The 72089-nt window shown below is 39.8% G+C and overlaps 1 protein-coding gene and 1 non-coding gene across 2 annotated transcripts; both read left to right on the forward strand.

The window, feature by feature from the left end:
- Positions 1 to 3419: 3419 nt before the first annotated feature.
- Positions 3420 to 50777, forward strand: LOC131229191 (14-3-3-like protein GF14 iota). Its single transcript, XM_058225080.1, has 7 exons — positions 3420 to 3579; positions 16420 to 16726; positions 47288 to 47375; positions 47469 to 47578; positions 47655 to 47803; positions 50247 to 50293; positions 50419 to 50777. Exons 1-7 carry the CDS (start codon positions 3507 to 3509, stop codon positions 50422 to 50424), a joined length of 780 nt encoding a protein of 259 aa, XP_058081063.1. The 5' UTR covers positions 3420 to 3506; the 3' UTR covers positions 50425 to 50777.
- On the forward strand, positions 33355 to 33461 carry LOC131229932 (small nucleolar RNA R71). Its single transcript, XR_009163668.1, has one exon. It is a non-coding gene; the product is annotated as a small nucleolar RNA R71 (small nucleolar RNA).
- Positions 50778 to 72089: the final 21312 nt, after the last annotated feature.

Genomic DNA, 72089 nt, shown 5'->3' on the forward strand with positions numbered 1-72089 from the left:
GTTTGGCCCGCTCAATTTTCAATTTGTCTTGCTCAATTTTCAGTTTGTCCCGCTCAATTTTCAATTTGTCCCGCTCATTTTCATGTTTGCCCGCTCGATTTCCAATTTGGCCCGCTGAAATTCTAGTTTGTCCGGCTCATTTCCATGTTTGCCAGCTCAATTTCCAGTTTGTCCCGCTCAATTTTCAGTTTATCCCACTCAATTTCCAGTTTGGCCTGCTCATTTTCCAATTTGGCCCGCTCATTTTTCAGTTTGTCCCGCTCAATTTTCAGTTTGGCCCGCTCAATTTCTAGTTTGTCCCGCTCAATTTCCAGTTTGTCCCCCTCAAATTTCAGTTTGTCCCGCTCAATTTCCAGTTTGTGCTGCTCAATTTCCAGTTTGTCCCGCTCATTTCCATGTTTGCCCGCTCAATTTTCAGTTTGGCCTGCTGAAATTCTAGTTTGTCCCGCTCATTTCCATGTTTGCTCGCTCAATTTTCAGTTTGGTCAACTGAAATTCTAGTTTGTCCCGCTCAGTTCCATGTTTGCCCGCTCAATTTCCAGTTTGGCCCACTCAAATTCCAGTTTAGCCAGCTCAATTTTCAGTTTGGCTCACTCAATTTCTAGTTTGCCCCGCTCAATTTCCAGTTGTCCTGCTCAATTTCTAGTTTGTCACTTCATGGTCATTTTCATGCATTTCACGGGCAATCCCAGCGATTCCGTTTCATTTCATGGTCAATCCCGGCGATTCCGTTTCATTTCACGGTCATTTCCATGCATTTCATGGTCAATCCCGGCGATTCCGTTTCATTTCATGGTCATTTCCATGCATTTCATGGTCAATCCCGGCGATTCTGTTTCATTTCACAGTCATTTTCCTTCACTTCATGGTCATTTCCCTTCACTTCACTATCATTTCCATGCATTTCACGATCAATCCCGACGATTCCATTTCATTTCACGGTCATTTCCAAGAATTTCACGGTCATTTCCCTTCATTTCACAGTCATTTCCATGCATTTCATGGTCATTTTCATGCATTTTACGGTCATTTCCTATCATTTCACAGTCATTTCCCTTCATTTCATGGTCATTTCCATACATTTCCTGGCAATTCCCGAGACCTCAACCCAAGCCCAAGTTTTATCGAGTTGTTGTTTGTATGGTCCAACCCCAAGACCAAACCCGATACATCCTGACCAAGCCCAACCCAATGTCGGGTTGGTCACAGGTTGGTCGGGTTGAGCCCGCCCAACTTTCAGCCCTAAAATTATATATGGTACGTCAAGTAACTAATTTTGGTTTAGAAAATATTCTTGTTATATGAATAAAGAAAGAAATGAAAAAAAGAGAAATTTTTTTTTTATATGCTTATATTTACATATTTATATAAATATGTGTTAGAAAAAAATGTAGGTAGAATAAAATTCTCCATGTAAAAAATAAAATAAAAATAAAATAAAATAAAAAAATAAAAAAGAAAAAAGAAAGTGCATAGGGATACGGTTATAGCTACGGTTATAATCCGTAGCCATAGATCGGGGGGTGGAATCGCAATATCCACGATTAATCGCCAATAGGGACAGCGACTTGCGGTGGAATCGCGGGATTTACGATTGATCGCCGAGCTACTTTTATGGCTACGGATTATAACCGTAGCTATATCCGTATCCCCCTGCATGCGCCATTACCATTATGCTTGAACGTCTACCGTTGAAACCCTTTTAGGGGCCACACAAGTTTTGGATCATTATGAAATTTGTTTTTCCTTTTCATCCAGGTCTTTGTGACCTTATGAATAGATTGGATGGAAAATAAATGTTATGGTGGGCCCTACAAAAGTTTCAACGATGAAAATCAATTTTCCGCTGCTCTGTGGTGTGGCCCAGTTGATCTTTGGATATGATTTTTTTTTTTTTTTGATAATGCTCCGAAATGATCTCGAAATATGGATGAACGTTGTGGATATAATAAATACATAGCTGTGGGGCCATGTAACTTTGATCTCTTTTAAGCCGTTCGTACAACTCTCAGTTGGAGGAGCGTCAGCGCTCGTCTTCGCAGTGAAAAGGAGGGGTAGTTTCGTCCTCAAAGTCGCTGTCCGCACGTGCTAGTCTAAGTTGGTAACTTAAGTTTGTATTCCTTCATAAAAACCGTTGGGTAAAAGGTTTTGTCTACAGTGGTCATTTTCTCTAAAGAAAATCTCGTCCTTGAGATTTGATAATGTGCATCCCAATTATTACTATTGTGAGTGGGAAAATCGTCCTGCAGTGTACCTTATCTCGAATCTATTCAGATGCGTACTGTTGACCCAGATTTCTAAGAAGTTGTACACAAAATTTATTTATTATTATTTTTATTTTTAAAGGCTGTACATTTATATAAATATACATGACTAACTATCGAAATTGGGGTTGTTACAGGTAGAGTGGGTGCTTAACACATTCCCTCTATGTAACTGCGGTCCCTTACTTAGAATATCTAGAATGCAAACTCACGAGTCATCTTAGATTTAAGGATTTTCGAGTTCTCAATTCTAAGCATTTCTACATGGTCTAACCGACTATAGGATTATAATAATTGGTTATTGGTGACTTTGGTAAAATATAACATCCTTTTACCCCCAAACGAAAGCCCTTGAGTGAGACAACCAGTGGAAAAGAGAGTCGATCTCTCGTTCTCCAAGAAATCTTCCATCTGGCGTCCACATTTGTTTGGAATTGAGAAGACCCCAATGTTCAATTTTTATTTATTTATTTTTATTTTTATTTCATGGAAAGTAATGTTGGATAATGAAATATAAGTGAATGGATCGCTGGAGATTTCAATGGAACGTCGAAGAATAGAACATCTGATAATGTAGGTTGGAGAGGAAACCGCGAATGAACAAGGTTTCAGTTAATTTCCCTCTAAAAAAAAAATTAAATTGAAAATAGGGTCTTCTCTTGTGACTTGGCCTCACAAAAGGGTATTTGGATAGCTATTATGGGGGCCATGGCGAGTCACATGTGAAATTCATGCCATCTATTCGATAGAATTTTCATGGATGGGCCCAATAGCAAGAAGAACCACATCAAAGGCGGACTACACTAGATGAAATATATGAGAAAGAATACCCATCATTATCAACATTTGTGGGCCATAGAAGGCTTGGATTAGACTGAAATCAATACTTTATGTGGGTGCAAGATTGACTGAATAAAATTAGCAGATTGGATCTCTGTTGGAGTGGGCCTCATTTCATAGGACAACTCCACACATTTGTAAGGGTTGGTTTGCAGCGGACGCATTTTGGTCTTTTGCAAAATTTCAAAAGTTGTCAGAGGGGTGATGCCGGCAAACCTTGAGGCGTTTTGGTAAAAATTGCATGATAAATTGCTTACCATTTATCTCTCCATATTATCGCGAGATTAAAAGGTCTCGGCGATATTTTGTTCTAAAGGGGCCTGGGCGCAACGTGCTCCTCAGTCTCCTTTTTTACGCTCTCCAGCATCTCTCGTCGTCATTTCTTCGAATTTCCCCCTTTCCATGTCGACGGAGAAGGAAAGAGAGAGTCATGTCTACATGGCAAAGCTCGCCGAGCAAGCCGAGCGATACGATGGTCAGTTTCCGATCCCTTTCTACATTCATTTCCGTTTTTCTGCATTTTCTTCCTAATTTTCCCTACATCCGTTCTCTCTTTTCCTTTTTTCTTTCGGTAGTTCTGTTGTCCACAGACCTAGTTTGGCCCTAGACTGGGTTTTTTAAATGCTTTTTTTTTTTAATAAAAAAAATAGCATTTCTTAGGGTTTCTATGCATCTGTTCTTAGTTTGATTTTTTCTTACAGGAAAATTCCCTAGATTGGGCTTTTGATGCTTGATGCTTTATTCTTTTTGGATCTGTCAAAATATCGCTAGAATGTGCTTGAATCGCTTTAATGTTGTTATCCTACCTCAGTACGAAACTGCTTCTGATTATTTTGACCTAGATTTCTTCATATATATATATATATATATTCTGGTTCTGCGCTCCATCCCAATTAGTTGGGATAAGGCTTAGATGATGATGTTCTGTGCTCGATCTGTAAGAAAACGATTTCATAGCTGGAACCTCATTTTTTAAATGGTTGTCCCTGGGAAATTTATGGGTCGGTTTGGAAGATCACTTGGATGCTTATAAGAAAATCAATGAATCCAAGGTGACTGATCCAGCCAGTCTATAGCCTTAGTTACGTGATCGCCATCATTTGAAGGGCAAATGGACACAGTATTATTCTTATGATCCCCTCATGGGTGCGGGAAACATGCTCGAAATTCATTGCAATGTAGCTGACTACATGTAGCGACCTAACTTGGTGATTAGTGATCACCAAGATGAGATTCTCGTGGCAAAGCTAACGAAAGAAATTAATGAAAACGTGAACCTGTCTAGATAAACACCCTTGATTGAGTGGAATGGCGGAGCATGATTCATGTAGCCAACCCTAATTAATTTGGATAAAGCTTAGATGATGATGATGAACCTGTCCGGATAAACGGAAGGCAGAGGGCATTAACAGTTTCTTCTATCAGGTAATTAGGTAGAAGACAGTACAGTGCTAGTGTCTTCTTCTTGATTTTTTGAAAATGATGCAGAAGGCTGCGCTTTTCATAAGTTTGGATGCACTCATACTGGTGTTTGTACTTGGTGCCCTCTCTTTTGGGATCCCTTGCTAGAGATTGGAGAATTTCTCTCTCTCTCTCTCTCTCTCTCTCTCTCTCTCTCTCTATGCTTATGGGCTCCCTGACGTTGTGAGGTGTTTTGAAATGGAGAAGAGGGCCCCCCCTTTCCAATGGTTTTTGGGGGAGATTTTCCTCTATAGAGTTGATGTGGGATTAAGCGAAACCTAAAGAAATAGCATGCAAACACGTTTCTCCACTCGCGACTCACTTAAATGACACTTGTGTAAAGATGCAAGAAAGAAGGCACTGTGTGACATTAACTGTGGCTTGCATTGGGTACACTGGCTTGTGTCTTGGATATGATGGGATGTATTTGTGTTGTAATGCACAGTCGTTTGGGAACTGCCCATGGTGCACATTAACTTTAGGCAAACTGTCTAGATCGTGGGACCTGTTAATGGTAAGTCAGCTTGATAGAACAATCCTGGTCGCTGATTTGTGGACCTTTGTTTGCTAAAAAAATATCATCGGATATTTTCATTTTCATTCGTTCAATAAATGTTGAACAATCTGAGATTAGATAACGAAGATTAGTGTCAGTTTTGGATCATGATAATTCTACAGGGGCCCACAATCTGAAAGGTTTGATTTGAATCACTTGCATGCTGCGCATTCAACTTATAAGCTCATGTGTATCATCTTACTCGGCAGTTGTGGAAATAGAGGGAAAAGGATTGTGGACGGTAGTAGCACTGTTAGGTGCAGACCTGCTTATGCAAAATGACAATGGGCGGCACTAGTACTGTTCTGTGCACCTATAAATGACAAAAACAACATGAGCACTGTAGTGTGCACCTATGTGAACCCAAATTACAGTTAATGACAGTACCACTATCCCGTGCAATATAAATGCATGGATGAACACATGGCAGTGAATGACAATAACACTGTTGTGCGGACATAAAAATGACACGACAGTGCATGACGCTAACACTGTTGTGTGCAGATATAAATGACACAAATGAAATGAATGACATTAGCACTGTTCTGTGCACACAGAAAAGGGTGGTGCATGCGTCAGAATATATACTGCATCTGTTCTGATGCACAGTCATTGTGATTTGTACATGTGGTGTCATCACCTCAAAATGATCCACCCAAATGTTGGGCCACCTTTGGATGGATAATTGCCCAAAAATTAACTCCAAAAAAGATCCCGACCAATTGATTTTTTCTATTGAGATATGGGCCATTTTGCTAGTTCTTCTTCTAACTGTCCAATTTGAAAAGGCCATCAATCGGATGGTTAGGGTTGGTTGATCAGTGTAATTTTAGGAGTATGCCTCATACATGACGTGACTCACAATGTGCATGGCTTGGATAGCCACACATGAGTCTCAAATTAGAGATAAATCCCAAACGTTATTAAAACTCTCCATGATTCAACACCCTTGAAATTTGACTTAATTTCAATAAAATTTAAACTAGGAGTTCATGTAGTCCTACTTTAGGAAATCATTGGTTGGTTTTGACATGCAAGCTTTTATTTTGGAAAAATGATCAAATTATCCCTGATTGCTAAAGAGTTACATTGGGATGTAGAAATCGTAGTTGAAAGCTTCTCTCGAAATAAAGGCGCTTATGAAGCTCAAACATGCATTTTTCTCTAGCACAACCGGTTGATGGGAAGAATCTGCTTAAACATAGACACCTTCAAACAAACATAAGAGAACAATTTTAGAAATTTGATTCAATTTAAAGGTGCTTTCATACTATTGCTAGGCCCTTATATAAACTTTGAAACATACATATAAGGTAGACTCACAATGTCATTAACAACCAATAACTTATTATAAACATGGAAAAGAAATTAAAAAAATGATAAGAATGCATTTAAGAATATTTGACTAATGGATTATTGCATAGCTAGTTGATGGATTTCGCTAGCTAGCTACCTAAATGGGCTAGCTACTTAAATAGGAGGCTTGAGCCTTCTTATTTATGGGCCATCTGTTGGGCTTGGGCTTAATGGGCCTGGGCCTGACCCATGGATTGTAGCGTAGCTCAGCTTACATCAATCCTCTCTGGCTTGGAAGAACTCGACTGTCGCGAGTTAATGGCCTAATATTGCTCATAAATGTCAGGATTCAGGTGCTGGAAATTTGTAGCTGTGATCTATGTAGCATTGGAGAGAGGTTGTCCTTGCCAATGGACGAAAAACTTTTGATAACCGCCTTGGTGTGTGGAGATGATCTAGTTATTGAGAACATTAACGATCATGTTTGTAGGTGGCAATATGGTCGGAAGTGTGATGGCTTGTTCTTCAATACCATCGTCAGTATGGTGCCCACGATAGATGGAAAGATCTTCCATATTGAAAGTAGGACTGATAGGTAAATGTGGTTGGAGATCTAAAGCATTAGCATTCGTGCTAATGTTCTTTATGATTTTGAACGGTCCTGCATTGCAAGGATGGTGCTTCTTCGAGGAACCGGAAGACGACCGTTCATGATGAATGCAGATCATAACCGTGTCACCTTCGCAAATTCAATGAAGTGACATCTTGTATTTGCATGTTGCTTATAACTTTTATTAATTGCGGTGATATTGCGTCGAACTTTGTCATGCATTTTACTGCATATGGCGGATGAAGTCATTGGCTACTGCACTTGGTCTCGACTTTACGAGTAAAGGAACCAAATCAACTGGAAGATGCGATTGTATACCATCAAAAGGTGACATCCCTATGGACTTGTTAACTGAGTTATTATAAGCAAACTCAACAATAAGCATTACTAGGTTCACAACTATATGATCGTGGACAAGACACCGTAATAACTTGCCCAAGCTATGGTTGACCACTTTCGTTTGACCATCGGTCTGAGGGTGGTGGGCATTAGAGAACTGAAGTTTAATTTTTGTCGCTGCCTAAAGAGTTTCAGAAATAACTCATGAATTTGGTATCACGATCTGACATAATTGACTTCGGAAGTTCATGAAGACGAACAACCTCTTGAAAAAATAATTGAGCAATCTTGAGAGCATATGCTATATTTGAACATGGTATGAAATTAGCCATCTTTGAAAATTAGTCAACCACCATAAATATTAAATCAACTTTTCAAGTAGTTTTTTGGCAAACCTAGGACGAAATCCATGCTGAGATCTTCCCACGGAGCACTTGGGATCTGCAGTGGTTGATACAATCCACTGTTTTTCTTTTGACCTTTAGCATAATTGGCAGATTTTTGCAGCATCTGATTTTATACGAGGCCAAAAGTATCTATTCCAATGAGAGCTAGGGTCTTATCACAATCCAAGTGACCGCTACACTTATTGGCATGTAACTCCCTTACAACATACTTGTGGATGGATGTATTGGGTAGGCAAAATTCTGTTTTCTGAAACAAATAGCCATCATTAATGTGAAAATGTTGGTGTCTCGTATGCTCTTCGCCAAGAACGTTTGTATAAATACGTTCGAAATCCTTGTTGTTAGTATATCCATGCCATATCTCTTTGAATCTCAAAACAAGGACTGACATCGATGACAACAAATGCGCATGACAGCTCAATGCATTAGCAACTTGATTGTCCTTGTTAGCCTTGTGATGGATGACAAAAGAGAACTCCTGAAGGTAAGCGCTCTGCTTAACACGACAAACACATCTTCTGTTGAGAGTTTAGGTACTTGAGTGCTTCATAATCAGAATATATGACAAACTCCTTGCCCACCAAATATTGATGCAAATGTTGTAGAGTCTGAACAACAACATAAAACTCCAAGTCATAAGTGGAGCATCGCTGCTTCACATCGGAGAGCTTTTCGTTGAAGAAGGTTATTGGATAGCTCTCCTGACTAAGAACTCTACCAATGCCGATGTTGAAAGTATCTCATCTCAAATACCTTCTCAAAGTCTGGAAGGTGCAAAACTAGAGTTCGATCATCTTATGTTTAATACTATTAAACGTTCTTGTTGTTGCACTTGTCCATCGAAACTCTTTTCGTTTCATGGAATCGGTAATTGGATCCATGATGTTGTTGAGGTTCCGCATAAAACTTTTGTAAAATGTAGCGATGCGATGGAAACTATGAACTTCAGAGATGGTGGTAGGTGTTGGCCAATCAGTAATGGCTTTCACCTTGGCGGGGTCCACCTCTACACTTTGCGACGAGACAACGTACTCTGAAAACACCATGGGTGTACGCATGAAAGTACACTTTTTAAGGTTGATGTAAAAGTGCTCATGACGAAGGACTCTAAAGATTAGACCCCGGTCATTAATGTCCTCCTTCCTCGACTTACTATGTATAATTATGTTGTCAAAATAGACAATGACAAACTTAGCAATAAAGGAGTGTAACAACTTGGTCATAACATGCATGAAAGTGCTAGGCACATTTCCGAGAAGGATCCGTCCAAATTGGGCTAGCTATAGAGCTTGGGCTTGGGCTTAATGGGCTTGTCCTTGGCCCATGGATCGTGGGCCCCATGTTCAGCCTACATCATCCTCTTTCCCTCTCCCTGCAACTTCTCTCTCTGCTTTTGTCTTTTCAAAATGAAAAGGCTCTTTTGTTTCTTCATACCAGCCACATTTTAAAGGGGAATTATACAATACTGGAGTGGCATCTAACGCTTAATACACTTATACCTAGAAATTGTACACATGTCATATGTTAACTCAAAATAAATGGATTAAATTGTGGGACTTATTCTTGCTATCCCAAAATCAGTTTTTTGAACAATGCTAACCATTGATTTGTGGAAACTTCTTTGTTGAAATAGGACCATTGGATTTTTTAATTCTTCATTGTCCATTAAATGTCCAACAATTTGATATTCTGATGATGAAATAAGTATATTTTTTGGGGAAATGCTCTAGTCCTCATGGAGCACTATTAAGTTATGGTGCTCCTAGTTGCATTGGGATGCTTACATCATCCAATCCATTGATATGACTGTTCATTAGGTCCAATGCACATCACATGGGCTAGCATGCAAATATCATGCCAATCAGACAAATGTTAACCATTTGATTAGTGGTCTTTAATATGGACGATCGATACCACTTACACAAAAATAGGTCCAATCAACAAATTAGTCCATTTGTTTGTTCGGGCCCATCATGAATTGCATATGATTCTAAAGAGTCACTTTTGGTAGCCAATTGTAACCATCCTATCCATGGATTAGAAAATGTATGGCTATAGAAAAAAATGCCATCGTAAAAAAGCAAGAAAAGAATACAACCCAAACTCTACATCTCAAACAGAGAGCAATGATCAACGAAATCAACTGCCTTTACATAAGGAGTAGGCCTTAAGATGCTATACTTGACCTTACAAATAACATCCTGCACCGAGGCTTCCCTATTTCGAAAACAACGGCTGTTTTGCTTGCCCCAAGTAACCCATAAGATAGCCAGGATGATCAATCTCTACAAAACTCTCCTCGCTTTTCCAACCCTACCTCCATGTCAGGCCCAAGGAAGATTGACAACAGTTCTAGGCATCGCCCATGCTTTATGAAACATGGTGAAGAAATGCTCCCACACTTGTCACACAAATGGACAATGGATGAACATACGCTCTATTGACTCTGCATCTCCTATACACATTAGGCAAATGTTTGGAAGAACAAGGGATCTTCTTTGAAGATTATTGATGGTAAGCACTCTCTTTTGCCTACCAACCAAATGAAAGTTGCAACTCTAGGGGGAGCTCCGTATGACCAAAGATGGAATGGAAACTGGTAAGCTGCACAGCGAGCCGGATCACAAATCATGTTGAAGAAGGATCGAACTGAAAAAAAAACAACCCAACTTGTGAATGTGTCACATCCAGGGTGTCCCGCATCTGTTACGATACGGCCGTATTGGCCGATACGTAACAGTAACGGCCGACACCGTTACGCGATATGGGGTTGAAACGGGCACCCCCCTAATTCTGTGACCGTAATGGCCGTTACGGGGCCGTAACAACTGTTACGGGCCATAACGGCCGTGACGGAACCGTGACGGCTGTTATGGGCCTAAAGAAAATAGGAAAAAAAGAAAAAAAATATAGGAAAAAAAATACTTTTTCTTTCTTTCTTTCTTTTCTTCTTCTTCTTCTCCTTCCTCTTCTTCTTATTCTTAGACTACTGCGGCTGCGGCTGCGGCCCTTCTTCTTCCCCCTCCCCCTCTCTCTCTCACTTTTCTTTTTCATTTGGTATCGGAAAAAGAAATTGGACCGCGTACGAGTTACGTAGCACGCTTTTATCGCACGAGTTAATAAAAGGTCCATGTGCCGCGTGGGCCCCACCATGATGTATGTATTTTATCCATGCCGTCCATCCATTTTGCCACATCATTGTAGGTCATGATTCAAAAAATTAGTAAGATCCAAATCTCAGGTGGACCACACCATAGGAAATAGTGGTTATAGAGTGCTCACCATTAAAAATTTCTTAGGGTCCACTGTAATGTTTATTTTCCATCTAACCTGTTAATTGGGTCACATTGACGTGGATGAAGGGAAAATACACATGTTAGCTTGATCTAAAACTTTTGTAGCCCCCAATAAATTTTAATGGTGGACGTTTAATTATTGTTGTTTCTTATGGTGTGGTCCACCTGAGCTTTGGAAGCTTTGGATCTGCCTCATTTTTGGGCTCATGCCCTAAAATTATTTGGCAAAATGGATGGATGGTGTGGATATAACACATTCATCACGGGTGGGGCCCAAAAAACTTTGACACTTGTGTGCTACAATTCACAATCCGAGTCCCACCTAATTCGGGCCCTTAAAAAATTGTACACAAGACATGTATTAACTTAAAATTTACTAATTAAATTATGGACTGTAGCAACTAGTTGCTAACTCACAATGCCAAAATCAAATTGTTTGAATAGTTTTAATTGTTAATTTGTGAACGCTTATTTTTTAAAATAGGGCCTTTTGATTTTTTTCATGATTCACTATCCAATAAATGTCCACCAATTCATAAGTGGGGTAATGCCAATAAATTGCATGAATTTGAGGCTGATTTGGGGCATGGATTGGTCCTCCAAGTTAGTCCCAAATTGGCAACGCCATCTACCTAAATTTAATTTCATTTTTTTAAAGAACCATTGGGAGAAATGATATCAAATTGTTAAGTATATAAATTAGATATTTAGAAAATTAAATATATGAATTTTGTAGTCAAATTAAGGTTATCTGGTTCATAAATTCATCAGACAGTCCGATACAACTTCTCACCAAAGTGTGGACTGTTACACCACCATAAACATATTCCAATTTATAAATGAATGCATATTTGGAATGCTTAGAATATTCCAGATTTAATCCATATTTTTTCATATTTTTTTTGGCAAAAAATAAAAATAAATTGCACCGTTACGCCCCCGTATCGCCGTTACACCCCCGTATCCGTATCGGTATTGGAGGGCACCGTTACGCCAACCGATACCGATACGGGATACCTTGGTCACATCATTAAGTCCTTTACTTGGGATAAGGGCACACCATTCTTCATTCGATCTAGCAGCTTTGCCAACTCCTCTATTTCTTCATGCAACAAATTCCTACGGCATGGGGGAGACCACACGACGAAATCATTACACGCAGAATAACATTGATCCACAAAAATGTTCCTATCTAGAGCAAGAGCCACCACCCTAGGGAAATCCTCCCGAAGCGGCCCATCACCACACCAAATAGCTGACCAAAACTAGATGTGGTTTCCTACTCTAAGCGAGAAAGATAGCCCTCTTTAGAATAGATTATCTGTCGATGCTATCGCTTTCCAAATGTTGGAGGCTTTGTAAAGGGAAGAACTCTTCACTCCCCATTCTCTCAGTTGAATTGTATTTCCTGTCAATCACCTGCCTCCATAATTTCCCTCTTCTCACCTGTACCTTCACAATTGGCCTGCAATCCTCCTCCCATCTGAGAAGGTGGAGCTTTCTCCCATCCTCAGAACTTTTCCATAAAAAAGTCTCTTCTTAATTTTTTTCATTCTGTCCAAAATTGATTTAGGACATTTGAAAAGGGACATGAAATACACTAGCAACACTTCCAACTAGACAACTTCCTTTCGATTCTTTAAATAACTTTATCCCACCGATGTTTAGAGGCTTCCCAATACATAAAGACGACTCAAGGTAAGATGCAGGGAAAGTCCTCACTTTGCATCCGAATATAGAAGCCAGACACATTAGCTCTTCATTATCCAATTTAATTCTGAACATTTTGGTTTTACAAGATTATTACTCATACTTGAAGCCGCTTCAAAGTAGACCACTACTTTTCTTAAGTTATCTACTGAGGTTGTGTTAGCATCACAAAATAAAAGAGTATTATTGGCGTATTAAAGGTGATTGATTTGCATTCCTGCATCTAACACTCTGAAATTGTTGATTAAACCAGACTCCTGGCCCCTTTGCATAATTTTACTTAAAGCCTTTCCGACCACGACAAAAAGATAAGGAGATAAAAGGGTCACTTTGCTTAATACCCCTGGATTCCTTAAAAAAATCTTTAGGCGAACCGTTAACTAAAATGGAGTAAGCCTTAGATTGCATACCATCCAACCTCTATTTTTTACCATAACCCAATCTCCCAAGCATGTAATAAAAAAAACTCCCAGTCTATGTGATCATAAGCCTTTTCGATGTCAAGCTCGCAGACTAACCCTTTCTTTCCTTCTCAATGCTTGGAGACAATGCATTTATACGCAATAAGAACGCTATCCAGAATCCGCCTTTCGTCCATAAAAGCTCCTTGGTTCTCGGATATGACCTTAGCAACCATACTTCGAAACCTTAAAGCCAACACCTTAGCTAGAATTTTATACCGACCTCCATTGAGACTTATGGGCTTGAAATCTTTCAACATTTCCATGCCTTCGATTTTGGGGATGAGAGCTATGGAGGCTTCGATATCATTAGACAAGGGACTTTCTTTCAAAGAATTTAGAACTAAACACCATCACATCCCCTTTAAGCACCTTCCAATATTCTTGAAAAAACAACATATGGAAACCGTCGGGACTTGGGGCCTCATCCCTGCACATGAGTTAAGACTTAAGAGCCACCATAACTTCTATTTTGTTCTTGTTTTTTATTTTATTTTATTTTATTTGATGGCATTTGGGGTTTGCTTATAAGGTGGCTTTAATCTTTCTTGGGAGGTGGGTGGGAGTGACGAGAGGGTCACTTGTTTTGTTCATCTTCCTAAAACTTGCTGACTCGACTTGAACTAGGCCAAGCCAACTTGACAAGATTTTGAACCCAGTCTTTGAGAAACTTAGTTGCAAGCTTGTCTTGGTTTGAACTCAACAAGACTCATCGACTCGGCTCGATAACTCGGCCGACTCGATATGACTCGAATCGAGTAAGCCACCTAGTCAAGGGCCCTTTAGTAAAAGGTAAAATATTGCACTTGTCGAGAATCGATCTTGCACCAGTCCTTTGAAAGCACGACCTCCCTACCAACTTTCCGCAAGCAAATGATATGCTTTTTGTGTATAAAATTTATATATGTATGTTACATATTGACTCACTGTTAGTGCATTGATTTGTGTACCTTGTTTGTCAATGTCCATGTGCCATGTAGTTGGTTGAGCCCTTGGAAGCTGAAGACCAAAGACACAAGAGGACATGAAGCATTAAGGGGCAAAGAACAAGTATATGAGGTGCCTTGGTGACCCTAACCCTTGACCCAAAACAATTTATACCTCTAGATGATCTTAACCTTTATAGGAAAACTTTGTTTGATCATCCTTATCCTTGGGAGTACCATTGGTACATGTTTAGTAAGGCTAGAAGAGGTGCAGATTGCTATAAAACAAACTGCCCAAACAGTAGCCATCGAGCAGTCATCGATCGATCGTTCGATCGACCAAGTGACCCTCAATGGATCTCGATCAATTGGGGTCAAGCGATTGAACAAGGCCAAAATCGTCCAACGACATATCTGGCCAAAATTCAAAACCATTGAGAGATCTTTGATCGATCAATCTGACTCGAGTGATCGAACAGGGCCAAAAATGTCCAACGGCATATTTGGCCAAATTCGAATTAAGCTCGATCGATCGATCGACAAAAGTCGAATCGGCCATTTTTTTCTTACCATTGGAACTTGGTTCCTATATATAGGGCATTCGGTATTTGAGCATTTTGATGGGTTTCTAGTGTAATAGAAGCTTAAGAGATTCTCCACTCATATCCCACATTCCTAGCTTCTAAATCCATGAGATCCAAGTCATCTTCCTTGTGATTCATCACTTGAAAGAGGATTCCAAACTCAATGAAGAAGATGAACTTGATCTCCACCTTGTTATGCATATAGTAAAATCCTTGTCTAAATCCTTTAAAACACACATCTAGGTGAATCCCCTAGGAATTATATCCTTCCCGTGTGTTTTAGGAGATTCACCCAACCTTCAATCACATTGATCACCTCAATGGAGCATCACATGCAATGTGTTTGATCTTGGAGCTGAAGCATTGGTAAAGCATTAGCATCAATGATCGAAGGAGCAAAATGGGAGCTGATTGAAGCACGTGAGAGCATCGATTAAGCAACCCTAGACGGCGCGTCAAAGGGGCTCGATTCGACAAGTGTCATGGATGAATACTCTCTTTCCTTGTATAGGATTGAGGGTAAGAGTTTGTGACCCAAACTCGATAGGTTCTTGTGTAGGACTTAGGCTCTTGTGTAGAGTCAGATTCACTAGGCATATGTGTGTACGTGTTAGTCTATATGGAAGCCTTCGGTGGGAGCAAAAATAGGTCTTTGGACTAGGACCACCAAGGTTGTTGGTTAGCTGATAGAAAACCAATTAAAGTCTCTTGCAGGAGCCTCTGGCGAGAGTGTACGCTAGGTTATTGTGTATAGAGCTATAAAGGTTTGAGGTTAAACTGATTTAAAACCTTCGATAGTGAAATCCAATACACTCAGGGAGAGTATGTCCGCTATGAGTGGAGTAGGGAAACCGAACCATTATATATGCTTGTGTTTGGGATTGTCATTTGTGCACTTTTCTGATCATGCTTAAATGATTGATTAATGAATTATATGTATGCATGATTAGATGAATGATAGGAGTTGACAGTTAGCACATCCCACACACACATGTACACTATCATTTATAGACTAGTTGCTTGATTGGAACATCTACTGTAGTCTATGTAATTGGACCCACAATTGGCTTGGCCTTAAAGTTACATTGCCTTAGTTTAATTGGCATATTAGTTGAAGTAGGCAATTAGGCTTAATTGGCAAATTTTTTATTGGTCCTATTCATCCCCCCTCTAGGACATAGCCATTCATTCATTAGCTCCGCTAGGCTTTGTGGTATCCCATTCCACACAATTTCACTCACATCTTTTACAGTCTTTAATTATATATTACAATAATATTGAGTTGAGTCAATTTAAGACTTGTTCGAGTCTTCGAGTTGACGGAACCCGACTGGACATTGAGTTGAGTTTTCAGGTTTTTGAACTATGGTTTTGTTGGGTCCTCGTTGGGCCCCACTTGCTGTCCTGTTGTGTTTTTCTTTGGCTTTAATAAATTTGTGGCTATCTTTAAGAACAAGAAAACTTTCAAGGCTAAAGGTTGTTATCTTGGAGCATTCTTATACTTTATTTTATCTCTATTTTCTATTGAGATTAAAAAACCTCAAACAGAAAAAGGAAAAACCTCATTTCTTTTATAAGTATTCAAAAGCGTTTTTGCATCTTTTTGAGTTTATTTTATGATATTCCAGCAGACATATAAACAGATCTGTTTGTGACTGTGTTGGTTCAGAAATGGTGGAAAGCATGAAGAAAGTTGCAAAACTTGATTTAGAGCTGACTGTGGAGGAGAGGAATCTCCTCTCAGTGGGTTATAAAAATGTTATAGGTTCTCGTCGAGCATCTTGGCGTATCATGTCCTCTATTGAGCAGAAAGAAGAGTCTAAGGGGAATGAGCAAAATGTTAAATTAATCAAGGGTTACCGCCATAAGGTAGAAGAAGAGGTTTCTAAGATCTGCCATGATATCTTGACTATCATAGACGAGCATCTGATCCCTTCTTCCAGCTCAGGAGAATCGACTGTTTTCTACCACAAGATGTAAGTTGCCTTGTTACAAAATTTTCTTGACATTGTTTGTGTTTGTTTCTCTATTTGAAGCAACTTTTGGTGGTCTGGTCTGAATGGAGGGGACAATTTGAAATGCAGTCCATGATTCACTTTTTCAATTGGCTAATACCCTTTATAGGTTAACCAATGTTACCTTGACAAGAGTTTTCCTTGCTGTAGTGATGGTTGTCATGTTTTGATGATGCTTGAAATAATATCAAACTAATATACACAATACAACATGTTATAACTTACATTAAAAAAAAACGTGGTTTGTTTTGAAGCCTTAAATAAGTATGGGAGACTGTTTACGGGTGTGTGTATGTTTCATCATCTCATCATCATCATCATCATGGACTTGCCCCAGCTAGTTGAGGCTGTCTTTACGAATCTTGTTTTGCCAATCATTCCTATCTAAGGCTCTATCCTAGGTAAAAAGGCCTCTATAGCCTTTATTGCGACCATGATTCAAATCCATCTAGGTTTTCCTATTATCCTCTTTTCAGCCCTTCCAATTAGGTTTCCCTCCTTTATGGAGCCTTATCTGTTTCCGTTGCAATGACCAAACCATCTCTAAATGCTCTCCATAACTTTTCCTCTTATTGGGATCTAGATGATGATGGGATAGTGCTTAGATGATGATGATGATGATGATGATTGAGACTGCTCCTCATTAATGATGCACATGAATGGATTGACGAATGAATGTGAGCCATTGCCATGCCCGTTCCAAGTGCCCGAGTAAAGAGGAAGACTGATATTTGGTGGGCAGCTGATCGTAAAACTTTTGCCAATCTACCACCTAAAAGTCAACCCGAAGTGTTGGGAGAATGGTGAAGCTGAAGAAGATGATGGTGATTATGATCATTGGTACTATTCTTAGGTTGCTCTCATGACCTCATTCTTAATTCTATTCTACCCATTTTTCCAACACATCCATCTTAAGGTTCATCTTTTCTCTTAAGTAATTGCCTTAACACTTTTCCCCATGAAGTATAGGAACAATACTTCAGAGGCACATCTCCATTCTCCACGTCAGCCACTCAACTCTAATTATATTGGAAACATCCTCATTGATCTCTCCATCATAAGCCTAGTTAAAGAAAGAATGTCTTTGTGGAATCTCTTGGCTAAATTTGTGCCTCTATAATGATTCATGCTAGAGTTGTGTTCCAAATATTCTATCTTGGTTCTCTTGATTTTTAAACCTCTCGACCTTAGACCTTCTTCCAAACCTGTAGTTTAGTCTCTTCAACCAACACCATGTGATGCAGGACAATTAACCACTTGCTCTAAAAGCTCGAACTGTTAGAGCATGACGAATTAATCTCTTTATCTCATAGCCCAAGCCCCACATCTCATGGGTTAAGACCTCGGCCGAACCCCCCTCGTGGGCCCCAAATCACATGGGTACCGCCTCACACGGGTCGCCCACCCCGAGTGTGTCCCCATATCCCACAGGCTACCCCACTCGAGCTCGATGTGAAATGCGCATTAATCACCCCTGGTGAGGAGTCTCAAACACGAGACCTCCCCTGTGGGCCTCGCCCACCCCGAGTGTGTCCTTGTATCCCGCGGGCGACCCCACTCGAGCCCGGTGTGAAAATGCCCCTGCATTAATCACCCCCGGTGAGGAGTCTCGAACACGAGACCTCCTGCTCTGATACCAATTTGATGCAGGACAATTAACCACTTGCTCTAAAAGCTCGAACGATTAGAGCATGGCGAATTAATTCCTTTATCTCATAGCCCAGCCCCCACATCTCATGGGTTAGGACCTTGGCCGAACCCCCCTCATGGGTCCCAAATCACATGGGTACCGCCTCACATGAGCCGCCCACCCCGAGTGTGTCCCCGCATCCCACAGGCTATCCCACTCGAGCCCGGTGTGAAAGGCGCATTCACTCCCGTTGAGGAGTCTCGAACACGAGACCTCCCCTGTGGGCCCCGCCCACCCCGAGTGTGCCCCTGTATCCCACGGGCGACCCCACTCGAGCCCGGTGTGAAAATGCCCCTGTATTACCATGTCATTCGGAAATAATATATGACAAGGAACCCCATCCTGGCAACTGGTAATGATTCATCCGATGTTTTGGGTTACGGTATTCCACCATGTATTGCAACCTTGTGATATGGAAACATATTGCAAAACATTGAGAACTATTGCATTATCGGGAATGTATCGTAGTAGAGGGAAACATTTGGAAAATGATGGAACTTTTCAATGAAGCATTAGAACTTAAAATTCAAAACATCATAACAACGACTATGCATAATAGGTTTCCATTGTACAAGGGCCCAAATTATGCACTGTCAGACAAAAGTGATGCAACTATATTCAAAGTGAGTGCATATCATTCAAATCTCATGCAATACAAGTAATAAAACACAAATAATACATGTAAAACTAACAGGAAACAAAAATATAGGTTTGTCTCATATCCATCCACACGGAGTTCGTTGTCCCTATCCCACTTGAGTGGCGACAATGTTAGTGCTCCACATAATGACAATACTATGCCAACTCAAGAGCCGATGATAGCAAGGTGTGTAATCTCTAAAATATCTTTATTGCACCGGCATGCCCATCGGTGGATATTGTGTGACATCGTAACTGTGTGTGGCTATAGTTGTAGCTTAACACCTCCATACCCATATGAGTAGTATCTTGGATATATCTACCTGTAATCATAACAATGCCCCTGTTTATATCCATACGCATGCTCATCACCATGTCCATAGTCAGTTAACACTCATCCCATATCCATAATGTAGCATGGAAATGGAGCTCTCCTTCCATCACTGATGTCTATGGATCCAATGCTACCCATGTTTCCAGGTCCTAACCATTTCCGTAACTCAACGACACTCGTCCCATATCCATAATGTTGCATGGAAGTGGAGCTCTCCTTCCATCACGATGTCTATAGACCGAATGCTACCCAATGTTGCCACTTCTACTTAGAAGCCCTTATTGGGGCACGAGCACCATGGTCTGGGTCTTGGGTGGTGTGGTTAAGTTCTCTCAATGAGTGGGTTAAGAGGCCTCTAAATTAGACTCCTTATGGACATCACTGCCACCGCCATCACCCTTTCGTTGTTGTCGTCACTGGCATTGCCATCACCACCATTGTTGATTGTTGCCATCTCTACAAGTGCAGTGCGATTGTTGTCATTCTCTGTATTACTTAGACCACCACATGACCCCCTTGCATTCCTCATGCCTCATGGTTGTCACCTATAGATGTCCTCATCAAGGCATCAAAGGAGTCTTCATGAGACTCCACTTCCTTCAGAACTTACTCAAATTTGATCCCCATGGCTGCTATTCATGGGCTATCATGAGACCAATGAATTGATCTCCCTCGTCAAGGTCTGCCAACTTAGCCCATTTGTAAAGTGGTTCCTCATCTCCCAACAATGAATGTGTCTATTATGCTCACCATTAAGTCTAAGTGTTCACACTTTGTTCTCCATTGTTTAGCTATACCTTAGTTTGAGCTCCATGTTATAATGGCACAATATGAGCCTTTTGAGTTTCTCATACCCCAACATATTTCGATCATCGAGAACATCATCTAGTTTTGTGCATGTCCATGACCTGCGCTAGTCATACATCAATCACCACTTGCTTGCCAATTTATCATGTAAGTTTTTTAATTAGGCAAAATATGAGCTTTTTGAGTTTTTCATACCCCAACATGTTCCCCTTATTCGTGCGGATCATCGAGAACGTCCTTTAGTTTTGTGTGTGGTAATGACCAAATGGTCTGCACTAGTACTCTGATTGCTAATAGCTATGGAGTTAGGTAGTTGCTCCCATACATCAATCATCACTCGCCTGCCAATTTATTATATAATTTTTAAAAGGGAATTTTACAAATAACTAAATTAATTAATATGGAATTTATATTCTGGTACCTTTTTAAGAAAGCTACCTCAGTAATCAATATAATTATCATTCAACTACCTTCCCTGATGACTGCCGTGAGAGCAAATAGATGGGTGGCTTGGGTGGGCCCCACTGTGATGTTTATGTAAAATCCACCCTGACCACCAGGTGAGTCATGCCATTTTAGATCAAGAGCCCAAAAATTATCTCCATCTATGATTCGGGTGGACCATATGATTGAAAACAATGTACAGGGTAATGCTCGCCGTCAAAACTGTGTCCATAAGTGTGGCTCACGTGAATCACGGATGGATATGATTTGTGGGACATAGGCTTAAATGTTTGTGTGGAATCTAATTATTGGAGTGGATTTCATATAATTATCACTGTGTGCCCTGTAAAACTCAAGGGTGGATGTCTCTCTCCCAACCATTTTCTTTGGTGTGGCCCACCTAAACCACAAGCCGGTTTGATTTTTTTTTTTCTTCGGTACTAATATGGTACTAATATCTAATGATCGGAGTGGATCTTACATAAACATCACGGTGGGTCCCGTCAAAATCAAGAGTAGCGTCCATACAAATCTCCTTTTCCTTCCAAATACTCTGTGTACAGTTGGAGAGGGATATGAGGACTTTATTTTTCATGGGGTCACCGTGTCGTTCATGTAAGACCTACTTCGACCATTAGATGTGTAATCCCAGTTTAGCCCTAAAGTCGAAAAATCAGGTTAACTTGTGGTTTAAGTGGACTACACCAACGAAAAAAGTTGGAGAGAGACATCCACCCCTAATTTGCACATAGCCCTATGTGATGATTATATGAAATCCACTCCAACCATTAGATGCCACAAAAAAATTTAGGCTCAGGGCCTAAACGTCAGGCCCATCCGTGATTCAGGTAGCCTATACCATGGGATATAGTTTGTAGGGTATTATTGCCATGTACACTATTTCTAAACATGTGGTCCACCTAAATCAGGAATGGGGGTGCTTCTTGGGCCCTTGGCTTAACTTGAGGTGAGGCACTTGGTGGTTGGGGTGGATTTTACTTAACATCACGGTGGGGCCCACCTAAGTAGCTGACCCATTTGCTCACATGCCCACCCAACCGGCCGTAGCAAAAGGTAGTGGAATGACAACAATATCGATTAATGAGGTAGCTGTCTGAAAACCTTTTTGAAAAAGTTACCGAAATGTAAATTCCATATTAATTAGGTAGGTTGTAAAATACCCTTTTTTGATTAAATAAATCATGTGCTTAACTAGAAAAGTAACTTTTAGGTATAACCAGTGTTCGCAATATTGATACCATCGGCCGATATTATCGGTATCGCAACCCAGCGATACGAAACCCGTCAGAAGATACCAAGAATTTTTTTTAATTGTATGTAAATATCCAAAAAAATCGGAAAAAAAAGAGAAACTTTCAACAATGTGGATTTCCATACCTGTAGAAGAGTTTGCGCTGATCGGAAGCTGCATTTAGTGGGCCATTCGAATCGAAGTGCGTTGTTCGTAGGGAATTGATTTCGGAAGTTTGTAGGGAATTGATTTCGGAAGATAATGTGAAAAAAATCCGGAGAAATCCGGAGATTTGGGAGAGAAATGAGGGTTTTAGGGGTCGAAACCCTCTCTGCTTTGAAATAGGGCTTCCAAGCCCTTTTTTTTAATCGCGCGGTCGAAAGTTGATTTCATGCGAAAGATATTCGCGCATGAAGTACATGCGTTGGGGGGCCCATTGTGATGTTTGTGAGCAATCTGCCACGTCCATCTGTTTTGCAAGCTCATTTTAGGACATGTGATCGAAAATGAGGTGGATCCAAAACTCAGGTGGGCCGCACGAGAGGAAACAGTAGGGATTCAGTGACCATCGTTGAAACATTTTTTTGGCCACATAAGTTTAGAATTAGGATAAGTTTTTATGTTTTCACTTCATCCCAGTGGGAATGACCTCATAAATGGTTTGGATGACATATAAACATCAAGGTGGATCCCAGGAAAGTTTCAACGGCAGGAAACTCTTTCCCCTGTTTTCCCTCTCGTATGGCCCCCTCGAGTTTTGGATCCACCTCATTTTTGGTCGCATCTCCTAAAATGAGCTCGTAAGATGGATGGACGGGGTGGATTTCTCACAAACATCACAGTGGGCCCCACCTAGCATCCAAGCGCAGGAACTTCCTGCGGAAGCCTTTTGCAGGAAATCTGTGTCAGACGCGGATTGAACGGATGGTCTGTCAAAGGCTCTGTACGACCCACCATGATATATGTGTTTTATCCACACCGTCCATCCAGTTTGATAGGTCATTTTAGGATATAAGCCTAGTTAAATATAAGGTTCAAGTGGACCACATGACAAGAAGTCGTGGTGGCAATGATATCCACCGTTGAAGCTTTCGTAGGGCCCATTGTGATGTTTATTTGTCCTCCAGTCTGTTCATAAGGTCTGACGGACCTAGATGAAGGGAAAACATAAATATTAGCTTGATCCAAAACTTTTGTAGCCCCTAAAATTTTTTTAACGGTGGCCATTCAATGACCACTTTTTCGTGTGGTGTGGTCCACCTCATTTTTGGATTGGCCTCATTTTTTGGCCCATTCCTAAAACAATATGCCAACATGAATTGACGGTGTATATACACCATATTACGTCGAGGTGGCCCCACAGTCAGGGTACCACCATATTACGTACATCCTGTGATGTGGTCCACTTGATCTCTAGATCTGCCTCGTTTTTTTCTTAGGCTTTAAAATGATCCAAAAAAATGAATGGACGGCATGGATACAATGCATGGGGCTCACACAATCTGCCTCATTTTTTGACTCAATACCTATCAAAAAGTATAGATATCAAAGTCAGGAATGGGAGAGCGGATAAGGTGAGACCCAATACTCACCCAAGACGGTACGGCTGCGGGGCCCACCTTAATGTATGTATTATGCATCCATGTCGTTCATTTGTTTTTCCAAATCATTTTAGTGTATTATCCAAAAAACGAAGTACATCCAATTATCAAGTGGACCATACCAAAGGAAAAAGTTGTGATTGACTATTAAAGGGACATAAAAGTTCTGGATCAATCTGATATTTGTTTTTTTCCTTTCATCCAAGCTTATGTGAACTTGTAACAGATTGGATGGTAAATAAACACTATGAAAACACTAAGGTGAGCCCTAAGAAGGTTTTAATGGTAGGGCCTTCAATCAATATTGTTTCATATGGCATGGTCCACTTGATAATTGGATATGCTTCATTTTTGGTATGGTGCCGTAAATTAAGGTGTCAAAACAGATGGACGGTGTGGATATACATGTCTTGATGCATTTATAAATGTTATGCAACATATTTGAATACAGTTGTTTTAGTTCAATCAGACAACACATAACTTAGGACCCTATACAAAGGGAAACCTATTATGTGTACTTTTTTTTTTTTTTTGAGATTTTATGATTTAAAAGTGTGTATTAAGGTCATTTTTAATAATCCCGAAGTTTCATTGAAAAATTCAAACATTTTCCCAATGTTTCCCTATGTTTTCCAAAAAGTGCGATAAATTACGCGATACAAACGATATATCCTAAGCGATAACCGATACATATCTGCAGGGTGTGATATATTGTGCGATACCGATATTTCGAACACTGGGTATAACTCACATGTCATCATTGTGGCCCTCGATGCACTACAATAATACTCGAGAATAAGCCTATTGAGTCTTTAAGCCTAACCAATGTTCATAGTATTAGTATCGTTACATGTATCGCTGGTGGGGGATATTGAAACATGTATCGATATTGCCGATATTGTAAGCTTATACTCGGAAATGTATCACTGATTGAGGGAAACATGAGGAAATGGTGGAATTTCTCAATGAAACTTCAAGAGATGCTAAAATACACATTTTTGCATATTTAGAAATCAAATAATTGCAAAAAAGATGCATACATAATAAGTTTCTCTTTAATGTGCGTCTAAAAGCATGTAACACTGACTTAGGGAAACATTAGAGAAACATGGGGAAAATGGTGGATTTTTTTTATGATACTTTAGGAGATGCTAAAATACAGACATTTACATATTTAAGAATCAAATAATAGCAAAAAAGACACATATTTGCATATTTAGGAATAAAATAATAAGTTTCCCTTTAATGGGGCCTAAAAGCATGTTTCGTTGACTCAGGGAAACATTGGGGAAACATGGGGAAAATGGTGGATCCATCCATCCATGCATGCACACACATACATATCAATAGACATCCACGATCCATCTATCCATCCATGCATGCGTGCATACACACAAACATACAAATACATGCGCGCACACATCCATTCATCCATCCATGCGTGCATGCATATACTGATGTTTTATTTAAACCAACCTGATTTAAATGATTTTAAACTCGCAAGTATACAAATCAGATGTAGATATGATACGTATTACGAGATCGTTCCCACGAGGACTGGTTGTCACAATTCAAAATTAAAGACTCTTCTTAACTAATCCAACAAATATTTGAGATAGTAATTGAGTAAACTAAACAAAAATTAATGGAAAAATAACCGAGAGCAATAAGGAAAATTCAATCAAGGAGAAGACTAGGACTTTCAAATCCACCTCTAATTATCATAAACCTTGTTCTACCTATTGATTCATCCTAATTCAGATTGATATCAAAATAAATAAAGCGCACTCTATGTCCTTGGTCGGGCACACAGAATGTATAATTCCTTAAAGCATATGGATCACATCTTTCCATCCATGGTCAGGCATGGAGAGATAGATTCTTGTTTCTTCCTCTATAGGAACCTGTTCATGTTCAGACACAAGCACCTAGAATAATATTCCAAACAACATCCATAACTAGACTTTGGTTGAGCTCTTAGAATGGAGAAGTACAAAACTTTCAATTAAGCACACTAGAGAAAGAAACAAATCAATTAAATCAAAATGAAATCAACACATAACCAGGGTTATTCAAATTAGGGGCTTCATCTCAGCCCTAGCTAAGAACTTAGAAACTCATAGATTCAACTGGAAAGAAGGAAAAACATACTTGATAAAAATACATCCCTTTCCAATCTCTCCCTTCTCTCTTTCTTCCCCGTCCTCTGCTTCCTTGAATCTCCCAGCCACTCTCTCTCTCTCTCTCTCTCTCTCTCTCTCTCTCTCTTTTTCTGCTCCACGTCCAGCCTTCTGCCTCTTTCTTCTCTTTTCTTCTCTTTTTCTCCTCCCTGGCTCTCCCCAAAAATTCCCGATCCTTTTCTTCCCTCCAAAACAAGCCTTTTCTTTCTCCTTTATAGCTCTTAGGTGCGGTGGAGAGCTGTGCATGAAAATAGCAACCGGCGGAGGACAGGACAACTATTTACGCAGCAACAGCGTGCGTAAGGTTTTTCGCAGCCAAGTTCAGATGCAAAATCGCCCCTCTTTCCTCACTCGGTTTCCAAATAAAAACCGTCCCTTAGGACTTTTTCGAGTTCTCTACATGATAGACGGATCAGATCTTCCATGTGATCAAATATGGTGGGCCACAACCGCTGCAAAAGTCGGACAGCGTCCGGGCGTGCGAAAACAGTCCATTAGATGCAGGACGAAATTTCGACCGCATATGGATGGTTTTGGATTTGCGTGGACGCGGCCCATTGTAGTAATCATGCTGTAATCATTCTGGACGTTGCAGGGCAGTCTGCTTGTGACCTCTGTAGCGCACACGTGTGCTTGCTTTGTTAACAAATATCAGCTTAGGTTTGATTCTTTCGATCCCCTCTACATGATGGACAGATCAGATCGTCCCCTTGAGCTATGATGGCGGCCCACCAGCGTCCGCAAAATCCGATTCCGGACGTCGGTTACGCAGCAGGAAACGGAAGCATCCGTTTTAGGAAGGAAGTCGGGTCAGCGCTACTGACCGACGTGGTTCATTCGGTGCACGGACAGTGCACATGTGCACTATGCACATGTCACACAAGATGGGGTCCACTACAATGTTTCTTTCAAAATCTAATCCGACCATCTGTTTTGTCTCCTCATATAATGGGTTGAGACCAAATTTGATGCATATCCAGAGACCAGGTGGGCCCCACTTAAGGAATTAAAGGGCTGATCTGGCCGTTGGGCCACTTCCCGAGATATGAAATGGTTGAAATTTTATATGTACGGTTTATTTATGCCCCCCATCCCATGTATGAAGTTTCGAGTCAATCGGATGGCGGAAACCATGTGATCTTGCATTCTGGACCATTTTCGAGCTTTTTTAATGTGAACGGCTTGATTTCCTTGGATCCCTGGCATGTAAATTCTTCAGTCTTAGTTCTCTGGAGTGCGTCCCTTGCTCTGGTGACTTCAGAGTGTCAAATCCATGCTTGTAGTACTCTTTTTCCATCAACGCTCCTGATTTCATCCTGCACAGAAATATAACTAAAATACTCCGTTAAGCATTATCATATACGTAAAATCAGGCAATAATTGGGGTCTGATATGCAATATTCGACCCTCATCACAACCCCCAACCAGCATTTTGCTAGTCCCGAGCAAAACATGCGAAAAATAATTTTAGAAATACACGACAATTCTTGTAAACTTGAGTGACTTATGAACACATAGTCGAAATGTGAGAATTCTAAGATTCATGAATGGTGAGTAGAATTTTCTCCTGGAATCAAGCTCACGGTAAACTTCATAATCAAGTTCAAAATATTAATCCATTAATTAGAAAATCCTAAACATTGAGTTCCATGAGTGTATAGTGTAATCTCGGCTTACAATCATTAAGAGATCCAATTGTCAATTTCATGATATCATTGGTAATTAACAACGGAATTCATAACAACTGAAACCAACACTTGCCTGATAGGTTAACTTTTCATTCTATCAGCCTTTAATTTTTTTTATGAACAGTAATGCCAAGGAAGGGAATCAAATCCTCACCTATAGGGAGCAAACCTATGGTAAAGATTGTACACCTAACCCTTTTCTCATGTCAACCATGGGGAATCGAATCTCCATCTATAGGGAGCAAACCTATGATGAGATTATTCGACTCACCCTTTCTTTCAATTCTTATTTATAGACCGAAGCTAAAAGTATTCAGGCTGGTTCCTTTCATGCTTAATGATTACCAAGTTAATCATTCAATGCTGAAACAGAACCTTAATGTGCAATCGAGATGTGATATGTGAGATCATGACTCAATCAATGTTTAAAAGTTCTAATCATGGGTTAACAATTCAATCTTAACTGTGAAATCTAACAGATGGCTGAATCCAAGAGTTATAAATTACCGACATTCTGTACCTTGCAATGTTAAAATCACACTTATCCTTCAAAATCACTTCAAATGCACAAGAAATTCCAGAAAAATTTAAAAATTTTCACAATTTGTGCTCAAGACCAAGAAAATACTGATGAGGTAACCTAATCTCCCACCCCCAACCTAAAATTTACATTGTCCTTAATGTAAAAGAAATAAACATGCAATGTTCATGAGACAACAAAAGTAAAAGAGGAGTAATGGACAAATAGTACCTGTATGAAAGAATCTAGAGGCTTTCCAAAAAAAAAAAAATCCATGTAAGGGCGAGTCAGCATAAGAGAGAAATCAACAAAAGCAAAATAATAAAAATGCAAAAAGAAAATCCTACCTATACCACTTTCGCAGGTGCTCTCGATTGCATTTAGCGTATGCAACAAGCCTTTAAACCCCTAGGTTACCCCTAGTGGACGAGTTGTAGTCTCGTGAGGGTTTGCAGCAATGCTACCCACAAACATTGAACTCATGAATGAGAAAAGTGAAATGGAATGAAAAACTGGGTTGCCTCCCAGGAGCACTAAGTTTAATGTCTTCAGCTAGACAAGAATGGACCATGAACTAATCAATCTTGATAACCTGGGTCCGCCAAATAAATTTCCTCAACATCTTTGTTCACCAAATCATCTAAATATGGTTTCAGCCGTTGACCATTTACTTTGAAGATATTCCCGTCTATTAAATTTTGAATCTCAACTGCTCCATGAGGAAATACTTTTACTACTTGATAAGGACCATACCATCGCGAACGTAGTTTTCCAGGAAAGAGACGTAGCCTGGAATTGTACAATAATACTTTCTGGTTCGGTTCAAATGTCTTGCGAAGAATTGATTTGTCATGGAAGATTGTTGTCTGCTCTATAAATTTTTGCATTCTCATATGCCTCATTTCGAATTTCCTCTAACTCATTGAGTTGAAGTTTACGGTGTGATCCAACCTTGTTTAAATCAAAATTAAAAGTTTTGATGGCCCAATAAGCATGATGTTCTAATTCCACAGGTAAGTGACAGGCTTTCCCAAAGACAAGCCTGTACAGAGACATTCCAATCGGGGTTTTGAAAGCTGTACGATATGCCCAAAGAGCATCATTCAAACATTGCGATCAATTCTTACGATCGGGGCGAACAGTTTTCTCTAAAATTTGTTTAATCTCCCGATTTGACACCTCAACTTGACCATTTGTTTGTGGATGATATGGCGTTGCAACTTAATGAGTGATGGAATATTTTTTCATTAAAGATTCAAACGGTTTATTGCAAAAATGAGTACCCCCATCACTTATAATTGCTCGAGGAGTACCAAAACGAGAAAAGATATTCTCTTTTAAGAAACGGACCACAACTTTGTGATCATTCGTTTTATATGGCACTGCTTCAATCCACTTAGAGACATAGTCGACGGCCATAAGGATATACACATAACCGAATGACGGGGGAAATGGGCCCATGAAGTCAGTACCCCAAACATCAAATATTTCAACAATGAGAATATTGGTAAGTGGCATCATGTTCCTGTGGGAAATATTACCCGTACGTTGGCATCTATCACATGTTGAGCAAAAGGCATGGGTGTCTCGAAACAGTGTAGGCCAATAAAATCCACTGTAAGACTTTCGCAGCTGTTTTCTTTGAACCAAAATGACCACCACTTGCATGATCATGACAAAAGGAGATTATACTATGAAACTCACTCTCAGGCACACATCTCCTAATAATCTGATTAGGACAAATTTTGAATAAGTATGGGTCATCCCAAAAGAAATGTTTAACCTCAGCAAGAAATTTGGATTTATCTTGTTTAGTCCAATGAGAAGGAAGTTGACCTGTAACAAGATAGTTTACAATGTCCGCATACTAAGGTAATTGAGAAATAGTTAGAAGTTGTTCATCAGGGAAAGACTCATTCATTGGCAAAGGATCCACTGTGGACTCTAAGACAAGTCTAGACAAATGGTCGGCTACCACATTTTCGGAACCCTTTTTATCCCGAATTTCAATATCGAATTCTTGTAGCAAGAGAATCCACCGAATCAATCGAGGTTTAGCGTCTTTTTTAGAAAGAAGATATTTCAATGCTGCATGATCTGAGAACACTATAACCTTTGATCCTATGAGATACGACCTGAATTTGTCTAGAGCAAATACCACCGCCAACAATTCTTTTTCAGTGGTGGAGTAGTTGAGCTGTGCATCATTTAGTCCTACTAGCATAATAAATGACATGAGGCATTTTGTTCAATCTCTGTCCTAGGACGGCTCCAACAGCATAATCCGAAGCATCACACATAAGCTCAAAAGGTAAACTCCAATCAGGTGGTTGGATAATTGGAGCAGAAGTTAGTAAATGCTTCAACTTATCAAAAGCTTGCCGACACTCATCATTAAGGACAAAAGCAACATCTTTAGCTAGTAAATTGCATAAGGGTCGAGAAATTTTGCTAAAATCCTTAATGAATCTCCTGTAGAATCCTGCATGCCCTAAGAATGATCTAATCTCCTTAACCGTTTTGGGTGGAGGAAGACTAGAAATTAAATCAATCTTGGCCTTATCAACTTCAATACCTTTACTTGAAATAACATGCCCGAGTACAATCCCTTTTTGAACCATAAAATGACACTTTTCCCAATTCAATACCAGGTTCGTTTTTTCACATCTTTCCAAGACAAGAGATAGATGGTATAAACATTCATCAAATGAAGAGCCAAAAATTGAAAAATCATCCATGAAAATCTTAAGGAAACGCTCAACCATATCTGAAAAAATACTCATCATGCATCTTTGGAAGGTCGCAGGCGCATTACACAACCCAAATGGCATACGCCGATAGGCATATGTACCAAAAGGACATGTAAATGTGGTTTTCTCTTGATCGTCGGGAGCAATGGGAATCTAATTATACCCGGAATAACCATCCAGGAAACAATAATAGCTGTGCCCTGCCAATCTCTCCAGCATCTGATCTATGAAAGGAAGAGGAAAGTGATCCTTCCTTGTGACCAGGTTCAGTTTACGATAATCAATACAAACTCGCCAACCCGTAATCATGCGCGTTGGTACTAACTCATTATCCTCATTCTTTTTCACCGTAATCCCAGACTTTTTAGGAACAACTTGAACTGGACTGACCCATGTGCTATCTGAAATGGGGTAAATGATACCAACATCTAACAATTTTAGCACCTCAGCCCGAACGACCTCTTTCATGTTAGGGTTAAGCCTCCTTTGCATTTCACGCGATGTTTTTTGCGTTTTTTTCAAGATGAATACGATGCATACACACCATGGGGCTTATTCCCTTTATGTCCGCTATTGTCCACCCAATAGCTGCCTTATGTTCTCTAAGAACATTAAGTAACTTATCCTCCTGTTTTTTATCAAGGTTAGCAGTTATGATGACAGGCAGGGTTTCAGAAGGTCCTAAAAATGCATACTTGAGAGTTTTAGGTAATTGTTTAAGGTTGACTTTGGGTGGTTTCTCAATAGACGGGACCAGTTTAGACTCAGAAGGTGGAAGAGGTTCCACTCTAGCTTTCCATTTTGTTGTATTCATTTCTGGATTAGAGTCAAGCAATGCATTGACTTCTTGGATGGAACTTTCTATGTCAAAATCTATGCCAAAATGTGCTAAACAAGTCTTAAGAGTGTCTTTGGAAGATTCAAGGAAAGAGTCATGCACTAGACTCTCAATCATGTTCACTTCAAATATATCATCCGAGTCTGACATTTGTTGTCCAGTATTGAAAACATTGAGTTTAATCTTCATGGTACCAAAGGAGAGCTTCATAACTCCGTTCCTGCAATTTAGATTGCATTGGATGTGGCCAAGAATGGACGTCTTAAGATAACCGGGATTTGACTTGTAGGATTCTGGACAGGCTGAGTATCTAGAACAATGAAATCCACTGGAAAATAAAACTTATCAACCTGGATTAGCACATCTTCAATAATACCACGGGGCACCTTGATAGATCTATCAGCTAGTTGTAATGTTATTTTAGTTGGTTTCAGCTCACCAAGTCCTAGCTGCTCATAGACCGAATATGGTAACAAATTAACACTGGCCCCTAAATCAAGCAACGCTTTCTGAACCTTATGCTCTCCTATGACACAAGAAATGGTAGGAGCTCCTGGATCCCTAAATTTAGGAGGGGTGTTGTGTTGAATCATGGAGCTGAGTTGCTCCGCAAGGAAGACCTTCTTATGAACATTTATCTTACGCTTTTGAGTGCATAAATCTTTAAGGAACTTGCTTGATAGCATCAAGCAACGGAATGTTGATTTGCACTTGCTTAAACATGTCCAATATCTCATTAAAGTTGTTTCCTTTCTTAACCGGTGCCAGACGTTGAGGAAAAGGTGCTTTAGGCACACAAGATGGCACATGAGTGGTTCCTGGAGAGTCAGAGTGTTGTTGGACTTTGGATGCACTAGTATGTCTCTCCATTTCATTTTGATCTTCCGCATTGGACTTTGATTCTTCCCTAGGCATCTCTACTTTGTTCTCGATCTGTTTACCGGACCTAAGGGTAATGATTGATTTGGCTTGCTCATAATATTATTCTTGGTTTGAATTAGAGCCAATCTCATACTGTCCTTTTGGATTTACCACAGGTTGACTAGGGAACTTGCCCTTCTCTCTCTCACTCAATGTGGCAGCAAGTTGACCCAACTGTACTTCCAGCTTAGCAATGGATTGCGCATTTGCATGTAAACTCTGCTGGTTAGCTAGTAAAGTATGTTGGGTGTCTTTTTGAAATTGAAGTGAAGTCTGCATAAAAAGATTGAGTGTATCCTCAAGAGATGGTTTCCTAGATTGTGGAGGTACTTGTTGATACTGCGGAAACTGCTGAGGTTGTTGATTGCCAACTTGAGGGTAAGGTTGCATGAGAGGATTTCCAGATGGTCCTCCTTGTTGTGGTCCTTTTGCCCAAGAAAAATTTGGATGCCTAGCCCACCCTGGGTTGTAGGTGTCTGAGTAAGGATCATTCCCAGGTCTTCGAAAGGTGTTCATAGCATGTACTTGTTCAGAGAGAAATTCTGGAAATGCTGAACTAGATGGACAAGACTGCGTAGGATGGGCGAGACTAGAACATATGGTACATGACTCGACTTGATTTGTTTGTGGAGGTCCATTGTTTAACATTAAAGCATCCACCTTCTTTGTCAGGGTATCAATTTTGGCATAAAGATCTGGCGTGACTCTTACCTCATATATACCCCCTTTCTTCAGTGGTTGAGGACTTCTTTCACCTCTATTTGAATAGTCCCATTGCTGGGAGTTTTCACACAAGGTTTCAAAGAAATTCCAAGCTTCGACATCACTTTTGGTCATGAATGACCCTCCACTGGTGGCGTCAACCATGCGACGGTTTTGGGGTGTCAGACCGTCATAGAAGTATTGAACCTGTTGCCACTTTTCAAAACCATGGTGTGGACATTTAAGAAGTAAGTCCTTCCATCTTTCCCAACATTCATGAAAGTGCTCACCCTCTTTTTGTGTGAAATTCGTAATTTCTCTACGGAGAGCATTAGTTTTGTGAACCGGGAAGAACTTGTTTAAGAACTTTTTAGACAGTTGGTCCCATGTAGTAATAGACCAAACTCCTAGAGAATTCAACCATGCTTTTGCCTTATCCTTCAAAGAAAAAGGAAAAAGGCGCAAACGGATCGAATCGTCTGAAAAGTTTTGGAACTTAAAGGTGGAGCAAATGTCTAAGAATTCTTTCACATGATGATATGGATCCTCCTTATCTGAACCATAAAAGGAGGGCAACAATTGTATGACCTCAGGTTTAAGTTCAAAGTGTGCTGCCGTGGTGGCAGGCAACACTATACATGAAGGTGCATTGAATTGGACAGGAGCTGAATAATCTCTAAGAGCTTTAGTTCCATTCTCTTCCGCCATTTCAAATAGGATGTTTCTAAATCTTCTACGAAAGGTTCTTTCTATTTCAGGATCGAAAGGTGCTAGTTCTATGTTTAGAGATTTACGTCCTAGCATAAACTATGTTATCAATATAAGAAAGAAAACTAAACTAAGATGCAACCTAAGATGAATAAAACTAAAAATAAAAGTTATGAATTCCTAAGAATGAGAGAAAGCTATATAAACGAGAATTGGAAGGAAGAACCCGGAAAAGGCGATGATGAATGTCTGAAGATTTGAGAGCTCCTCCTTTTGAAGACAATCTTATTTAGCAGCTTCCTTCCTCAATTCCTGTAAACATAAAAACAGAAATAAATTAAATTTCCTAAAATAATGCTAGAAAAAAAATCCTAAGCAACGGTTAATTTCTAAAAAAGAAAGTTTCTAATCTTAAAAAATAAAAAGCTAAGTTAGTTTCTAAAAAAAAAAAGAAAAAGTTTCTAAAACTAGAAAATAGAAAGTTACTTAAAAGAAGAATCAAAATCTAAAAATAGAAAATTTCTAAAAAATAAAACCCTGATTCTAAAAATAGAAATTAGAAAAAGTAGAGAATTTAGAAAGAGATTACCAAATTAGTAGTTTATGTCAGGACCCTACAAAACAGAACATAGGTTAGTTTCAAAAAAAAAAATTTAACCTAAAGTTAGTAAAAACCTAAGACTATGAATTATGATAAGAGAGAATCCTAAATCCAATTGGACCGAAACAGTCCCCGGCAACGGCGCCAAAAACTTGATGTTTTATTTAAACCAACCTGATTTAAATGATTTTAAACTCGCAAGTATACGAATCAGATGTAGATATGATACGTATTACGAGATTGTTCCCACGAGGACTGGTTGTCACAATTCAAAATTAAAGACTCTTCTTAACTAATCCAACAAATATTTGAGATAGTAATTGAGTAAACTAAACAAAAATCAATGGAAAAATAACCGAGAGCAATAAGGAAAATTCAATCAAGGAGAAGACTAGGACTTTCAAATCCACCTCTAATTATCATAAACCTTGTTCTACCTATTGATTCACCCTAATTCAGATTGATATCAAAATAAATAAAGCGCACTCTATGTCCTTGGTCGGGCACATAGAATGTATAATTCCTTAAAGCATATGGATCACATCTTTCCATCCATGGTCAGGCATGGAGAGATATAGATTCCTGTTTCTTCCTCTATAGGAACCTGTTCATGGTCAGACACAAGCACCTAGAATAATATTCCAAACAACATCCATAACTAGACTTTGGTTGAGCTCTTAGAATGGAGAAGTACAAAACTTTCAATTAAGCACACTAGAGAAAGAAACAAATCAATTAAATCAAAATGAAATCAACACAAAACCAGGGTTATTCAAATTAGGGGCTTCATCTCAGCTCTAGCTAAGAACTTAGAAACTCATAGATTCAACTGGAAAGAAGGAAAAACATACTTGATAAAAATACATCCCTTTCCAATCTCTCCCTTCTCTCTTTCTTCCCTGTCCTCTGCTTCCTTGAATCTCCCAGCCACTCTCTCTCTCTCTCTCTCTCTCTCTCTCTCTCTCTCTCTCTCTCTCTCTTTCTGCTCCACGTCCAGCCTTCTGCCTCTTTCTTCTCTTTTCTTCTCTTTTTCTCCTCCCTGGCTCTCCCCAAAAACTCCCGATCCTTTTCTTCCCTCCAAAACGAGCCTTTTCTTTCTCCTTTATAGCTCTTAGGTGCAGTGGAGAGCTGTGTATGAAAATAGCAACCGGCGGAGGACAGGACAGCTATTTACGCAGCAACAACGTGCGTAAGGTTTTTCGCAGCCAAGTTCAGATGCAAAATCGCCCCTCTTTCCTCACTCGGTTTCCAAATAAAAACCGTCCCTTAAGACTTTTTCGAGTTCTCTACATGATAGACGGATCAGATCTTCCATCTGATCAAATATGGTGGGCCACAACCGCTGCAAAAGTCGGACAGCGTCCGGGCGTGCGAAAACAGGGGCCCTGCGAATTTTCTCACGCTGTTCTGATGGTGGGGCCCACTTCGATGTTATTTTGATAAATCCAATCCGTCCATTAGATGCAGGACGAAATTTCGACCGCATATGGATGGTTTTGGATTTGCGTGGACGCGGCCCATTGTAGTAATCATGCTGTAATCATTCTGGATGTCGCAGGGCAGTCCGCTTGTGACCTCTGTAGCGCACACGTGTGCTTGCTTTGTTAACAAATATCAGCTTAGGTTTGATTCTTTCGATCCCCTCTACATGATGGACGGATCAGATCGTCCCCTTGAGCTATGATGGTGGCCCACCAGCGTCCGCAAAATCCGATTCCGGACGTCGGTTACGCAGCAGGAAACGGAAGCATCCGTTTTAGGAAGGAAGTCGGGTCAGCGCTGCTGACCGACGTGATTCATTTGGTGCACGGACAGTGCACATGTGCACTATGCACATGTCACACAAGGTAGGGTCCACTACAATGTTTCTTTCAAAATCTAATCCGACCATCTGTTTTGTCTCCTCATATAATGGGTTGAGATCAAATTTGATGCATATCCAGAGACCAGGTGGGCCCCACTTAAGGAATTAAAGGGCTGATCTGGCCGTTGGGCCACTTCCCGAGATATGAAATGGTTGAAATTTTATATGTACGGTTTATTTATGCCCCCCATCCCATGTATGAAGTTTCGAGTCAATCGGATGGCGGAAACCATGTAATCTTGCATTCTAGACCATTTTCGGGCCTTTTTAATGTGAACGGCTTGATTTCCTCGGATCCCTGACATGTAAATTCTTCAGTCTTAGTTCTCTGGAGTGCGTCCCTTGCTCTGGTGACTTCGGAGTGTCAAATCCATGCTTGTAGTACTCTTTTTCCATCAACGCTCCTGATTTCATCCTGCAACAAAAATATAATTAAAATACTCCGTTAAACATTATCATATACGCAAAATCAGGTAATAATTGGGGTCTGATATGCAATGTTCGACCCTCATCATATACACATATACAAACTTGCATTTGATCATACAACCATGCCAAAACAAGTTTTGAAATGGAAAATTTTTTAATAAAAAGATTTTTGGCAATATCGAGACATTGGCGATACAAGCAACACTTGGAATTTACACAGTTGAAAATATTGGTGATACATTCGCGATATAAGCGACACCTGGAATTTACACAATGAAAATATTGGTAATGCATTGGTGATATCGATATATTGACAATACTTAGTGATATATCGCTGATACCTAGAATTTCTGATACTACTAGTGTTATTGGTATCGCAAAGTGGAGATACAGATAATATTGGGGATATTATTGTAAATTCGTAATATCGGGGATACTTTGAACAATGAACCCAACAATATGTTAAAGAGAATTAGATATGTGTGTCAATCATTGGTGATATCGATATATGGACAATACTTAGTGATATATCGCTGATACCTAGAATTTCTGATACTACTAGTGTTATTGGTATCGCAGAGTTGGAGATACAGATAATATTGGGGATATTATTGTAAATTCGTAATATCGGGGATACTTTGAACAATGAAGCCAACAATATGTCAAAGAGAATTAGATATGCGTGTCAATCATTTGATAGAGTACAAATTAAAAGAAAGTACTAGACACATTACCTCATTATTTAATTGAGCTTTCGACTTGGCGAAGAGCTTTGCATAGATATCATGCACTGCCCTATGAAGTGGGTGCTCAAGAATCATGTCTATTGGCTGTTGATGATATTATGCACCCATTTTTAGGATCGAGGGGTTGTAGCCTCGACCCCTGATGGCATCTTTACTGCCACATCATCTCGTAGATTGACACCATCAGCGGCGATGTCTTAGTATTCACCACCCTCAAGACTTTATATTGGTTCCGAAGTGTCAACCACATCACGAACACACTTCTAGAGGCTAGAACGCGTTGCTTAGGACAACAAGCTTAAGCCTTTGTCCCAACACATTAGAGCTCTTATCACATTCTAACCTCAGGACAAAAGTCTTGCCCTATGCTTGTTGATGCCCTATAATGCAAGGGGGTTTGTGGCCAATCATATAGATCTAGGCGACACTTTGTACCTTTACACCTCTTCCTCATCTCTAATAATAACAAAGTCTAATTGTAGTTAAAATTCATAACTGGCCTTTCATCACCTCTCACAACCAACACCCATCCTCTTTGTCGGATCATCAAATCCATGCAATGGGCAACACTTTGTCTTTAAGAATGCACTTCCCTTGACCATAACAATCTATACTACATAAATAACAAAAAAAATGAAAAATAAAAAAATAAAAAAATCCATACCACATTCACCACTTCCATCTCAAATGGGACGAGGTCTGCAGACCAATCAGAGAAGGTGGTGCTGGTTTGAAGCAGTTAAACCATATGAATACCGCTCTCCTTGGGAAATGGCACTAACGTTTTGGGATTGAAACGGGCAAGTTATGGAGGGAGATCCTCGTTTCCAAATATGTCATTCTAAAGGACGAATGGAGCACAAAAACATCCTCTTTATTGTGCCTCAAACATATGGAAAACGATCATGTCTACCGAATCTTCATTCTGCAGAGGCATCTCCTTTTTCCTTGGAAAAAGGGAACCGTATTCGGTTTTGGACAGCCTTGGTGTGGGGATAGGTCGCTGCAGGACATCTTTCTGAGTTTGGCATCTTATGCTTCGGACTGGTTCGTTACAGTGCATCATTGCTTTTCTTTACTAGGTGGGACTGGTGTTTGGTCTCCCTGTTGTCGGCGGAATTTATTAGCAAGGTATTCAAAAATGGGTAATGGCCGTTACGTAACGGTAACAGCTGTAACCATTACGTGTTACAGGGTTGAAATGGCCGTTACAGAAAAAACAGCCTGTAATGGCCCTGTAACGGTCCAGAAATATGTTTTTTCAAAAAGTAAAAAAGTCCTAACGGCCGTTACGGCCACTGTTACCGTTATCGAACACCTTGTTTATCAGACAATGAATTCGATGAGCTTCTCGGTTTGTTAAATCTTCTGAAACCGTGCGCTCCCTCATATTAAGACGATGATTCGATGGTTTGGAAAATTCATAGCTTCGGGTCTTTCTCAGTGCACTCATTTTATAGTTTGATCTCCAACTCATCAACGCTTTCCTCATTCCCTTTCCTTCAGTGGCAATACGGAGCCCCTCGTAGACTTGCGGCTTTTATTTGGCTCATGGGAAGGAAAAGAGTTCTAACTATAGACAACTTGCAAAGGAGATCCCTAGTTCTTCCTAATATTTGCTTAATGTGCGTGAGGGATGCGGAATTTATAGATCATTTGTTCATTCATTGCCACTACGCCTTTAAAGTCTAGGAGCACTTCCTCAATCTTTCCCATATGTCCTAGGTGATGCCTGATTCAGTTGATCGGCTCTTATGGGCTTGGCATGTAGCAATGAACAAGGATAGAAGAGCTATTTGGCGTCTTACAGCAATGGGCATTTTTTGGCATATCTGGAAGGCCCGCAATAGTCGATGTTTTCAAAACAAGGATATCTCTATTGCGGAAGTCATTCATTTAGTCGAAGCTGATGTCAATAGTTGCATAGTATGTGTTAAATCAACTTCGCCTATTGATTCCTTTGTCCGATTTTCGTATGCTTCTTTGTGTCTTCTTTTCTCCCTTTTTGGCTGTTTTCATCTCCTACATGATGATCTTCATCAATTAATAGATGTACGTTGCCTCATTGTTGTTTGAGGCATTGGTGGAGTCAACAAAGGTGTCCCTCCCTTTGTAGTATACCATGAAACTAATGATGGATAATCTAATGGGCCCCATCCGTCCACCACATATCAACCTTATCCCACTACACTTTCGCAACGACTTGATCAAGTTGATATAATCCTGCATTTCCCACACATCATCATCCAAATGATGCTCTGTTTTCTTTTGTGGTGTAGGAGGCTTCCTACTTGTGCTTGCACGCTATATGTCATCGAGCTCATAGCTTCATCAACAGGTACATGATTGTAGATGAAAACTTAGAGATGAAGGAACCCATCATCTCCCCAACGTCCTCCTTACTCTAAAGATCCTTTAGGCATCTCTACTTCGCCCCTCATTCCTAGATAAGTGTTTGGTGTATGTTGCATTCTTCCTTGATGTCTTAGTTCGACCGCTCTCATCCTCTCCACTTCACTTACTATCAATGTTGTCAAATAGCATATGACTCCCTAATCATACATAAGATTAGTGTTATCATGTTCGGTCGCATATGCGCATATATATATATATATATATATATATATATATATATATATATATATATATATATATATATATACACATATATTTCGAAGAAGAGAAAGAGGAAGGATGTACCTTTAAAAATAAATAAAAAAAATCATTATATGTCATTGGGACATGAAATACATTTAATTTAAGTAAAAATAAAAAATAAAACCATACTCCATATATGATACATGCATCATACATTTACAATTTAGTAATTTACAAATTACAATATAGTTAACTTCTTAAATGATCTTAACATTAACAATTAACATTTTAGTTAGTACTAGTAACATACTTACATTTAACAAATAACAATAACAAATATCAAATATCAAATATCCATATTCAACATTCAACACTACATGTACATAACAATGATACAAATACAATACATAATATATCAAGTTATCAATGATTCAATATCAAGTTATCAACAAACAATCGACAACATCAACACACTTAGACTTATGAGACAAGACAACCATTAAACAAAATTAAGAAGTTATGTATTTATTATTTATCTAATCATTAATCAATAATCATGATATACATTGATCTAGCATCCATTGTGGCACATCACCACCAAGTCCACCACCACCACCACCACCATCATCATCATCATTCGAGTCATCTCCTTCTTCCATATACACTTCTTCCGTTTCTTCGTCATCTGTACGTACTAATACTTCATCAACATCCAATGGTGGATGATCTTCAATTTGATCATCATTATCACCTTCTCCTTCTTCAATCTCCTCAATCTCATCAACGGGTTGACGGCTACTACTCGCCCCCTGGCTTCCCCCCGTCCTTCACCTTCGAGTGGTACTGCTACCTTCACCAGGTGTTGATCCATATGCGGCATCTTCAACTTGTGCCTATGTCAGATCCTCTCCAGCAAATACCGGGTCCTCCGTCTTTACGAGCCACTCGTTATCTGCATCCAACTCATCTAAGCAAATAGGGTCAAAGAAGTCGGGCTTTTCTTTCCTACTTTGGAATCGTTCTCGCAATTTTTTATTGTATTGAACAAAAACCAAGTCGTTGAGCTTTTTTTGCTCAAGGCGATTCCTTTTCTTGGTATGAATCTGCAAGAAAGAAAGCGCATTGGGCATTAGCTATTTAGGTAATTAATTTAGCTTAGGCCACTAAAAAATTGAAGTTTACAAAAAAACAAAACAATTACTAAACAGTCTAAACTTTTACTTACCGACTCGAATGTGCTCCAATTGCACTCGCAACCACTGACGGAACACGTGAGTCCAAGAATCTTCATAGCCAGCTTCTTTAGAACTTGATCCTTCCTGTTCGGGTCCACTCCATAGGCAGCCCACCAGTCAGCTGAGAAAAACAGTTTAAGTATAGGTTAGAATCGTTAGATCTCTTAGAGACACTTTGTAGAAAAACTTTTTGTAAGAGTTCAGTACACAGTTGACATGCCTACACTAACATAGTAACATTCATTCATAAAAGTACTTACTGGGTAATTTCATTGTCCGATGTCTTATTACGATATCCCTTGAGAATATCCCTTCACTTTTTATGTAGAAGTCCAACAAAGTTGAGATCTTATCCTGTTCTCCTCTATCTGGAATTATTCTTTCCAAGACATCAATAAATCCAACCATATGCATAGTTAGTGCTTCTGCTGGATCAGCAGAAGCGAATAAACAGGCTAGATTAAGGATGTAAGTAGCCGAATACAATGGGAATGACATTTGACTGCCCCATCTTCTATCTATAATATCTAAAATTGGCCTGTAATCACGGTCTCTATAGTTAAAATGGTCCATGATCTTATGTTTCGCCCTCTCCATCGCATCATATATGTAGCCCATTGCAGGCTTCTCATCCCCGTCCACCAATCGCAACACAAAGACTAAGGGCTCGGATGATTTTAGCGCCCTTACCACCTGAGTCCAAAGACTTAGAGAAAGAATTGTTTGTTGAACCCGTTTCTCGTCAGCCTTCTTTGACCAAGGCCCACTTGTAAAATCGGCTGACACTACAAAGCTTCTAAGTTCTGATTTCTTTGCATGTAGCCTTTGTAGTGTTAAAAAGGCTGTAGCGAAATAGGTGACTGCTGGACGTAGCAAGTTACCCCCAATGTGTTTTCTCATTCGACTGAGAAGAAGGGCGTGTTTGTACATAAAGACTGTGATTTTTCTAGCCCTTGCAATCACGTTTATAAATAATCTACCTATATCTTCTAACATAAGATCAATACAATGGGCCGCACAGGGGGTCCCAAATAAACGTCGCCTCTTCTCCATAAGAAGACGACCGGCCATTACATACGAGGCTGCATTATTTGTAATTACTTGTACGACGTAGTCTTCACCTATTTCTTCAACTACACTATCTAGTAAGTTAAACAAATATTCTCTTGTGTGTGAATGACCTGACGTATCCACTGAATTCAAGAACATTGTCCCAGCTGGACAATTTACCAAAAAGTTAATGAGAGACCGACTGGATCTATCGGTCCATCCATCGGCCATTAGTGAACAACCATATATTTTCCATGATTCCCTATATTCAGCTATGAAGGATTGTGTATATTCAACTTCAGTTTTTAGGCATGTCTCTCTCATTTCATGATATAAAGGAGGTTTAAGCCCAGGTCCAAGTTGACCTATAGCCTCAATCATTACCTTGAAGCTTTTCGATTTAACGGTATTGAAAGTAACGCCGGTTTGGTAAAACCACTTAGTAATATATTGAATTGTGGTTTTCCTATCTTTTTGTTTGTATCGGTTTTCTAAAGTTGTTTGAGCCGGCCCTTTCCCTCTACCCCTTTGGTCGACCACATCCTCGGGGTATGGTCTACACCATCTATCTATGGGCCCATGTCCTCGGGTTCTTTTCGATGGTTGTACTTGTGGTCTAGACCGGCCTGTTGAAGTAAGGGGAGTGGGACTAGCTTCATCTACATTAACTACATTTATATTTTCATATGCATCTTGTTCCATATATTCCTCCTGACGTAGGGCACTATCGCATTTCTTTCTTGGTTGTTTTTCCATATACTCCACGATCTTTCTTCGGATTTCTGGAGTAATTTTGTCGCATGCTTTTGCATTTAACCCTGGTAAATGTGCAATGTGTTGCTTGTGCCTTGCAATGCCACCGGAACTCACAAACCCACATAACTCACATACTATGTGAGTCTTTTCGGTAGCACTACGGTAGTGCCCATACTTCCAACCCATGTCATTCGACTTGGGCTTCAAAGAGGAAGATTGGGAAGAAGACATTATGATGGTGGATAATGGTAGTGTGTGTGTATTATTAGCACTAAAAAGTAACTAGCTAGCTACTAACTAGAAACTAGAAAGTAAACTACAAATAAAAAGAATAGTGAAGTAAGAGACTAGGAAGTATAAGAAGAAGAACTAAGAAGTAAGAAAGAAGTAGATCTAAGAGACTAAGAGAGTAAGTAAGAGTAAAGACTAAAGAGCCTAAAGAGATGGGACTTGGGGGAGAGAGAGAGAGAGAGAGTTACACACTTACACTTGTAGAAACTAGAAAGGGAGAAGAAGAGGGAGAGAGAGTTGAGTTACACTTACACACTTATACTTGTAGAAAGGGAGAATAAGAGGGAAAAGAAAATGAGAAAAAGAGAGAGAGTTGAGTTACACACTTACACTTGTAGAGAGAGAGAGAGAGAGAGAGAGAGAGAGAGAGAGATTTACACACAAATAAAAGTAAAATTACAAATGTAACAACTAACAAATCTAAAAGAGGTTCCCAACTTCAAATCTTGTTGTAACTTGTAGTCTTGTACTTGTAATCTTGAAATCTTGTTGTAACTTGTTGTAAGTTGTAAGTTGTACTTGTAAGTTGTAAGTTGTAACTTGTAAGATGTAACTTGTAGTCTTGTAATGTAAGTTGTAACTTGTCACTTGTAAGTTGTAAGTTGTAAGTTGTAACTTCAAACTTCTAAGTTGTAACAACTAACAATTAACAAAGTAAGTAACAACTAACAAATCAATTAACAAACAAAATATTTTTTTAAAAAAAAAAAAAGATAGAAAGAAGTTGTTAGAAACTTAGAATTAGAAACTTAGAAGTTAGAACTTAGAAAGCTTAGTGGATGGAGATTGGAGAGGATTAGAGGAGTGAGGAGTCTCTTGACTCTTGTCTTGACTCTTGATCTTGAATCTTGAATCTTGAATATGGATGGCATGAATGATGTATCATGTATCATGTATCTTGGATTCTTGAATCTTGATTCTTGGTTCTTGTTGTACCCTCTTGATTCTTGAAAGTTGAAAGAAAAGAAAAGAAATATGGAAATGGAATATGGATGGAGAGGAGTGGATGGAATGTAGAATGTAGATTGTAAAATGTAAAGTGCTTAGTAAGAGAGGATGTAGTAAGAAAAATAGAGAATAGAGAGAGAGAGAGAGAGAGAGAGAGAGAGAGAGAGAGAGAGAGAGTTTGAGCTTTTTTTGTAAGTAGGAATGCTTAGAATGCATATATATATATATATATATATATATAGAGAGAGAGAGAGAGAGAGAGAGAGAGAGTAAAAATTCGGATTTAAAATTAAAAAAAAAAAGATCAAAAAAGGTAAGAAATCTGACCGTTGGCCAGTATGCGATCGCATACATCGCAAATGCTGGCACATGTGGCATATGCGATCGCATATGTGCAAGGATCGCATATGCGATCGGGCTAAATATATGCGCATATGCGACCGCACATGACAACAGTGCTTACTACTATGGCTTCTTGATGCAAGACAATTAACTACTTGCTCTAAAAGCTCAAACTGATAGAGCATGGCGAATTAATCCCTTTATCTCATAGCCTAGGCCCCAAATCCATGGGTTAGGTCCTCGGCTGAACCCTCATTGTGGGCCCCAAATCCATAAGTTTCACCCCCTCTTGGGCCCCAAATCCAGGGTTTCCGCCTCACACGAGCCACTTGCCTCACATGGGCCCCAAATCTATGGGTTCCGCGGGCCACCCACCTCGAGTGTGCCCTTGCATTCCACAGGCCACCCCACTCGAGCCCGGTGTGAAAATGCCCCCACATTACTTCTATAACCCCCTTACCACTGCGACTCTATATTGTTGTCACCAGCCTCATGTCTAGACCCGTAGGTCTAGATGCTTTAAATTGGTGCAGTTGCTCTTATCCACTCTATTTGCACCAAGGTATTCAAAATTGGTTATGTAACGACCGTTACGTAACAGTAACGGTCATAACCGTTACGCATTACGGGGTCCAAACGGCCGTAACGGCTGTTACAGAAAAATGGGCCGTAACAGTCCAGTAACAACATTTAAAAAAAAATAAAAATCGGTCGTAACGGCCGATACGGGGGCTGTAATGGCCGTTATGGCCTGTATCATAATGGTAACGATGGTGGTCGTTACGGCCACCGTTACCGTTTTGGAACACCTTGATTTGCACGGGGTTGTGGATTGCCTTTTTATATAGTAGTCTATCGTACCCTGTCACACGGTCCTCAGGATATGCCACATCAACACACTCTACCTCCATGTCCTTCTCATTCACACTCCCAAGTCCTTAGTAAGGATGTTGTGACTCCCCTACTCCCCCTAATCTCCTCTTGCATGCAACTTGCTCCTCTCTACTCTGCATCCCAGTACATAGGAGCTCCTTCATATGTGCTCTCACCTCCCTCAAAATGCGAGGGCTATCTTTCAAGTTTCGCTACACCCTCAACACATGGTGTTAGTAGTTACAATTAGACCCATGTTTGTTCCTAGGAAGAAGCTTCCCATGTTGGTAGCTGATGTCAGGCTTCTTTCCTCTAAACATTTTAGAGAACTTGTTCAACCACCAAAAAAAAAAGAAAAAAAAGAAAGAAAAGAAAAAAGAATGTTATAAACAAGCAATATTGTTTCTTAATAATTTGTATAGTTAAATGATTTTAATTAAATATTTTTGAAATTTAAATAAATTTTTAAAGAAAGAAATATGTAATGGTGTTTCCATTACATACTTATTATATAGTAATTAATAAGATTTTTTAATTTTAAAATAATTAAGTAATAAATATGATTTCTACTTTATACACCTGATATCTGTATCTCATTGTATTTTCTAAACAATATAATTTTTAATTATTTGTAGTAAATATATTATTTTGAAAAGGTAGAAAAGATTGTAGCCAATCTGTAGATCGGCCTACACTCATCAGTATATGTGTACATCGGTTAATATCGGTTACTCAACATCATTTTTTCAAGAAATGTAGTTTTTAATAATTTTACATCATCATCATCATCTAAGCCTTGTCCCAATTATTTCATTTTACATGTTTTTCAATAATTTTTTCCCAAAAGAAAAAACAAAAGTGGCTAAATCTATCCTACGAGTATCAACATATAATTTTCCGATGCTCTTTGCATTTGCAAAGGGTGAAAACGGAAGAATTTTGGTTTTCTACCAAATTTGAAAACTCTTGCCTCATATCTATTTTAGTGCATAGAAATCATGCAAAGATATGGATTATAACTATTTTCTAAGGTGTTGAAAATCAACAAATTTAAATGCATTTAAGGTAACTCTTAGATCATGATTTCTCCACCAAGTCATGTTTTGATGTGCACCCCCCCCACCCCCCCCCCCCCCCAAGAAAAAAATAAATAAATAAATAAAGCAGTTTTCCATTTTTCTGATTTTTTCAGGTATCATCCCACTTCACTGTGTCTCATTTGATACTTGCCATATACCTCTAGTATCGATCAGCAAAAAGTTTTTATTGTACTAGACTCTCACCAATGTATTGGTGATTATTGACGATATTTTTTTGTTGCTGCTATGGGGGCTTTTTGTGAATACCTTCCAAGTTTTGTGTCACCCACCATGGACAGCAATGCCAGCCGATACCATTGATTCATAGAGCAACGGATTAATCTATAACACGACTTAGATAATGAGATTCACTTACAAAACATTCTTGGCATTTCTGAATTTAACATGGCCAAGCGGATGCTACACATACGTACAATGAATATGAGTTTTACCTTTTAAATACGCCATCCAGTTCTTGTTTGTGTTGATTTCCTAAAGATCTTTCTCTCAGAAGGGACAAGTTTCTTCCTCCAAAACAACAATGTTTGAACCAGGAGGGAGGGAGGGAAGGGTTCATACCCTAAAGAGAACATTCATTTTCTTTCTAACCTTTCTATGTGTTTTTTGTGAATGCAGGAAAGGTGACTACTACCGTTATCTTGCGGAGTTTAAGACTCACCAGGAAAAGAAAGAAGCTGCTGATCAGTCATTAAAGGGCTATGAGGCAAGTCCTCATTGACTTAATGCCCATTCAGCAGGAAATGCACCCAGTATTTTATTAGTGTCCATCTTGTAACTCTCTTCTTGTCTATGGCAGGCTGCTTCCAACACCGCTAACACAGATCTTCCTCCAACCCATCCGATCCGCCTTGGTCTGGCGCTCAATTTTTCAGTTTTCTATTATGAAATAATGAACTCCCCTGAGAGGTAAATTTGATTTGCATGTTGTCTGTCTGTGGTTTTGGATGCTAAACCTGGTGATGATTGGGGATGAAAACTTCAGGGCCTGTCATTTGGCGAAACAAGCATTTGATGAGGCGATTGCAGAGCTTGATACGCTGAATGAAGAGTCCTACAAAGATAGCACTTTGATCATGCAGTTGCTGAGGGATAACCTCACTCTTTGGACTTCCGATTTACCAGAAGATGGAGGTAAGTAATTCGTCCAGAAATAAAGAAGGAAAAGAAACAATGACCCTTTTTTGCCATTTCGTTTATTCTTTTATGGCATCTATCACAAATTCTGGTAAATTTACCAAAAGAAGGTAAAATTTATTTATAAATTCTAAAAATTGTTCAAACCATAGCAGCAAAAAATGCAAAAAAAAAAAAAAAAAGGAAAAAAAAAAAGAAAAAAAAAAGAAAAAAAAAAAAGAGTAAAAGAAAGTGTGTTTTTGTAAGAAATATGTGTTTGTTTTGTTACCACTTATTTTTCATCAATATTTCTCAAAATACGGCATTTTGAAACCTGTTTCATATCCATTTTCAATTGAGATTTCTGTGTTAAATTACATTGATGCTTTAGGAGAAATTAAACTCTCATCTTTTTCTCAACCATACTGAAAGATGCATTGTTCCTTCATTCTCCACCATTTCCATCTTTCCATCCATCCGTCATCTGGTTCTTCCACACCCCCCCCCCCCCCCTTTTTTGTTTCTTTTTTTTTTGAAAGGCAACACTACCAGGGATTGAACCCTGGATCACTCACGCACAAAACCCTAGAAGACAATTTTTTGTTTCTTTTGTTCTTTTTTCTTTTTATATATATTCAGGACTGTTGGGTGAGGGTTATATTTTCATTACCTGCTTAGAAGTGAATACTCGGCATGTGTAAAAATCGAAAACAATTGTTTTTATTTTTATTTTTTATTTTTTATTTTTTATTTTATTAAAACTTTTCTTTGATTTGATAGGTTAGAACTAAAATTTTCTTCCCTTCAATTTCATGTGCTAGCATGGCATCTTTAAAACCTGTTTTACTTTCTGTTTTAACACAGGCTGTTCTTCTAAAAGCCACTTATCTTTAGAAAGAAAGACAGCTTTTTCCTCCTGTTTTACCTCTTGTTTTAACAGGAATTGTTTCTTCTAAAAGCCACTGATCTTTAGAAAGGAAGGCACCCACGCACGCACCCACCCACCCTCCAACCTCTCTCTAAATCCCACTAAGTACCCTTATGTGGTGGTTTTGTCTGTCTGAAATGACTTGTACATGGAAAAAAAAGTGATCAACGCATCACAGTAGGGATAAGAAAAAACTCAACCTTTCATTCAAATGATCATAAGAAACCTTTCTTTCTTATCAGTTAAAATGTGATTTTGGTCTTTTCTGCTCTTTTCTTTTCCAACTTCATATAGCGGGGCAAAAAGAAGGAGAAATGATCATCTTCTTCCAGTTGCATGTAAGCTTCACATGCAATGCAGCTCAAATACCAGTGTCTCATGCGGATAGGACTGTTAAGCAATTCATAAAGTGGGTCCACAGTGAAGATCATGCGGCAAAACTAGGCAGTCCTCTCATCATGGGTACAACCTTCTAGAAACATAATGCATAGCTTAAACCTGACCTGCTGACAGTCTGGGCATGCACTCGTGACCCACTGATGGGTGGATCGGACTGATTTTGGCTCCAGGTAATCTTCATGGCGGGTCTCACCTTATGCACAGATTTACCATCATACATACATGATGTTTGGCAAATGAACTGGGTTGTACGTGATGCAACCAGTTGTGGATTATATATTTTGCCAATGATTCCCAGGTATAAAAGTCTAGTATGTGGTCCTGTTCAGAAGATTGCAGAGAACTTCCTCTCTGGGCTCGCATTGGCTGATGCAGTTTGACATATGCAAATAACCTTGGATCCTCTGGTGTCAGAGTGCATCAGCCAATGAAAGAAGTGGGTATGCTTGCACTTTGCATTCAGAGCAAATTGTTTATGTATGGTCATGTTTTGGTGCCTATACTATTCTTAGCTACTACAATATGATTGATTGGAATAATCTGAAGCTTCTCTAATTTAAAAGGACTAGAATGCCCTCAACAAATGCAGAAATTTATGCACGTTTAGAAGATGAGCCGTGGGCATTTTGGCACATTTTATTGTTTCAGTCTATTGATGATGTTATCACCAATTAGGGTTGCAGCTTGGGTGGGTTGGGTTGGGTCGGGTCAGGTTGAGGGTCAACCCGAGCCCAACCTGACATCACGAGGACCCAACCCGATATGAATTCCAACCTGAACCCAGCCTGAAGTCCTCTGTATTCAATCCAACCCAACCCAACCCGACCAAATTACACGTGATTATTCCCAACCTGACCTAACCTGACTCGAATTTGCTGAACCCGAACCCGAATTCAAACGGGTTGGTGTTTTCCAACCTAACCCAACCTGAAGACTTTGAGACGACCCATCCTAAACTTGGGTTGGGTACCTGAATCCAAGGTGCAGCCCTATGACCAATTTGTTAAATAAAATGCATGCTTCTGAAAATTCCCACCATACATTAAAAAAAGAAAAGAAAGAGGGGGGGGCATTTCTGTGCTCAATTAGTTTGATAAATCTGAATGCAATCTCAAAATGCAACTGTTTTTGCAGTTGAAGATGGGTTCAAGGGTGAGGACACTAAAGCTGCTGAACCAGAGGTAATTAGCACTCCAAAACAATTTTTTTTGTTGGGTTTTTTGTGTTTTTTTTTTTCCAGTCTGTTGAACACTGTATCTGGCTTTCGCCACCTTGTGACTGAATAGCTCCCAAACTATACTTGCAGCACTGATGGCAGCATGTGAGATCCCTTCATGTGGTAGATGCTTGAAATCTGCCATGGTTTTCTTCTTGGGTTGGATGGAATGAATCAAGACTCTCTACGAGCCCCATAATTTTGGATCCATTATGCCAATAGCTAGTTTTTGGCCTGTCTCATTCTTGGTTCCTTCATCCTTCCCCCGCATTTCTTCTGCTAAGATGACGATGAAGATGATTGCATCCTTGCATGGCTTTGGAATAGTCTTAGGGTGGAGGGTAAAATTTAAAAAAAACTTTTTTTGTCATTCGCCAAAAAATTCTCTTCTCCATGTCATGGATCTCTTTTTATTAAATCTGACCTTTTACCTGAGCTATAACCTTCCATTGTATGTGTTTTTTCTTGTCCAGTCTTATGCTCTCTGATCCAGACTGATTTGTGATGTTGCTTTGTCAATTTTCAGTCGTCAGTTTGATGATTCGCATTGTGTAATTGAATTTGTTAATTGCTCTTGGGACCTGTTGAATTCAGGGATATACTGTTTGTTTAGTTAGAGGCCATGTATTTTAATTAGTCATTGCGCAGCCCATTTATTTCTACACCAAGTCGGGCAGTGCAGCCAGGACTTATGAAGGAATGGAGTTCTCCATTCTGCTCTGCATCCAGGTGGGTGTGGAATACTAGAACTTCATTCCGCCGCTGGCTTATGTTATATCCACCGGAAATTCTGAGTCAGGTCAAGATAGGCAACAACGCAGTGCTAGTTTTTTTTTTGTTTTTTTTATTTTTATAATTACAAACACTGATACGCATGAACTGTGCCGAGCTGGTTGGCTTGTGCCCAGTCCTAAATTAAGAGCTCGGTGGTCACGTGGGCTGCCCCAAATTCAGAGCTATGTAGTTGGGCATGGAATACTACAACTTCATTGCGCCACTGGCTTCTGTTATATCCACCGGAAATCTTAGTCAGGACAGGATAGGCAACCAACACAGTGCTAGCTTTCCTGATTACAAACATGATATGCGTCAACTGTGTTGTTCTGGTTGGCTTGTGCCCAGTCCCAAATTTAGAGCTGGGTAGTGGCGTGGCCTGTGCTAAGGTGTGTTTTGGCATGGGTGGGGCCAGGGATCCCTGGCCACTCATTGACTGTCACTTATATGAAGTTATAGGTGCTGTGTTAGCCTGCAAAAAATAACATTCCCAATGCAATAGATCTGTCTTTTACTCAATTCAAAACATACTTCTAAAACTTGCTGACTTGGCTCTACACTCGGCTTCGAGCCAAGTTGTTGGGATACTCGGTACTAGGTCTGGGCATAGTTCCAAAACTTGGTGGCTTGACTCAAAACTCAGTCTAGTCGATTTGGCCAGATTTCGAGCCGAGTCTGTTGGCAACTGGCTAATGAGCTGAACTCAGTTGAGTCTCAACGAGACAAGTCGCCCGAAAATTCAGTTGATCCAGCTGAACTTGGCATGACTCAATCGAGTCACTCGCCAGAGGCAAAAATGTGTGTGAGAATTCAAACTGACAACCAGTGAGAAAGAATGCAAGCATGCTACCAATCCAACAAGCACTTGCATTTAAAAATGGATATGTTATCTATTTGATACATGCAATGAGATTAATATTAACCACCGCAAAATAATTTATAATTTATTTATGAATATATCTAGTCGAGTATGATTCATTTGGGTTTTTGAGTTGACCCCACCTGACTTGGTCATCGACTCAAGTTTTCAGGTTTTTGATCTATGGGTCAGAATTGCTTCCAACTTGTTTGAAACGCCTGGAGTTGAACTGAACCGACTTACAGGCAGGCTCGAGTACATTTTATATATTTACTTTAATATTCTTTTATTTTTAATTTTATAGTTATTATTATTAGATATGGAGTCAGGTCAAGTCTTCAGGGTCAATCCAATCTGACTTTACATCTGAGTCAAGTCGAGTCTTTGAGTTTTCAGATTTTTAAACTATGATTCAAGGCACTGGTTGTTGCAGAGTGATACTTTGACGGAGAATGACAGTTGGGGGTGGCAATGGGCTGGGCTTGGTGATCAGACCCTAAAGGGTTTAGGGCTAGGCCAGGGCCAATATAAGTAGCCCACCCGACCCTAGTGTATACTCTATAGTACATAAGTATTAGTAATGTAGACTATAAGTTGGTATACGAAGCATGCGATTAGTAATATGAAAAACTTTGATACTCTAGTAGAGTATGGTAGAGGAAAACATAGGCACTTATATACTGTCAAAATTCTGAACCCCAGTTAAATATATTGATCCACTCATTTAAGTACACTTATTTGATGGATAATTGGGTGGCGGATACACTTGGCCAATCAATGATCTTATTTGATATAGATCGGCGTGCTACAGAAAAATCTTAAATACTTTGAAAAATGCATGATGATTCATACACTTGCCAATTGTAAATCAATTATACATGTACTATATAAGTAACTTATCTCTAATTCGTAGGGCTTTCACTGGTCCTACCCTGATTCACTATGGCTTGCCTTTGGCCCTGCCTTTTGTTTGTCTGTTAGGGTTTGGACTGGGTGCATGGAACTGCAAGGGTCTGGGTTTGGATCGTAGGGGTTGACCAATGTCATGATTGAGGTCCACCTCCACTCCTCGGTCTTCATAGAGAATTGATAGCATATAGGCAACCGTACCATAGCTGTTTTACAGACGCATCTTCCCCGCCAACATGCCACTGTTCTTGGACGTCAGTTCCACGAAAATGGTATATCCCACTATATAGATTTCCCTTCTCTAGAATCTGGCTAATCGTCTCACTAGGTGGCCACACCTGTATGTTGAGTTAGACTGTTGATTACTCTTTGATTCCATCGGTGTGGTGCGCTTTGTAGATAGAACACTAGAACGTCTGATTGTCGACTGAGATAATCCTCATGGTGGTGGTGATGTCCCAAAGAAGCGGCATTTTGGCAGAAAGATGGTGAAGACTAGGTGTTTTGCACCATCTTGGTTTGAGAAATACTCCCACTCCTTTCAACTGACACCCAAATGGTCGTCCATTCCTGATCTGCTGCTGTCTGAGTGTTGGCCAGTGGCTGAGACGGTACATGGTTCCTCAGAATTAGATGGGAAATTTTCAGTAAATTTCTAGCATTCACCGTTGTTATAAAATTCGGTTGGTCGACTTCTAACCTGGCTTAGTCAACGTGACTATATGAGATTTCAAGCTGACCCTTCAGGTACAGGTCACGCTTGTGACTTCGTCTGGACCATATAGCCCAGACCCAAAAACTCTACTTGACTCGATGTCCAGCTGGATTGGATTGACTCAAAGACTTTTTTTTTTTTTTTTTACACACGCCCCCACACACACTCAGGCCGTAGTGGGCTTTCACCACCTTTGGATACTCGAACCCTTGACCGGGTGTTGAAACTCCTGGGAGTCTACCACCCGAGCAAGAGCAAGGATCCGGTTGACTCAAAGACTTGACTTGACTTGATATTTAATTATAAAATAAGAATATTTAAGTAATTATACCTATTTAAATAGTTATGAATATAAAAAGCTGGCATATACTTTCAAGGATGAAGTGGATGGCATGTTGGTAGAGTTATTTGACTCAAGAAAAGCTAGGGTTGAAAACTGATGGTCAGCATTTTCTTTTTCAATGAAAAATAAAAAAACAAGAGTGTGGGTGACTTGACTTGAAATGCCATTCGTGGAGAATCTGTTCAAAATTAAACTTTTCTTTTTTTAAATATATATTTATCAAAGATTTTAAGTATTTATTACATTTCAGATAATTTTTATGTATTTATTCATTAAAGCACTGAGTCAAGTCAACCATAGACCAGTTCGAGTCAACCTCACACAACTGGACATCATGTCTAGTCGAGTTCTGGGGTCTTCGAACTGCAGTATGCAGTGTCGGGAAAGAGCACCAGAATTCAAAGAAGAATATCCCGTGTTAGCACCGCAGGTACTGATAAATATTGGATGTGGTAGAAACTTTAAACCATTGAAATTGTAGGTCCCAATTTTAGATGTATCCTAAGCTGAAAAATACACTGATTTGATTTCCTAACTAGCTGAATAGTTGAACAATTAGTTGGATAGTCCAATTTATAAAATAGTCAATGCTCATAAAAATACATGTCTCAAACACCAGTGCACCATCTAATTTTATAAGCCTTTTTTAGTACTATTATAAGTAAAAATGGATTGACCAAACAACTGGAATCGTATGGAAGCAACGCAAGGCCAATAGCTCAGAGAAAAAGATCAGATAAGAAGCTCGGCTTGGACTACTGAGCACGACCTCCGCGACTAGCATGAGCACCATCTACAAGCAGTGACCTCCGCTCCGGCTGATATCTCACTATCATGAACAATGAACAACTCTAAGTACCGATCCGGCCTCGAAGATGGGCCCCGACCATAATCAACAGTTCAACTAGGTCTATATGACCTCGGCCAAACCAACTTATAGGTTGGCATCGACTGTCGACCATGACGCCCTCGGAAGCCGACCACTCTAACTTAGAAGATAGCATCGACAGTCTACCATGGTCTCCTCGGGACCCAACCATCGGAAGATCTACTTTCTACATGAGGATGATTAATTCCCCGAGATTTTCGTCGAGAATCATGCCGAGGATAACGCCTTGGATCCCGATGACAATTCTGTGCATGATACATGACTATATGGCAAATTCATTGCTATATACGTAACTAGCATTATAGGGCTATAAATAAGAGCCCCACCCATGGTAAAAAGTATGCACAATAACCCTAGTTCTACTAGATCTAGAGTGCCTGTTCTAACTTTGACATCAGAGGGTCCCCTGCAGCAGCCAGGGTCCCCATTGTGATTTGGTTTTGCATGTACACGATGGTCTAGAAGGGATGACCAGAAAACTACATCAACAGTTTGATGTTGTCTGTGGGAAAGGACAATGAAGCCGTTCTTAGCTCACCCATCATCTCTAAGTTACTATACAATTGCGAAAGATAGGAAGAGGGCTTTGGTTACTATCGCTGCAACTACTCCCGCACCGGCCCAGCAATCTGCAAACCTTTAAGATCCACCCTCACAACACCAAGCTGATTTTGCTCTTGTGGCGCCCGTGCAGAGATCCCGCAATTGGGGAGGCTAACTTGTTTCTTTGAAAAACCAGGTTGAGGCCTTAACTGGCAACATAAACTGTATAATGCAGATACTGAAAAGGTAGAATCCACTTCCTAACCCTGGAGGGGAAGCGCCCGCAACAACCGAGCTCTCTCGAACCGATGATCGAAGAGTAGATTCCACTCCTACACTCTGCTGAACACGATTCTCGAGCAAGTTCTCATGGAAGTTCGCGACAAAAGGATCCTGAAATGGCCGAGCATGATGAAAGTAGAAGCAGACAAAAGGGATAAAAGGAAATATTGTCACTTTCACCACAACCACGGCCACACTACTGTCAACTGTTTTAATCTCAAGGAAGAGATCGAATCCCTTATCTGCAACGGACATCTACGAGAGTTCATCCATAAGAGGAGAGATGAGCGACCATATAAGAGAGACAAGCCACAAGGCAACAAGAACAACAATGAAGTAACAAGTGAAATCCATACAATATTCGAAGGCCCCACAAAGGGTGGGGATTCAAACAAAGCTCACTGGGCTCATGCTCAGAGCATTAGTGGCAACAATACCGAGCATTACATCAACCTCACAAGTAAGGCTATGAAGGAACAAAAGTTGATTCCCTGCAGCTTGACTTTTACCAAGGAGGACGCCCGAGGAATCCACCACCCTCATGACAACGCCTTAGTGGTGATCATGACAGTGGCCAATCACAAGGTACACCGTATATTGGTAGACACGAGCAGCTCGGCCGACATCCTCTTTGTCGCTGCTTTTGACAAGATGGGGATCGGGAGAACCCAACTACGCCCCGTCTAAACTCCCTTGTTCGGATTTGTAGGAGAGAAGGTCACCTCCGAAGAAAGTATACTTACTGCTTGTGACTGCAGGCAATGTTCGAAATATCAGTATCGCACCATGTATCCACCCTTGGGATACAGATACGTATTAGTTATCGCACGGGATACATCGTTTGTATCGCATAATTTATCGCACTTTTTTGGGAATGCTCGCAACCCCAAGTGTAGAGTTACGATATAGTAATAACTCGTGAGAACGAGGTCGAATTCACAATGACTAAACTTGTACGTATTTTAAAAAGAACTAGAACTAGAACTAGAAGAAGATCTAAATCTGAATTCTGTAATAAAATAGAGTAATTGTGAATAATGTTTAAACTATCAATTAAAGGTGGGAACTAGGGTGCCAAGGATCCACTTCTAGCTATTAAGATGCTACCTTGCTTGATTCAATAAACACAATTGGAATTGGAGTCCTATCCTATCCAATTGAAAGATAAAGCAATTTAAATCAAATCTGAACTTTTCATTAATTTAATTCTCAATGAAGGAAAATTGTGAAGATTGGAAGGGATTCCATCACCCTACCATGCCCAGGAGACAATGGTGAACAATGGGATTTACCAATCTCACTATCTTAAAATAGGAAAAGAAGATATCCAAAACTATCACAGCATCTATTATAATTTGAGTCACAATAAATCATAGAAAACTAAAAATATTCCTTTAATATCAAACTAGAAATCAATGAAGCTTAATAAGAACAAGAATTAAAGTAAAATAAATATCCCAACACGCTACAAGCTTCACCTCTTACCCTTATCTAAGAGGTTTAGCCAATCATAGACATGATTGAAACCAAATCTCTTAAACAAAGTATGAAAAATAAACTAGAAAATAAGAAAAACTCTTTGGCGGCTACTCCACTCTTGTGCTATACTCCTTGAAACATTTCCAAACCATAGAAGATGCTTTTGAGCATCATATCCTATTTATAGTTGTGGAACTTCAACTTTCGCACTTAGTTAGAAAAATCTAGAAACCGCATCAAATTTATGCACTCTTCGCAGTTTGCTAAATTAAACTTCACTCTGTGAAGTTTTCTAAAATATACTTCACCCTGCATAGCTAAAATAGACTCCAAGTTTCAGAATATGCTTTTTCAGGACAATTTCAGGAATATGTTTATTTTCAGGACAATTTCAGGATTCCTTTTCTTCACTTCAAATCTTTGATTCTCTTCATTCCTCAATTGGTTTTCTTGGATCTTTGGCATGTGAATTCTTCATTAATGACTTCTAAATCTCTAAATCTTCATTTAGTAATACGTTGCGCATAAATCTTCCTTTTAGCATCAATTTCACCTTAAGCTCACGAAATCACCTCGCACATAAAAACATGCATAATTAAATTGATCACTATCATGTTTATAAAACCAAGGTATAAATAGAGAGAAATGTGTAATATTTCACACTCAACACACCCCCCAACTAGCATTTTGCTAGTCCCAAGTAAAACATGCGTGAAGTAATTCTCAATTCTCAATGTTCAAACCCCTTTTCAGAAATCAATCCTTTATGCAATCAAGTGTGGATGAGTAGAATTAAGACGAGAAAGTGGGATTTTGAAAACCTAGAGCCGAATCATATAAGTAATCAATCAAATAAGTTCTTTATCGATTAAATCAGAGCATAAGTTCATATATCAAGTTTTTCTAACGTGCTTAGTGAATTCCAGCTTACTTTTGACAAAGATATGCTATTATTACATAATATTAGCCATAATCATCACCTCAAGATTAATTGAATAATCAAGTACTGATTCCGAACTTATCCCATTTTCCTTCTTTTTCCAGTTTTTGATTTTATATCGATAGTATCTTTTTATTTATTTGTTCTTTTCAGACTTTCCATTCTTTTTCATTATTTTCTAGTCTTTTCATCATATATGACCTTTTTATCGATCTCACTGTTTTTTTAACTGGTTCTTTTCATCTTTTAAAGTGGATAAAATTCTCCAGACTTAATTCACAATCATCTATCAATGCTTCGCATACCAACAATCAGAAATTCTAGTATAATTCACAGAAATCAACTTCAATGTGTCTTGTGACTTAGATTAACATGATATTCAAACTTCCTCTTAATCAATTGAGTGCAAGAACTGCAGGTGATAGACTACTTAGTCAATCAAACTCCAACAATTCAAAATTCAATCTCAATCTTATCATCATACTCAAAACATTCTTTACATACATAATTTATCATTTTCTAAATAGATTTCAACTTGAAACATTAAAAATTTCAAAAAAAAATTACTCAGAACTAAGAAAACACTGATTAGTTTACCTAATCCACACCCCCAACCTAAAATCTACATTGTCCCTAATGTAAAAAAATAATAATATAAGCATGCAATGCATATAAGACAACGAAAAGAAATGAGAAGTGATGGAAAGGTAGTACCTGAAGAAAGGGGATTGAAGCTTTTCCAAGGTTCTCATGTGAAGATGGGTTAGCACAAAGATTCAAACAAATTGAAAGCAAACTATCTTAATCTTAAATTCTACTAAAATAATAAAAGCTTACTACACCTCCATCAGACTAGGAGATCAATCTTAGTACACAGGATTAGTCAGAGGCATGGACGTGTCCTCTGAGTCAAATTTCTCAACAAATATCTTTAAACGATGTTGTTCACTTTAAAAACATGGCCATTCATTGGATTCTTTATCTCAATGGCCCCATGTGGATAGACATTAGTAACAGTGAAAGGGCCGATCCATCGAGATCGAAGTTTACTTGAAAAAAGGTGTAACCGAGAATTGTACAAAAAGACTTTTTGACCAGTTATAAATGATTTCCGAAGGATGTTCCTATCGTGGAACACCTTCATGCTGTCCTTATAAATTCTCGAGTTCTCTTATGTGTCATTTCAGATTTCTTCAAGTTCATTCAACTGTAGTTTGTGCAATGAACCAGCATTGTTCAAATTGAAGTTTAGATTTTTGATAGCCCCAATAGGCTTTATGTTCCAACTCTACAGGCAAGTGACAAGCTTTCCCATAGATGAGTCTAAAGGGAGACATTCCAATGAGCTCTTAAAAGATGTACATTATGCCCATAAAGCATCGATCAAACGGATTGACCAATCCTTGCTGTGAGGGTTAACCATTTTCTCCAGGATGTGTTTAATTTCCCTATTGAAAATCTCAGCTTGCCCACTTGTCTGTGGGTGGTATGGAGTGCTCACCTTATAAGAGATGTCATATTTCTTCATTAAGTTTTTAAATGGCTTATTACAGAAATGTGAACCTCCATCACTAATGATGGTTAGAGGCGTTTCGAATCGGGAAATGATATTTTCTTTTAAAAATCGAATGACCGTATGATGGTCATTGTTCCGGCACGGGATCGCTTCGACCCACTTAGTGACATAGTCTACTGCTAGCAAAATGTACAAATTTCCAAAGGATTGGGGGAATGGCCCTATGAAATCAATGCCCCAGTAATCAAATGCTTCAATGATAAGAATGGGGTTCAGAGGCATCATATTTCGACGGGACAATGCATCTAATTTTTGACAATGCTCACAAGCTTTGCAAAACTCATAAGTGTCCTTGAATATAGTGGGCTAGTAAAATTCGCACTGCAGAATTTTGGCCGTGGTCTTTTAAAAGAAAAGTGACCACCGCAGGCCTGCGAATGATAAAAGGAGATGACACTTTGGTGTTCATTGTCTGTCACACATCTCCTTAGAATTTGGTCTGGGCAATATTTGAATAAACACGGGTCATCCCAGAAGAAATTACGAACCTCAACGAATAATTTTTTCTTATCTTGCACATTCCAATGAGTCAGCGTGAAACCGTGGCAAGATAATTAGCAATGTTAGTAATCCAAGGTAATTGGGAGACTTTAAACAATTTTTTGTCAGGGAATATATTGTTTATAGGTGGCGCTTCAAGGAAATCGGGGAGATCAAGTCTCAAAAGATGGTCAGCCACTATGTTCTCTACTCCCTTTTATCTCGTATTTCCAAATCAAATTCCTGGAGTAGGATGATCCATCTTATCAAGCGGGGCTTAACATCATTCTTATAGAGAAAGTACTTCAACACTACATGATCAATGTAGATGATGATCTTGGATCCGATCAAGTAGGACCTAAACTTGTCTAAAGCGAACAGTACGACTACAAGTTCCTTCTCCGTAGTAGAGCAGTTTACTTAGGTAGGATTTAGAGTTTTACTCATATAGTGAATAACATAGGGCTTCTTTTCTTTTCTCTGGCCTAACACCGCCCCAATAGCATAGTCAGACGCATTACACATAATCTCAAAAGGAATGCTCCAATCAGGTGGCTGCATGATAGTTGCGGCAGTCAACATGCCCTTGAGTTTAGTGAAAGCTTCCTGTCATTTCTCAATCCACTCGTATGGTACATCCTTTTGAAGTAGATTGTATTAAAGGATGAGTGAGGTGACTAAATTCTTCTATGAATCGTCTGTAAAATCTGGTATGTCCTAAGAAGGATTCCACGTCTCGTATGCTCTTGGGTGGAGGTAGGTTAGAGATAAGATCAATTTTAGCCTTATCTACCTCAATTCCCTTGGACGAGATGATATGTCCAAGAACAATTTCCTTATGAACCATAAAATGACACTTCTCCCAATTTAGTAACAAATTCTTTTCCTCACATCGTTTTAGCACATTTTTTAGATTTTCCAAACACCCACTGAAGGATGGACCAAAGACAAAGAAGTCGTCCATGAAGACTTCTAAATATTGCCCCACCATGTCAGAAAATATACTCAACATGCATCACTGAAAAGTGGCGGGGGCATTACACAGTCAGAATAGCGTCCTTCGGTAAGCAAACCTGCCAAAGAGGCAGGTGAATGTGGTATTTTCTTAATCTTCAAGGGCTATTTCTATCTGATCGTAGCCTGAATATCTGTCAAGGAAGCAATAATAAGAGTGACTAGCTAGTCTTTCCAAGATTTGATTAATGAAGGGTAAAGGAAAATGGTCCTTTCTCGTGACGGTATTCAACTTTCTGTAGTCAATGTGTATTCTACAACCAGTAATAACTCTAGTTGGCACGTGTTCATTGTCGGCATTAGCTATAATGGTGATTTTGGACTTCTTAGAAACCACTTGAGTTGAACTCACCCATTGACTATCAGATATGGGGTATATGATACCCACATCCAACAACTTAAGTACCTCGGCCTTAACCACTTCCTTCATGTTTGGATTTAATCGACGTTGTGGTTGTCGGGAGGTCTTCGCATTGTTCTCAAGATGAATGCGGTGAGTACAAATCAAATGGTCAATTCCCTTGAGGTCCGCAATCGACTATCCAAGGGTTCCTTTATACTCAATGAGAGTAGAGATAAGCATACTCCCCAGCTCTTTAAGCATACTCTCCAGCTCTTGCTCAAGGTGGGAAGAAATCACCACCGAGTATGTCTCATTTTGACCTAAATAGACATATTCAAGATCAGAGAGTAAAGGTTTTAGGTCAAGTTTCAGCGCTTTAAGGCTAGACGGTAGAGGCATTATATTAGTTTGGGGTAATTCTTCAAATTGTGGCCTCCACCGCTTAACTTCAAGTACCGACATAACATTAAGTATGACATTCATCTCCTCAATCATGTTATCATCCAAATCAGGGGAGTGGGCCAAACACTTCTCTAGAGTGTCAGAGTATAGAGTCAAAAGTGGTCTATCTTCCACGAAAGAATCGATCATGTTAATGTCATGGGTATCGTCATCATCCTCTGACTGTTTTCTCATATTGAAAAATATGTTGAGCTCCAATGTCATATTTTCAAAAGATAGATTCATAATCTCATTCATACAATTAATGATAGCATTTGATGTAGCAAGGAATGGACGACTAAGAATGACGGGTATCTGAGTGATCACATCCACGATGGGTTAAGTATCCATAATAATAAAATCTACTAAGTAGTAGAATTTATCAACTTGGACCAACACTTCCTCAATCATCTCTCTCAGTACACAGACTGATCGATCAGCAAGTTGTAACGTGGTCCAGGTGGGTTTTAATTCACCAAGACCCAGTTGTTCGTAGACCGAGTAAGGAATCAGATTTACACTCGCCCCCAAGTCAAGAAGTGCATGCTCAATCCGGTAATTCCTAATTACACAAGTGATGGTTGGGCTACCTGAATCTTTGTATTTTTGTGGCACATCTTGCTTGAGGATGACACTCAATTTTGCTATCAAAAAGATTTTCTTTTATATATTTTGTCGTATTTTGGTAGTCCATAGATCTTTCAGAAATTTACCATATGAAGGGATTTGTTTAGCGACATCTAGTAGAGAGATGTTGACCTTCACTTGTTTAAGCACCTCTAGAATATCCTGAAAATTAGATAGAGGTTTTGGTGCAATCAACCGTTGAGGGAATGACGCAATCGGTTTACTTTGAGGTTTTGTTTCTAACCCATGTGGAGTAATGTTAGGTATATCATTCTTATCTTCTTCGGGGTCCTTAGACTTTTCAGACCTTACCAGAATAAATTTGTCAATTGTCTTTCCACTCCTAAGAGTGGTGATAAACTTGGCTTGCTCCATTTGATTTGAAGAGCTTGGGCACTAATTTCACATTGTGGCTTTGGATTTGGGAGAGGTTAGGCTGGAAGCATCCCCTTCTCCCCACTTACTAAGTGTGACTCAATCCTTTGAATGGACGATGCAAATATTCCCATTGTTGTTTTGATATCCTGGAATGCTTGTACCGTATTCTGGTTGAATAGCCCTTGGTTTTACATGAATTTTTGAACTGTATCCTCTTGAGGCCTCTTCTGATTTAAAAATTGAGTAAGGGCCTCTTGTGGGTTAGCCGTTTGTCCATTCCTCCAATTGAAATTTGGATGGTTTCTCCAACTAAAATTGTATGTATTTGAGGTGGGTCCTCTAAAAGGTCTTTGGTAGTTATTCACGACATTCGATTTCTCATTCAATATCTCTTGAAAAGCAAGAATTGTTGGGCAATTCTCAGTTGTATGTATGTTACAATCACAAATACCACAAACAACTTCCACAGCCTTATCAGATTTGATAGATTCTACCTTCTTAAGTTCCATGGCCTCGACTTTTCTTATGAGATTAGCCACTCTTGCATTCATATCATCTTCCTCTTTTAGAACAAAAATTGCTCCCATTTTCTTTGATTGAGTAGGCTTAGAAGTGATGATTCTTGCAGAGGTGTCCCATGATTGCGTGTTTTCTGTCAATTGATCAAGGCAATCCCACTCATCATCAGCCTCTTTGTTCATGAATTCACCATTATACATCATCTCTATGAATAGGCGCATTGGTGAAGTTAATCCATTATAGAAAAAGCTTGTTGTTCGCCATACTTCGTAGCCATGATGTGGACAAGAATTCGTAAGATCTTTGAACCTTTCCCAGCATTGGAAGAAGGTCTCTTCCTCATTTTGGACAAAGTTCATAATTGCCTTCCTTAAAGTGTTAGTTTTATGAAATGGAAAAAACTTTTTGAGAAATTCCCGGGTCATCTTGGCCCATGTGCTGATGGAGCTTGGCTTTAAGGAGTGCATCTACGTCTTAGCCTTCTCTTTCAATGAAAAAAGATACAATTTAAGTGACACTATCCTCAGACACGTTTGGAAAGTGTAATGTAGTGACTATCTCATCAAACTCCTTGATGTGCAAATATGGACTTTTAGAATGTAGTCCATGAAACTTAGGAAGGAGTTGTATCACAATAGGTTTGATATCCATGTTTTCTACATTAAGTGGAAAGACCATGCAAGAAGGTGTACTCACCATCACCGGTTGTGAGACTCGTATCCTACCCCTTACCGTTCCATAGGCTCCCGCGGTCCACCCGGTCGAATTCCGGCGACCTGCGACGCGTAAATAGCATTTGTGCGCGACCTTGAGTGTCATCCTGTAATTTCGAGTCAGCTTGACCTAAGACCTATGTCATTGTGACCGCATCATCGCTGCGGTTCCAACGCCGTGTCTCGTATGACAATCCGAGTTGTACATCAAAAGATGTAGGCCGCGCTTTATTTGGACCTTAATCGCATTTGTGGGACCCACCTATGGCATGGCACGCCACGCCACCCTATGCGTGCTTGACATTATCATCTTCATAATTTTTTAGCCACCTATGGCTAGTCTAGACCCCTAGCCACCTATAGCTAGTCTAAACCCCTAGCCACCTATAGCTAGTCTAGACCCCTAACCCCGCCCTTACATTCATTATGACATGCATTTGTTACATCTTTCTCTCTCTCTCTCTCTCTCTCTCTCTCTCTCTCTCTCTTATCTCTCTCCCTCCCTCTTTCTTTCTTAGAGAGCTCCCAACGTCCATTAGAGCTCTCCATTTTCCAACCCTTTTGCAAGCTCTCCACCCCTAAATCCAACCCTCCAAATCAATCCCAACCATTGAATCTTGTTCCCTTTAAGCTATAGATCACATTGGTGGAAGAAGAAGTCCAAGATCTAAGGTGGGTGCTTCTCTTTCTCTCTCTCTCTCCCTCTCTTTCATTTTTTTTTGGTGATGATGAGTGGCCCACGTATAATATATGTATTACATCTATGTCATCCACCTAGTGGGCCCACCTAGCAGTCCGTTTAGGCGGGCCTAATTGGAGGAAATAAACAAATACCCATTTTTTTATCCAAGGCTGGTGGGTCCCATACGTGTGGACCCACCCCAATGTGAAATACATAGTGTCAATGTGGGACCCACCTAGAATGAGCCAAATTCACACCGTTCAGCGTCTCGGACACTGGACGTGTAGTGAAGTGTGAACCGTCAGTGAATGCACGTCTAGACGTGCCATGCGAAGACAAAAAAAATAGTTTGGTTTAAAGCTTTTGGGTGGGTTGCTTATGCAGACCCCACCTTGATGTATGTAGATAATCCACGCCGTCCATTCTATTACTCAGCTCATTTTAGGCATTGAGCCGAAAAATGAGTCCAATCCGATAATTGAGCGGGCCATACCATAGGAAATATTGGTATTACCGTTAAAACCCACATTGATCCTTCTATTTGTCAAAAATACATCGCATATTAGTCTCATTTAGTTGATCAGGGGCCATAGAATCAAATGGACGGGTCGGATTTCCTTTATGCTGGCCCCACCTGTGAAAAACCATAAAAATATTGAATTTTTTTAAACATAAAAATAAATAAACAAACTGCATTAGGCAGCAGGCGTTGCAAGTCCCAGACGTCAGGACGTACGGCGTCCTACTACCGTGGACGGTAGAGGCAGGGACCCACGGTCCAGCCGTGGGCCCCACCATGATGTGTATTTTTCATCCATGCCGTTCAGTTAGTGGGCCCCTTCTTGAAGTGGGCTTCCTCCAAAAATCAGCTTGATCTGGGACCCAGGTGGCCTACATCACATGAAACAGTATCGAATTAAACGTCTACCATTGAGACTCTTTAAGCGTCCAGAAGCTTTGGATCAACATGAAATTTGTTTTCCCTCTTCATCTGGGTCTACGTGACCTTATCAACAGGTTGGATGGCATATAAACATTATGGTGGGCCTCACGTGGTACCAATAGGAAATTTGTTTTTCCTTCCATCCAGGTCAGCGTGACCTAACCAACAGGTTGGACAGCATTTAAACATTATCGTGGGCCCCACGTGGAACCCACCAGTGATGTATGTGTTTTACTTACACCGTCCACACCTAGACGGTGGGACCACCCCACGTGTGGGGCTGATGTGTGTACGTGTGTGTGTGTGTATATATATATATTATATTGTATATATTATATATATTATATATAGATTTTTATATTATGTTATATAATATATACATGATGGTGGGCCTTCATAGGACCCACCATAATGCATGTGTTGCATCCAAGCTGTCCATCCATTTTGAAAGCTCATTTCATGGCGTGAGCTAAAGAATGAGTCAGATCCATAGCTCATGTGGACCCCGCCCTTGATGCATGTGTTGCATCCAAACCGTCCAACCATTTGGCAAGCTTGTCTTAACAGGCTTGAGACTAAAAATAAGTCAGATCTAAAGTTCAAGTGGACCCCATCATTTAAGGTACTGGACAATGATGTCCACCGTTCAAAATTTCTAAAGGCCATGAGAGTTTCCTATTAAGCTGATATTTGTTCCCCTTCATCTATCATTACGTTAATTTATGAACATGTTGGATGGGAAACATATGTTATGGTGGGCCGTAGGAACTTAAATGGTGGAAATCATTATCACCACTTTTATTTGGGTGTGGCTCATTTGATATACATGAGGCCCATTGGTGTGGCCCATTTGATGTACATATGACCATGTGAGGAGGCCCGTCTTGATGTATTGTGGCCCGTCCAATGGGGCCCACCTTAATGTATAGGAGGCCCATGTTATGAGGCCCACTTTGATGTATTTTGTGGCCCATTTGTCGGGCCCACTTTGATGTATTTTGTGGTCCATTCGAGGTGCCCATCTTGATGCATGCGCTCCTTATTCACATCGTCTAGCAGCTACTGGATGGTGGGGCCCTCCTTACTATATGTTATTATATATGTTGAATAAGCATACCGTCCATATGCAGTGTGGGCCAGCATGATGTATTTATTTATCCTCACCAACCAATCTCTGGTCGTGGGATGTGGAACCCGTGTGACATATGTATTTCGTTCCATGCAGTCCATCTGTGTGAGGCCCACCTTGATGCATCCGTTGTACACATGGATCCCACATGATATATATGTTTTTATATCCATACTGTCCAACTATTTGGATGGGATGCACCATGATGTATTTTTATCCACGCCATCCAGGGCAGGCACCCCATTATGATATATATCAGGGCCCATGGGTTGAGGCCCATTGAGATGTATTCAAAGCCCATTTGGTAAGGCCCATTGTAATGTATTTGGAACCCGTGAGCAGAGCCCACCTCATATGTTCCACCCTAACCGTCCAGGTCATATAGGGCCAGCCTCGATGTATGTTTTATTCACACCGTCCGTGGGATGTGTGACCCACTAGATGTATGCATTCTATATCCACACTAACCATCTGGTGGGGCCCATCTGCTGCATGTGCAGGGCCTACCTATTGTGCATTTGTGCGGCCCATTGATGCAACCCACTTGATGTGCATGAGCCCCATTAGTGCGGCCCATTGATGCAAGGCCCGTTATGATATGTTAGAGGCCCATGGTTGAGGCCCATTAGGATGTGTTTATGGCCCATTTGGTAAGGCCCACAGAGATGTATTTTCGGCCCATGGGTCGAGGCCCATTGCGACGTATTTCTGGCCCGTATGTCGTGTCCCATTATGACATGTTTCCAGCCCAGTTATCGAGGCCCGACTTGATGTGTATAAGGCCCATTAGTGCGGCTCATTGATGCGGCCCACTTGTTGGATTGACGCCCATTGATGCGACCCACCATGATGTGCATATGAGGCTAATGGTGCGGCTCAATGTATCGACCTACTGTGATGTGTAGGCCCACGTGCTACATGTGTAAGGCCCACCTGTGATGACTATTTGAGGCCACCTGTTGGATATTTGGGCCCACCTTATGTTTGACTCTACATGGGCCACTACTTGGGAGCAATGTTGGTTGAATATCCACATTGATGGGCAATGACGGTTAGATGTCCTCATTGTAACCTTCCCTTAGGCCTTTTTAGGCCCATTCTCTTCGTGGGTTAACCCAAATAAGTGGGCCCTATTCGCCATAGACAGATGGCTCCGTGCTATCAAATTGATATAACCACAGTCGAGAGCCGATCTTTACATTATTGTTGATTAGTTGTCCATCTATGGACCCCGCCTTGTTTATACATGTTGATTATTGGTACCGATTATCGAGGCCAATTCCGAGTGTCGATTCCGAGTATCGAGGCCGAATATCAAGGCCGATTGTTGAGGCCCAATGCGATGTATATGCGGCCCGTATCTGAGGACCGTCGTGATGTGCATTCAGGTTGTGTTTAAGGCCTAATATGATGTATACGAGGCCTATGCGATGAGGCCCATTAGGATGCATTTGAGGACCAGGCTATGGAGCCCATTATGATGTATGTTAGGCCCATGAGAAAGGCCCATTGTGATGTATTCATGGCCCATTCGATGTATTCGAGACCCATGTGTAGGGCCCACATGTCATGTATTTGAGGCCCATGAGCAGGGCCCGCCTGTTATGTATATGTGTCCCTTGAGTAAGGCCCACTGTGTTGTATATCAGGCCTTTGTGTGAGGCCGTGGGCCCATTATATGTTTGGCTCTATGTGGGCCATTTCTTGGGGGCAATGTTGGTTAAATGTTCACATTGTCGAGGTCGATTGTCGATGCCGGTTGTTGATACCGATTATGAGTATGTGACAGCATAGCATCATAATACATGCCCATATGCATCATCTGCATGTTTGTTATGAGATGTGGTTGATCATTGCATATGTCATTGAGTATGTTGTTATGAGACTCCCTGATAGGCGGAGGTTATCTCACATGAGCACGCGGTATGCGCAGGATTGATACATGACTGGATTGTATGACTCATGCATCTCGCATTATGATTACTGTATGCCCTAATGATATCAGGGCCATAGCCTCCACAGGCATATCGTGGATGGCCAAATGGGATACCAAAAATATTTAGTTTTAGCATATGGGCGCCATAGATGTCCCTGGGTGAAAATCTCGAAACCTCCATGGTAAGGAGAAGCCCCAACGTCGAGACCGAGTGGATATATGAGCGCCTGAGTACCGAATATCAGGAGGCCGCATCTCCCACTGTGTCGTGGTCGGTTGGGAGGGGGTGTGGCCTTACCCCCCCAAGGGTAGGGGGCAATACTAGGCTGAGTTTGACTAGCTCGTGAATGGGTCCGCTATCGACGTGCCGGATAGGTATTGGCAGACTATTGGTCAGGCAGATAATGGAGTTTCTTACACTCACTTGGACTGTGCGACTAGGAGAGCGACAGTGCCATTTGGAGTGTACTAAACCCCAGTGATGATCCCAGAGATGAACTGTATGATATGTGGATTTAGTGAGCAGGAGTTGCATACTCATTCATGTATTCATTCATTCACTATCCACTCGGGTTAGTGGTGCGCAACTAGTTGTTACGTGTGCCTTCGCAATGGCCAGAATTTCAGTTGGGGCGCGTGACTAACCTGAGATCAGGAGTTTACCACATTAAGTCTGACTATCCAAATTTAGGTATGGGACTGGTTTGGATAGAAGTCCCTTGTGATGGACCCCATAGCCTGCGATACTATGTACTATTATCCCGACTTCACACTCTAGTATGGTCATTCCATTCGCACCGCATATTGCATGACATTCGCGGCATATGGCATCTTGGGTTATTGTGTCTCTGCATTTATATGGTCTAGGTATGGCTGACGCTATTTGTGTTACTCATCAGGAATGTATATTCCATTGCATCCTCTGCATTTAATATTTGGCTCTCTTGGACTCCTCATTTGCATAGTTGATTTGTATTGCGTATTCTAATGTTAAATGACTCATGGACTTGTTAGTATTTCCGCTTACTCTGTTATCTTATGATTTGTGATCTTGTCAGAATTTTTGTTTACTCTGATAATTCCTGATCTTGTCAGTATTTTTGCTTACTCTGATAATTCATGATCTTGTTAGTATTTCTGCTTATTTCGACATTGTACGATTTATGGATTAACGGTATTTTCGGTATTGTATGACCATGACATTGTATTAAATACTTGGTACTTACCTTGTGCACACACTTACACCACCCTCTAAGCTTTCTATAAGCTTATGCACGATAGATGCATGCAGATGATGATAGGTTGCAGCAGTGTTGAGCTTGGAGCGTGCAACGGCCTTTTGGAGCTTGATTTCGATTTATGTATTTTCCTTTCACGCATTGTACTTAAAAGTTTTTTATCATAATGGATTTTGTGATAGTGTTCTTATGGTTATTGTTCATGGGTTATGCTTGTGGTTATGTTTGTTATGAATTAAATTGATATTAAAATTCTTCCTTGTAGGATCCCAGGATCGGAACCTGGTAAATGGGTGTTGGGAGCCGAGAATGGAGTTCTACGGAGGCTGTCAGCGCCGAATTCGGCGATCGAAAATTTTGTGAGCCCGGTTTCCAAGTTTGAGGCATGGCACCGGTTGTAAATAATCGAGTAGAGTACAAGGCGGGGGTGCATTATGCACCTCGTTTTCATCTTGAACTTCCTCAACTGGGTTGAGGTTTATTTGTAGCCAACACTTCAATTAACTTAGAGGATCTCAAGTTGTGTTTAATCCTTTAATGGATAGGCAACCCTTCGACTAATCCTCCTTCACTCAAGAGACGTTGAGTGTTCTCACGAACCCACTCGGGCATGAAACACGCACAACCCTTAAGTAACTAAACAATTAAACCTAAAAAGAAAACTAGAAAAACTAAAATAAATAAGAGATCTAAAATAAATAAGAGAGAGGGTTGGAACAAAATTTTTGAATAAGAGTTGCCATGTTAGGAATCCTATAAAACAGCAAACAATGTTAGTTTTTAAAAATAATTTCAGAACAAATCCTAACTTAAAAACATAGCAGAAAAATAAATGCTAATCTTAACCTAATTCTAATACTAATTAATCCTAGAAAAACATAGTCGTAGTCCCTGACAACGGCGCCAAAAACTTGTTCACAACCCCAAGTGTAGGGTTGTGATGTAGTAATAACTCGTGAGAACGAGGTCGAATCCACAGGGACTAAACTTGTACATATTCTGAAAAGAACTAAAACTAAAACTAGAAGAAGATCTAAATCTAAATTTTGGAATAAAAGAGAGTAATTGTGAATAATGTTTAAACTATCAATTAAAGGTGGGAACTAGGGTACCGAGGATCCACTTCTAACTATTAAGATGCTACCTTGCTTGATTCAATAAACACAATTGGAATTATAATCATATCCTATCAAATTGGAAGATAAAGCAATTTAAATCAAATCTGAACTTTTCATTGACCTAATTCTCAATGGAAGCGAATTGTGAATATTAGAAGGCATTCTACCCTACCATGCCCAGGAGATGATGGTGAACAATGAGATTTATCAATCTTACTATCTTAAAATAAGAAAAGAAAATATCCAAAGCTATCACAACATCTATTGTAATTTGAGTCACAATAAATCATAGAAAACTAAAAATATTCCTTTAATATCAAATTAAAATTAATTAATTAGAAATCAATGAAGTTCAATAAGAACAAGAATCAAAGCAAAATAAACATCCCAATACGCTACAAGCTTCACCTCTTAGAGGTTTAGCCAACCATAGACATGATTGAAACTAAATCTCTTAAACAAAGCATTAAAAAAAAACTAGAGAAGAAGAAAAACTCTTTGACGGCTGCTCGACCATTGTGCTATGATCCTTGAGACCTTTCCAAATCCTAGAAGATGCTTTTGAGCATCTTAAGGAGCCTTATTTATAGTTGTGGAACTCCAACTTTTGCACCTAGTTGGAAAAATCTAGAAACCGCCTTAAATTTACATACTCTCTGTAGTTTACTAAATTAAATTTCACTGTACGCAGTTTTCCAAAATATACTTCACTCTACACAGCTAAAATAGACTCCAAGTTTTAGAATAAGCTCTTCAGGACAATTTCAGGATTCTTTTTCTTCACTTTAAATCTTTAATTCTCTTCATTCCTCGCTTGGTTTTCTTGGATCTTTAGCATGTAAATTCTTCATTAATGACTTTCAAATCTCTAAATATTCATTTATTAATCTT

Source organism: Magnolia sinica, chromosome 16, assembly GCF_029962835.1.
Source record: "Magnolia sinica isolate HGM2019 chromosome 16, MsV1, whole genome shotgun sequence".
Taxonomy (NCBI): Eukaryota; Viridiplantae; Streptophyta; class Magnoliopsida; order Magnoliales; family Magnoliaceae; genus Magnolia; species Magnolia sinica.

What these genes read in the sequence shown, in the direction of transcription:
- LOC131229191 (XM_058225080.1), top strand. Translation starts at nt 3,507, where the DNA reads ATGTCGACGGAGAAGGAAAGAGAGAGTCATGTCTACATGGCAAAGCTC. An exon ending in GCAAGCCGAGCGATACGATG is followed by an intron (nt 3,580 to 16,419) that starts GTCAGTTTCCGA and finishes GTGTTGGTTCAG; the next exon opens with AAATGGTGGAAAGCATGAAG. An exon ending in ATAATGAACTCCCCTGAGAG is followed by an intron (nt 47,579 to 47,654) that starts GTAAATTTGATT and finishes TGAAAACTTCAG; the next exon opens with GGCCTGTCATTTGGCGAAAC.